Source organism: Aquarana catesbeiana, linkage group LG09 (genome assembly GCF_042186555.1).
Source record: "Aquarana catesbeiana isolate 2022-GZ linkage group LG09, ASM4218655v1, whole genome shotgun sequence".
Lineage (NCBI taxonomy): Eukaryota > Metazoa > Chordata > Amphibia > Anura > Ranidae > Aquarana > Aquarana catesbeiana.
In genome coordinates, this window is record NC_133332.1 from 143,107,964 (window position 1) to 143,178,255 (window position 70,292).

Below are 70,292 nucleotides of genomic sequence, written 5' to 3' on the forward strand. Positions count from 1 at the left end.
GAGTTAAAAACCAGAGGGAGAGTGAACAAGTCTTACTTGTTGTTTGCTGGGAAGCTTTTTGGGGCTTTTCCTTTTAGCTTTACAATCACCTTTTTTCTGTCACTTTTTAAATAGCTTTTTTTTTTTTTTCCTTCTTTGGTTCCTTCAGGCTAATAATTAGGGGGAGGGGGTAATTGCTAACAGGTGCCTGTAGTCTATATAACTGTGTGTAGGACTCATCCTGAGCCTGCTCATTGTGAAGCTGTAGGAACTTAAACCAAGTGGAACTTTTCTAAGTGGTGAGTTAAAAACCAGAGGGAGAGTGAACAAGTCTTACTTGTTGTTTGCTGGGAAGCTTTTTTGGGGCTTTTCCTTTTAGCTTTGCAATCACCTTTTTTCTGTCACTTTTTAAATAGCTTTTTTTTTTTTTTTTTTTTTTCTTCTTTGGTTCCTTCAGGCTATTAATTAGGGGGAGGGGGTAATTGCTAACAGGTGCCTGCAGTCTATATAACTGTGTGTAGGACTCATCCTGAGCCTGCTCATTGTAAAGCTGTAGGAACTTAAACCAAGTGGAACTTTTCTAAGTGGTGAGTTAAAAACCAGAGGGAGAGTGAACAAGTCTTACTTGTTGTTTGCTGGGAAGCTTTTTTGGGGCTTTTCCTTTTAGCTTTGCAATCACCTTTTTTCTGTCACTTTTTAAATAGCTTTTTTTTTTTTTTTTTCCTTCTTTGGTTCCTTCAGGCTATTAATTAGGGGGAGGGGGTAATTGCTAACAGGTGCCTGCAGTCTATATAACTGTGTGTAGGACTCATCCTGAGCCTGCTCATTGTGAAGCTGTAGGAACTTAAACCAAGTGGAACTTTTCTAAGTGGTGAGTTAAAAACCAGAGGGAGAGTGAACAAGTCTTACTTGTTGTTTGCTGGGAAGCTTTTTTGGGGCTTTTCCTTTTAGCTTTGCAATCACCTTTTTTCTGTCACTTTTTAAATAGCTTTTTTTTTTTTTTTCCTTCTTTGGTTCCTTCAGACTATTAATTAGGGGTGGGGGTAATTGCTAACAGGTGCCTGCAGTCTATATAACTGTGTGTAGGACTCATCCTGAGCCTGCTCATTGTGAAGCTGTAGGAACTTAAACCAAGTGGAACTTTTCTAAGTGGTAAGTTAAAAACCAGAGGGAGAGTGAACAAGTCTTACTTGTTTGCTGGGAAGCTTTTTTGGGGGCTTTTCCTTTTAGCTTTGCAATCACCTTTTTTCTGTCACTTTTTAAATTGCTTTTTTTTTTTTTTTCCTTCTTTGGTTCCTTCAGGCTATTAATTAGGGGGAGGGGGTAATTGCTAACAGGTGCCTGCAGTCTATATAACTGTGTGTAGGACTCATCCTGAGCCTGCTCATTGTGAAGCTGTAGGAACTTAAACCAAGTGGAACTTTTCTAAGTGGTGAGTTAAAAACCAGAGGGAGAGTGAACAAGTCTTACTTGTTGTTTGCTGGGAAGCTTTTTTGGGGCTTTTCCTTTTAGCTTTGCAATCACCTTTTTTCTGTCACTTTTTAAATAGCTTTTTTTTTTTTTCCTTCTTTGGTTCCTTCAGGCTATTAATTAGGGGGAGGGGGTAATTGCTAACAGGTGCCTGCAGTCTATATAACTGTGTGTAGGACTCATCCTGAGCCTGCTCATTGTGAAGCTGTAGGAACTTAAACCAAGTGGAACTTTTCTAAGTGGTAAGTTAAAAACCAGAGGGAGAGTGAACAAGTCTTACTTGTTGTTTGCTGGGAAGCTTTTTTGGGGCTTTTCCTTTTAGCTTTACAATCACCTTTTTTCTGTCACTTTTTAAATAGCTTTTTTTTTTTTTTTTTCCTTCTTTGGTTCCTTCAGGCTATTAATTAGGGGGAGGGGGTAATTGCTAACAGGTGCCTGCAGTCTATATAACTGTGTGTAGGACTCATCCTGAGCCTGCTCATTGTGAAGCTGTAGGAACTTAAACCAAGTGGAACTTTTCTAAGTGGTAAGTTAAAAACCAGAGGGAGAGTGAACAAGTCTTACTTGTTGTTTGCTGGGAAGCTTTTTTGGGGCTTTTCCTTTTAGCTTTGCAATCACCTTTTTTCTGTCACTTTTTAAATAGCTTTTTTTTTTTTTTTTTTTTCCTTCTTTGGTTCCTTCAGGCTATTAATTAGGGGGAGGGGGTAATTGCTAACAGGTGCCTGCAGTCTATATAACTGTGTGTAGGACTCATCCTGAGCCTGCTCATTGTGAAGCTGTAGGAACTTAAACCAAGTGGAACTTTTCTAAGTGGTAAGTTAAAAACCAGAGGGAGAGTGAACAAGTCTTACTTGTTGTTTGCTGGGAAGCTTTTTTGGGGCTTTTCCTTTTAGCTTTGCAATCACCTTTTTTCTGTCACTTTTTAAATAGCTTTTTTTTTTTTCCTTCTTTGGTTCCTTCAGGCTATTAATTAGGGGGAGGGGGTAATTGCTAACAGGTGCCTGCAGTCTATATAACTGTGTGTAGGACTCATCCTGAGCCTGCTCATTGTGAAGCTGTAGGAACTTAAACCAAGTGGAACTTTTCTAAGTGGTAAGTTAAAAACCAGAGGGAGAGTGAACAAGTCTTACTTGTTGTTTGCTGGGAAGCTTTTTTGGGGCTTTTCCTTTTAGCTTTGCAATCACCTTTTTTCTGTCACTTTTTAAATAGCTTTTTTTTTTTTTTTTTTTCCTTCTTTGGTTCCTTCAGGCTATTAATTAGGGGGAGGGGGTAATTGCTAACAGGTGCCTGCAGTCTATATAACTGTGTGTAGGAATCATCCTGAGCCTGCTCATTGTGAAGCTGTAGGAACTTAAACCAAGTGGAACTTTTCTAAGTGGTAAGTTAAAAACCAGAGGGAGAGTGAACAAGTCTTACTTGTTGTTTGCTGGGAAGCTTTTTTGGGGCTTTTCCTTTTAGCTTTGCAATCACCTTTTTTTCTGTCACTTTTTAAATAGCTTTTTTTTTTTCCTTCTTTGGTTCCTTCAGGCTATTAATTAGGGGGAGGGGGTAATTGCTAACAGGTGCCTGCAGTCTATATAACTGTGTGTAGGACTCATCCTGAGCCTGCTCATTGTGAAGCTGTAGGAACTTAAACCAAGTGGAACTTTTCTAAGTGGTGAGTTAAAAACCAGAGGGAGAGTGAACAAGTCTTACTTGTTGTTTGCTGGGAAGCTTTTTGGGGCTTTTCCTTTTAGCTTTACAATCACCTTTTTTCTGTCACTTTTTAAATAGCTTTTTTTTTTTTTTCCTTCTTTGGTTCCTTCAGGCTAATAATTAGGGGGAGGGGGTAATTGCTAACAGGTGCCTGTAGTCTATATAACTGTGTGTAGGACTCATCCTGAGCCTGCTCATTGTGAAGCTGTAGGAACTTAAACCAAGTGGAACTTTTCTAAGTGGTAAGTTAAAAACCAGAGGAAGAGTGAACAAGTCTTACTTGTTGTTTGCTGGGAAGCTTTTTTGGGGCTTTTCCTTTTAGCTTTGCAATCACCTTTTTTCTGTCACTTTTTAAATAGCTTTTTTTTTTTTTTTTCCTTCTTTGGTTCCTTCAGGCTATTAATTAGGGGGAGGGGGTAATTGCTAACAGGTGCCTGCAGTCTATATAACTGTGTGTAGGACTCATCCTGAGCCTGCTCATTGTGAAGCTGTAGGAACTTAAACCAAGTGGAACTTTTCTAAGTGGTGAGTTAAAAACCAGAGGGAGAGTGAACAAGTCTTACTTGTTGTTTGCTGGGAAGCTTTTTTGGGGCTTTTCCTTTTAGCTTTGCAATCACCTTTTTTCTGTCACTTTTTAAATAGCTTTTTTTTTTTTTTTCCTTCTTTGGTTCCTACAGGCTATTAATTAGGGGGAGGGGGTAATTGCTAACAGGTGCCTGCAGTCTATATAACTGTGTGTAGGACTCATCCTGAGCCTGCTCATTGTGAAGCTGTAGGAACTTAAACCAAGTGGAACTTTTCTAAGTGGTAAGTTAAAAACCAGAGGGAGAGTGAACAAGTCTTACTTGTTGTTTGCTGGGAAGCTTTTTTGGGGCTTTTCCTTTTAGCTTTGCAATCACCTTTTTTCTGTCACTTTTTAAATAACTTTTTTTTTTTTCCTTCTTTGGTTCCTTCAGGCTATTAATTAGGGGGAGGGGGTAATTGCTAACAGGTGCCTGCAGTCTATATAACTGTGTGTAGGACTCATCCTGAGCCTGCTCATTGTGAAGCTGTAGGAACTTAAACCAAGTGGAACTTTTCTAAGTGGTAAGTTAAAAACCAGAGGGAGAGTGAACAAGTCTTACTTGTTGTTTGCTGGGAAGCTTTTTTGGGGCTTTTCCTTTTAGCTTTACAATCACCTTTTTTCTGTCACTTTTTAAATAGCTTTTTTTTTTTTTTTTTCCTTCTTTGGTTCCTTCAGGCTATTAATTAGGGGGAGGGGGTAATTGCTAACAGGTGCCTGCAGTCTATATAACTGTGTGTAGGACTCATCCTGAGCCTGCTCATTGTGAAGCTGTAGGAACTTAAACCAAGTGGAACTTTTCTAAGTGGTAAGTTAAAAACCAGAGGGAGAGTGAACAAGTCTTACTTGTTGTTTGCTGGGAAGCTTTTTTGGGGCTTTTCCTTTTAGCTTTGCAATCACCTTTTTTCTGTCACTTTTTAAATAGCTTTTTTTTTTTTTTTTTTTTCCTTCTTTGGTTCCTTCAGGCTATTAATTAGGGGGAGGGGGTAATTGCTAACAGGTGCCTGCAGTCTATATAACTGTGTGTAGGACTCATCCTGAGCTTGCTCATTGTGAAGCTGTAGGAACTTAAACCAAGTGGAACTTTTCTAAGTGGTAAGTTAAAAAACAGAGGGAGAGTGAACAAGTCTTACTTGTTGTTTGCTGGGAAGCTTTTTTGGGGCTTTTCCTTTTAGCTTTGCAATCACCTTTTTTCTGTCACTTTTTAAATAGCTTTTTTTTTTTTCCTTCTTTGGTTCCTTCAGGCTATTAATTAGGGGGAGGGGGTAATTGCTAACAGGTGCCTGCAGTCTATATAACTGTGTGTAGGACTCATCCTGAGCCTGCTCATTGTGAAGCTGTAGGAACTTAAACCAAGTGGAACTTTTCTAAGTGGTAAGTTAAAAACCAGAGGGAGAGTGAACAAGTCTTACTTGTTGTTTGCTGGGAAGCTTTTTTGGGGCTTTTTCTTTTAGCTTTGCAATCACCTTTTTTCTGTCACTTTTTAAATAGCTTTTTTTTTTTTTTTTTTCCTTCTTTGGTTCCTTCAGGCTATTAATTAGGGGGAGGGGGTAATTGCTAACAGGTGCCTGCAGTCTATATAACTGTGTGTAGGACTCATCCTGAGCCTGCTCATTGTGAAGCTGTAGGAACTTAAACCAAGTGGAACTTTTCTAAGTGGTAAGTTAAAAACCAGAGGGAGAGTGAACAAGTCTTACTTGTTGTTTGCTGGGAAGCTTTTTTGGGGCTTTTTCTTTTAGCTTTGCAATCACCTTTTTTCTGTCACTTTTTAAATAGCTTTTTTTTTTTTTTTTTTCCTTCTTTGGTTCCTTCAGGCTATTAATTAGGGGGAGGGGGTAATTGCTAACAGGTGCCTGCAGTCTATATAACTGTGTGTAGGACTCATCCTGAGCCTGCTCATTGTGAAGCTGTAGGAACTTAAACCAAGTGGAACTTTTCTAAGTGGTGAGTTAAAAACCAGAGGGAGAGTGAACAAGTCTTACTTGTTGTTTGCTGGGAAGCTTTTTGGGGCTTTTCCTTTTAGCTTTACAATCACCTTTTTTCTGTCACTTTTTAAATAGCTTTTTTTTTTTTTTTTTCCTTCTTTGGTTCCTTCAGGCTAATAATTAGGGGGAGGGGGTAATTGCTAACAGGTGCCTGTAGTCTATATAACTGTGTGTAGGACTCATCCTGAGCCTGCTCATTGTGAAGCTGTAGGAACTTAAACCAAGTGGAACTTTTCTAAGTGGTGAGTTAAAAACCAGAGGAAGAGTGAACAAGTCTTACTTGTTGTTTGCTGGGAAGCTTTTTTGGGGCTTTTCCTTTTAGCTTTGCAATCACCTTTTTTCTGTCACTTTTTAAATAGCTTTTTTTTTTTTTTTTTTTTTTTCTTCTTTGGTTCCTTCAGGCTATTAATTAGGGGGAGGGGGTAATTGCTAACAGGTGCCTGCAGTCTATATAACTGTGTGTAGGACTCATCCTGAGCCTGCTCATTGTAAAGCTGTAGGAACTTAAACCAAGTGGAACTTTTCTAAGTGGTGAGTTAAAAACCAGAGGGAGAGTGAACAAGTCTTACTTGTTGTTTGCTGGGAAGCTTTTTTGGGGCTTTTCCTTTTAGCTTTGCAATCACCTTTTTTCTGTCACTTTTTAAATTGCTTTTTTTTTTTTTTTCCTTCTTTGGTTCCTTCAGGCTATTAATTAGGGGGAGGGGGTAATTGCTAACAGGTGCCTGCAGTCTATATAACTGTGTGTAGGACTCATCCTGAGCCTGCTCATTGTGAAGCTGTAGGAACTTAAACCAAGTGGAACTTTTCTAAGTGGTGAGTTAAAAACCAGAGGGAGAGTGAACAAGTCTTACTTGTTGTTTGCTGGGAAGCTTTTTTGGGGCTTTTCCTTTTAGCTTTGCAATCACCTTTTTTCTGTCACTTTTTAAATAGCTTTTTTTTTTTTTTTCCTTCTTTGGTTCCTTCAGACTATTAATTAGGGGTGGGGGTAATTGCTAACAGGTGCCTGCAGTCTATATAACTGTGTGTAGGACTCATCCTGAGCCTGCTCATTGTGAAGCTGTAGGAACTTAAACCAAGTGGAACTTTTCTAAGTGGTAAGTTAAAAACCAGAGGGAGAGTGAACAAGTCTTACTTGTTTGCTGGGAAGCTTTTTTGGGGGCTTTTCCTTTTAGCTTTGCAATCACCTTTTTTCTGTCACTTTTTAAATTGCTTTTTTTTTTTTTTCCTTCTTTGGTTCCTTCAGGCTATTAATTAGGGGGAGGGGGTAATTGCTAACAGGTGCCTGCAGTCTATATAACTGTGTGTAGGACTCATCCTGAGCCTGCTCATTGTGAAGCTGTAGGAACTTAAACCAAGTGGAACTTTTCTAAGTGGTGAGTTAAAAACCAGAGGGAGAGTGAACAAGTCTTACTTGTTGTTTGCTGGGAAGCTTTTTTGGGGCTTTTCCTTTTAGCTTTGCAATCACCTTTTTTCTGTCACTTTTTAAATAGCTTTTTTTTTTTTTCCTTCTTTGGTTCCTTCAGGCTATTAATTAGGGGGAGGGGGTAATTGCTAACAGGTGCCTGCAGTCTATATAACTGTGTGTAGGACTCATCCTGAGCCTGCTCATTGTGAAGCTGTAGGAACTTAAACCAAGTGGAACTTTTCTAAGTGGTAAGTTAAAAACCAGAGGGAGAGTGAACAAGTCTTACTTGTTGTTTGCTGGGAAGCTTTTTTGGGGCTTTTCCTTTTAGCTTTACAATCACCTTTTTTCTGTCACTTTTTAAATAGCTTTTTTTTTTTTTTTTTCCTTCTTTGGTTCCTTCAGGCTATTAATTAGGGGGAGGGGGTAATTGCTAACAGGTGCCTGCAGTCTATATAACTGTGTGTAGGACTCATCCTGAGCCTGCTCATTGTGAAGCTGTAGGAACTTAAACCAAGTGGAACTTTTCTAAGTGGTAAGTTAAAAACCAGAGGGAGAGTGAACAAGTCTTACTTGTTGTTTGCTGGGAAGCTTTTTTGGGGCTTTTCCTTTTAGCTTTGCAATCACCTTTTTTCTGTCACTTTTTAAATAGCTTTTTTTTTTTTTTTTTTTTTCCTTCTTTGGTTCCTTCAGGCTATTAATTAGGGGGAGGGGGTAATTGCTAACAGGTGCCTGCAGTCTATATAACTGTGTGTAGGACTCATCCTGAGCTTGCTCATTGTGAAGCTGTAGGAACTTAAACCAAGTGGAACTTTTCTAAGTGGTAAGTTAAAAAACAGAGGGAGAGTGAACAAGTCTTACTTGTTGTTTGCTGGGAAGCTTTTTTGGGGCTTTTCCTTTTAGCTTTGCAATCACCTTTTTTCTGTCACTTTTTAAATAGCTTTTTTTTTTTTTCCTTCTTTGGTTCCTTCAGGCTATTAATTAGGGGGAGGGGGTAATTGCTAACAGGTGCCTGCAGTCTATATAACTGTGTGTAGGACTCATCCTGAGCCTGCTCATTGTGAAGCTGTAGGAACTTAAACCAAGTGGAACTTTTCTAAGTGGTAAGTTAAAAACCAGAGGGAGAGTGAACAAGTCTTACTTGTTGTTTGCTGGGAAGCTTTTTTGGGGCTTTTTCTTTTAGCTTTGCAATCACCTTTTTTCTGTCACTTTTTAAATAGCTTTTTTTTTTTTTTTTTTCCTTCTTTGGTTCCTTCAGGCTATTAATTAGGGGGAGGGGGTAATTGCTAACAGGTGCCTGCAGTCTATATAACTGTGTGTAGGACTCATCCTGAGCCTGCTCATTGTGAAGCTGTAGGAACTTAAACCAAGTGGAACTTTTCTAAGTGGTAAGTTAAAAACCAGAGGGAGAGTGAACAAGTCTTACTTGTTGTTTGCTGGGAAGCTTTTTTGGGGCTTTTTCTTTTAGCTTTGCAATCACCTTTTTTCTGTCACTTTTTAAATAGCTTTTTTTTTTTTTTTTTTCCTTCTTTGGTTCCTTCAGGCTATTAATTAGGGGGAGGGGGTAATTGCTAACAGGTGCCTGCAGTCTATATAACTGTGTGTAGGACTCATCCTGAGCCTGCTCATTGTGAAGCTGTAGGAACTTAAACCAAGTGGAACTTTTCTAAGTGGTGAGTTAAAAACCAGAGGGAGAGTGAACAAGTCTTACTTGTTGTTTGCTGGGAAGCTTTTTGGGGCTTTTCCTTTTAGCTTTACAATCACCTTTTTTCTGTCACTTTTTAAATAGCTTTTTTTTTTTTTTTCCTTCTTTGGTTCCTTCAGGCTAATAATTAGGGGGAGGGGGTAATTGCTAACAGGTGCCTGTAGTCTATATAACTGTGTGTAGGACTCATCCTGAGCCTGCTCATTGTGAAGCTGTAGGAACTTAAACCAAGTGGAACTTTTCTAAGTGGTGAGTTAAAAACCAGAGGGAGAGTGAACAAGTCTTACTTGTTGTTTGCTGGGAAGCTTTTTTGGGGCTTTTCCTTTTAGCTTTGCAATCACCTTTTTTCTGTCACTTTTTAAATAGCTTTTTTTTTTTTTTTTTTTTTTTCTTCTTTGGTTCCTTCAGGCTATTAATTAGGGGGAGGGGGTAATTGCTAACAGGTGCCTGCAGTCTATATAACTGTGTGTAGGACTCATCCTGAGCCTGCTCATTGTAAAGCTGTAGGAACTTAAACCAAGTGGAACTTTTCTAAGTGGTGAGTTAAAAACCAGAGGGAGAGTGAACAAGTCTTACTTGTTGTTTGCTGGGAAGCTTTTTTGGGGCTTTTCCTTTTAGCTTTGCAATCACCTTTTTTCTGTCACTTTTTAAATAGCTTTTTTTTTTTTTTTTCCTTCTTTGGTTCCTTCAGGCTATTAATTAGGGGGAGGGGGTAATTGCTAACAGGTGCCTGCAGTCTATATAACTGTGTGTAGGACTCATCCTGAGCCTGCTCATTGTGAAGCTGTAGGAACTTAAACCAAGTGGAACTTTTCTAAGTGGTAAGTTAAAAACCAGAGGGAGAGTGAACAAGTCTTACTTGTTGTTTGCTGGGAAGCTTTTTTGGGGCTTTTCCTTTTAGCTTTGCAATCACCTTTTTTCTGTCACTTTTTAAATAGCTTTTTTTTTTTTTTTTTTTTCCTTCTTTGGTTCCTTCAGGCTATTAATTAGGGGGAGGGGGTAATTGCTAACAGGTGCCTGCAGTCTATATAACTGTGTGTAGGACTCATCCTGAGCTTGCTCATTGTGAAGCTGTAGGAACTTAAACCAAGTGGAACTTTTCTAAGTGGTAAGTTAAAAAACAGAGGGAGAGTGAACAAGTCTTACTTGTTGTTTGCTGGGAAGCTTTTTTGGGGCTTTTCCTTTTAGCTTTGCAATCACCTTTTTTCTGTCACTTTTTAAATAGCTTTTTTTTTTTTCCTTCTTTGGTTCCTTCAGGCTATTAATTAGGGGGAGGGGGTAATTGCTAACAGGTGCCTGCAGTCTATATAACTGTGTGTAGGACTCATCCTGAGCCTGCTCATTGTGAAGCTGTAGGAACTTAAACCAAGTGGAACTTTTCTAAGTGGTAAGTTAAAAACCAGAGGGAGAGTGAACAAGTCTTACTTGTTGTTTGCTGGGAAGCTTTTTTGGGGCTTTTTCTTTTAGCTTTGCAATCACCTTTTTTCTGTCACTTTTTAAATAGCTTTTTTTTTTTTTTTTTTCCTTCTTTGGTTCCTTCAGGCTATTAATTAGGGGGAGGGGGTAATTGCTAACAGGTGCCTGCAGTCTATATAACTGTGTGTAGGACTCATCCTGAGCCTGCTCATTGTGAAGCTGTAGGAACTTAAACCAAGTGGAACTTTTCTAAGTGGTAAGTTAAAAACCAGAGGGAGAGTGAACAAGTCTTACTTGTTGTTTGCTGGGAAGCTTTTTTGGGGCTTTTTCTTTTAGCTTTGCAATCACCTTTTTTCTGTCACTTTTTAAATAGCTTTTTTTTTTTTTTTTTTCCTTCTTTGGTTCCTTCAGGCTATTAATTAGGGGGAGGGGGTAATTGCTAACAGGTGCCTGCAGTCTATATAACTGTGTGTAGGACTCATCCTGAGCCTGCTCATTGTGAAGCTGTAGGAACTTAAACCAAGTGGAACTTTTCTAAGTGGTGAGTTAAAAACCAGAGGGAGAGTGAACAAGTCTTACTTGTTGTTTGCTGGGAAGCTTTTTGGGGCTTTTCCTTTTAGCTTTACAATCACCTTTTTTCTGTCACTTTTTAAATAGTTTTTTTTTTTTTTTTCCTTCTTTGGTTCCTTCAGGCTAATAATTAGGGGGAGGGGGTAATTGCTAACAGGTGCCTGTAGTCTATATAACTGTGTGTAGGACTCATCCTGAGCCTGCTCATTGTGAAGCTGTAGGAACTTAAACCAAGTGGAACTTTTCTAAGTGGTGAGTTAAAAACCAGAGGGAGAGTGAACAAGTCTTACTTGTTGTTTGCTGGGAAGCTTTTTTGGGGCTTTTCCTTTTAGCTTTGCAATCACCTTTTTTCTGTCACTTTTTAAATAGCTTTTTTTTTTTTTTTTTTTTTTCTTCTTTGGTTCCTTCAGGCTATTAATTAGGGGGAGGGGGTAATTGCTAACAGGTGCCTGCAGTCTATATAACTGTGTGTAGGACTCATCCTGAGCCTGCTCATTGTAAAGCTGTAGGAACTTAAACCAAGTGGAACTTTTCTAAGTGGTGAGTTAAAAACCAGAGGGAGAGTGAACAAGTCTTACTTGTTGTTTGCTGGGAAGCTTTTTTGGGGCTTTTCCTTTTAGCTTTGCAATCACCTTTTTTCTGTCACTTTTTAAATAGCTTTTTTTTTTTTTTTTCCTTCTTTGGTTCCTTCAGGCTATTAATTAGGGGGAGGGGGTAATTGCTAACAGGTGCCTGCAGTCTATATAACTGTGTGTAGGACTCATCCTGAGCCTGCTCATTGTGAAGCTGTAGGAACTTAAACCAAGTGGAACTTTTCTAAGTGGTGAGTTAAAAACCAGAGGGAGAGTGAACAAGTCTTACTTGTTGTTTGCTGGGAAGCTTTTTTGGGGCTTTTCCTTTTAGCTTTGCAATCACCTTTTTTCTGTCACTTTTTAAATAGCTTTTTTTTTTTTTCCTTCTTTGGTTCCTTCAGGCTATTAATTAGGGGGAGGGGGTAATTGCTAACAGGTGCCTGCAGTCTATATAACTGTGTGTAGGACTCATCCTGAGCCTGCTCATTGTGAAGCTGTAGGAACTTAAACCAAGTGGAACTTTTCTAAGTGGTAAGTTAAAAACCAGAGGGAGAGTGAACAAGTCTTACTTGTTGTTTGCTGGGAAGCTTTTTTGGGGCTTTTCCTTTTAGCTTTACAATCACCTTTTTTCTGTCACTTTTTAAATAGCTTTTTTTTTTTTTTTTTCCTTCTTTGGTTCCTTCAGGCTATTAATTAGGGGGAGGGGGTAATTGCTAACAGGTGCCTGCAGTCTATATAACTGTGTGTAGGACTCATCCTGAGCCTGCTCATTGTGAAGCTGTAGGAACTTAAACCAAGTGGAACTTTTCTAAGTGGTAAGTTAAAAACCAGAGGGAGAGTGAACAAGTCTTACTTGTTGTTTGCTGGGAAGCTTTTTTGGGGCTTTTCCTTTTAGCTTTGCAATCACCTTTTTTCTGTCACTTTTTAAATAGCTTTTTTTTTTTTTTTTTTTCCTTCTTTGGTTCCTTCAGGCTATTAATTAGGGGGAGGGGGTAATTGCTAACAGGTGCCTGCAGTCTATATAACTGTGTGTAGGACTCATCCTGAGCCTGCTCATTGTGAAGCTGTAGGAACTTAAACCAAGTGGAACTTTTCTAAGTGGTAAGTTAAAAACCAGAGGGAGAGTGAACAAGTCTTACTTGTTGTTTGCTGGGAAGCTTTTTTGGGGCTTTTCCTTTTAGCTTTGCAATCACCTTTTTTCTGTCACTTTTTAAATAGCTTTTTTTTTTTTTCCTTCTTTGGTTCCTTCAGGCTATTAATTAGGGGGAGGGGGTAATTGCTAACAGGTGCCTGCAGTCTATATAACTGTGTGTAGGACTCATCCTGAGCCTGCTCATTGTGAAGCTGTAGGAACTTAAACCAAGTGGAACTTTTCTAAGTGGTAAGTTAAAAACCAGAGGGAGAGTGAACAAGTCTTACTTGTTGTTTGCTGGGAAGCTTTTTTGGGGCTTTTCCTTTTAGCTTTGCAATCACCTTTTTTCTGTCACTTTTTAAATAGCTTTTTTTTTTTTTTTTTTTCCTTCTTTGGTTCCTTCAGGCTATTAATTAGGGGGAGGGGGTAATTGCTAACAGGTGCCTGCAGTCTATATAACTGTGTGTAGGAATCATCCTGAGCCTGCTCATTGTGAAGCTGTAGGAACTTAAACCAAGTGGAACTTTTCTAAGTGGTAAGTTAAAAACCAGAGGGAGAGTGAACAAGTCTTACTTGTTGTTTGCTGGGAAGCTTTTTTGGGGCTTTTCCTTTTAGCTTTGCAATCACCTTTTTTTCTGTCACTTTTTAAATAGCTTTTTTTTTTTTTTTTTTTTTTCCTTCTTTGGTTCCTTCAGGCTATTAATTAGGGGGAGGGGGTAATTGCTAACAGGTGCCTGCAGTCTATATAACTGTGTGTAGGACTCATCCTGAGCCTGCTCATTGTGAAGCTGTAGGAACTTAAACCAAGTGGAACTTTTCTAAGTGGTGAGTTAAAAACCAGAGGGAGAGTGAACAAGTCTTACTTGTTGTTTGCTGGGAAGCTTTTTGGGGCTTTTCCTTTTAGCTTTACAATCACCTTTTTTCTGTCACTTTTTAAATAGCTTTTTTTTTTTTTTTCCTTCTTTGGTTCCTTCAGGCTAATAATTAGGGGGAGGGGGTAATTGCTAACAGGTGCCTGTAGTCTATATAACTGTGTGTAGGACTCATCCTGAGCCTGCTCATTGTGAAGCTGTAGGAACTTAAACCAAGTGGAACTTTTCTAAGTGGTGAGTTAAAAACCAGAGGAAGAGTGAACAAGTCTTACTTGTTGTTTGCTGGGAAGCTTTTTTGGGGCTTTTCCTTTTAGCTTTGCAATCACCTTTTTTCTGTCACTTTTTAAATAGCTTTTTTTTTTTTTTTTTTTTTCTTCTTTGGTTCCTTCAGGCTATTAATTAGGGGGAGGGGGTAATTGCTAACAGGTGCCTGCAGTCTATATAACTGTGTGTAGGACTCATCCTGAGCCTGCTCATTGTAAAGCTGTAGGAACTTAAACCAAGTGGAACTTTTCTAAGTGGTGAGTTAAAAACCAGAGGGAGAGTGAACAAGTCTTACTTGTTGTTTGCTGGGAAGCTTTTTTGGGGCTTTTCCTTTTAGCTTTGCAATCACCTTTTTTCTGTCACTTTTTAAATAGCTTTTTTTTTTTTTTTCCTTCTTTGGTTCCTTCAGACTATTAATTAGGGGTGGGGGTAATTGCTAACAGGTGCCTGCAGTCTATATAACTGTGTGTAGGACTCATCCTGAGCCTGCTCATTGTGAAGCTGTAGGAACTTAAACCAAGTGGAACTTTTCTAAGTGGTAAGTTAAAAACCAGAGGGAGAGTGAACAAGTCTTACTTATTTGCTGGGAAGCTTTTTTTGGGGCTTTTCCTTTTAGCTTTGCAATCACCTTTTTTCTGTCACTTTTTAAATTGCTTTTTTTTTTTTTTTCCTTCTTTGGTTCCTTCAGGCTATTAATTAGGGGGAGGGGGTAATTGCTAACAGGTGCCTGCAGTCTATATAACTGTGTGTAGGACTCATCCTGAGCCTGCTCATTGTGAAGCTGTAGGAACTTAAACCAAGTGGAACTTTTCTAAGTGGTAAGTTAAAAACCAGAGGGAGAGTGAACAAGTCTTACTTGTTGTTTGCTGGGAAGCTTTTTTGGGGCTTTTCCTTTTAGCTTTACAATCACCTTTTTTCTGTCACTTTTTAAATAGCTTTTTTTTTTTTTTTTCCTTCTTTGGTTCCTTCAGGCTATTAATTAGGGGGAGGGGGTAATTGCTAACAGGTGCCTGCAGTCTATATAACTGTGTGTAGGACTCATCCTGAGCCTGCTCATTGTGAAGCTGTAGGAACTTAAACCAAGTGGAACTTTTCTAAGTGGTAAGTTAAAAACCAGAGGGAGAGTGAACAAGTCTTACTTGTTGTTTGCTGGGAAGCTTTTTTGGGGCTTTTCCTTTTAGCTTTGCAATCACCTTTTTTCTGTCACTTTTTAAATAGCTTTTTTTTTTTTTTTTTTTTCCTTCTTTGGTTCCTTCAGGCTATTAATTAGGGGGAGGGGGTAATTGCTAACAGGTGCCTGCAGTCTATATAACTGTGTGTAGGACTCATCCTGAGCCTGCTCATTGTGAAGCTGTAGGAACTTAAACCAAGTGGAACTTTTCTAAGTGGTAAGTTAAAAAACAGAGGGAGAGTGAACAAGTCTTACTTGTTGTTTGCTGGGAAGCTTTTTTGGGGCTTTTCCTTTTAGCTTTGCAATCACCTTTTTTCTGTCACTTTTTAAATAGCTTTTTTTTTTTTCCTTCTTTGGTTCCTTCAGGCTATTAATTAGGGGGAGGGGGTAATTGCTAACAGGTGCCTGCAGTCTATATAACTGTGTGTAGGACTCATCCTGAGCCTGCTCATTGTGAAGCTGTAGGAACTTAAACCAAGTGGAACTTTTCTAAGTGGTAAGTTAAAAACCAGAGGGAGAGTGAACAAGTCTTACTTGTTGTTTGCTGGGAAGCTTTTTTGGGGCTTTTTCTTTTAGCTTTGCAATCACCTTTTTTCTGTCACTTTTTAAATAGCTTTTTTTTTTTTTTTTCCTTCTTTGGTTCCTTCAGGCTATTAATTAGGGGGAGGGGGTAATTGCTAACAGGTGCCTGCAGTCTATATAACTGTGTGTAGGAATCATCCTGAGCCTGCTCATTGTGAAGCTGTAGGAACTTAAACCAAGTGGAACTTTTCTAAGTGGTAAGTTAAAAACCAGAGGGAGAGTGAACAAGTCTTACTTGTTGTTTGCTGGGAAGCTTTTTTGGGGCTTTTCCTTTTAGCTTTGCAATCACCTTTTTTTCTGTCACTTTTTAAATAGCTTTTTTTTTTTTTTTTTTTTTTTTCCTTCTTTGGTTCCTTCAGGCTATTAATTAGGGGGAGGGGGTAATTGCTAACAGGTGCCTGCAGTCTATATAACTGTGTGTAGGACTCATCCTGAGCCTGCTCATTGTGAAGCTGTAGGAACTTAAACCAAGTGGAACTTTTCTAAGTGGTAAGTTAAAAACCAGAGGGAGAGTGAACAAGTCTTACTTGTTGTTTGCTGGGAAGCTTTTTTGGGGCTTTTCCTTTTAGCTTTGCAATCACCTTTTTTCTGTCACTTTTTAAATAGCTTTTTTTTTTTTCCTTCTTTGGTTCCTTCAGGCTATTAATTAGGGGGAGGGGGTAATTGCTAACAGGTGCCTGCAGTCTATATAACTGTGTGTAGGACTCATCCTGAGCCTGCTCATTGTGAAGCTGTAGGAACTTAAACCAAGTGGAACTTTTCTAAGTGGTAAGTTAAAAACCAGAGGGAGAGTGAACAAGTCTTACTTGTTTGCTGGGAAGCTTTTTTGGGGCTTTTCCTTTTAGCTTTGCAATCACCTTTTTTCTGTCACTTTTTAAATAGCTTTTTTTTTTTCCTTCTTTGGTTCCTTCAGGCTATTAATTAGGGGGAGGGGGTAATTGCTAACAGGTGCCTGCAGACTATATAACTGTGTTTAGGACTCATCCTGAGCCTGCTCATTGTGAAGCTGTAGGAACTTAAACCAAGTGGAACTTTTCTAAGTGGTAAGTTAAAAACCAGAGGGAGAGTGAACAAGTCTTACTTGTTGTTTGCTGGGAAGCTTTTTTGGGGCTTTTCCTTTTAGCTTTGCAATCACCTTTTTTCTGTCACTTTTTAAATAGCTATTTTTTTTTTTCCTTCTTTGGTTCCTTCAGGCTATTAATTAGGGGGAGGGGGTAATTGCAAACAGGTGCCTGCAGTCTATATAACTGTGTGTAGGACTCATCCTGAGCCTGCTCATTGTGAAGCTGTAGGAACTTAAACCAAGTGGAACTTTTCTAAGTGGTAAGTTAAAAACCAGAGGGAGAGTGAACAAGCCATACTTGTTGTTTGCTGGGAAGCTTTTTTGGGGCTTTTCCTTTTAGCTTTGCAATCACCTTTTTTCTGTCACTTTTTAAATAGATTTTTTTTTTTTTTTTTTTCCTTCTTTGGTTCCTTCAGGCTATTAATTAGGGGGAGGGGGTAATTGCTAACAGGTGCCTGCAGTCTATATAACTGTGTGTAGGACTCATCCTGAGCCTGCTCATTGTGAAGCTGTAGGAACTTAAACCAAGTGGAACTTTTCTAAGTGGTGAGTTAAAAACCAGAGGGAGAGTGAACAAGTCTTACTTGTTGTTTGCTGGGAAGCTTTTTTGGGGCTTTTCCTTTTAGCTTTGCAATCACCTTTTTTCTGTCACTTTTTAAATAGCTTTTTTTTTTTTTCCTTCTTTGGTTCCTTCAGGCTATTAATTAGGGGGAGGGGGTAATTGCTAACAGGTGCCTGCAGTCTATATAACTGTGTGTAGGACTCATCCTGAGCCTGCTCATTGTGAAGCTGTTGGAACTTAAACCAAGTGGAACTTTTCTAAGTGGTGAGTTAAAAACCAGAGGGAGAGTGAACAAGTCTTACTTGTTTGCTGGGAAGCTTTTTGGGGCTTTTCCTTTTAGCTTTACAATCACCTTTTTCCTGTCACTTTTTAAATAGCTTTTTTTTTTTTTTCCTTCTTTGGTTCCTTCAGGCTAATAATTAGGGGGAGGGGGTAATTGCTAACAGGTGCCTGTAGTCTATATAACTGTGTGTAGGACTCATCCTGAGCCTGCTCATTGTGAAGCTGTAGGAACTTAAACCAAGTGGAACTTTTCTAAGTGGTGAGTTAAAAACCAGAGGGAGAGTGAACAAGTCTTACTTGTTGTTTGCTGGGAAGCTTTTTTGGGGCTTTTCCTTTTAGCTTTGCAATCACCTTTTTTCTGTCACTTTTTAAATAGCTTTTTTTTTTTTTTTTTTTTCTTCTTTGGTTCCTTCAGGCTATTAATTAGGGGGAGGGGGTAATTGCTAACAGGTGCCTGCAGTCTATATAACTGTGTGTAGGACTCATCCTGAGCCTGCTCATTGTGAAGCTGTAGGAACTTAAACCAAGTGGAACTTTTCTAAGTGGTGAGTTAAAAACCAGAGGGAGAGTGAACAAGTCTTACTTGTTGTTTGCTGGGAAGCTTTTTTGGGGCTTTTCCTTTTAGCTCTGCAATCACCTTTTTTCTGTCACTTTTTAAATAGCTTTTTTTTTTTTTTTTTTTCCTTCTTTGGTTCCTTCAGGCTATTAATTAGGGGGAGGGGGTAATTGCTAACAGGTGCCTGCAGTCTATATAACTGTGTGTAGGACTCATCCTGAGCCTGCTCATTGTGAAGCTGTAGGAACTTAAACCAAGTGGAACTTTTCTAAGTGGTAAGTTAAAAACCAGAGGGAGAGTGAACAAGTCTTACTTGTTGTTTGCTGGGAAGCTTTTTTGGGGCTTTTCCTTTTAGCTTTGCAATCACCTTTTTTCTGTCACTTTTTAAATAGCTTTTTTTTTTTTCCTTCTTTGGTTCCTTCAGGCTATTAATTAGGGGGAGGGGGTAATTGCTAACAGGTGCCTGCAGTCTATATAACTGTGTGTAGGACTCATCCTGAGCCTGCTCATTGTGAAGCTGTAGGAACTTAAACCAAGTGGAACTTTTCTAAGTGGTGAGTTAAAAACCAGAGGGAGAGTGAACAAGTCTTACTTGTTGTTTGCTGGGAAGCTTTTTGGGGCTTTTCCTTTTAGCTTTACAATCACCTTTTTTCTGTCACTTTTTAAATAGCTTTTTTTTTTTTTCCTTCTTTGGTTCCTTCAGGCTAATAATTAGGGGGAGGGGGTAATTGCTAACAGGTGCCTGTAGTCTATATAACTGTGTGTAGGACTCATCCTGAGCCTGCTCATTGTGAAGCTGTAGGAACTTAAACCAAGTGGAACTTTTCTAAGTGGTGAGTTAAAAACCAGAGGGAGAGTGAACAAGTCTTACTTGTTGTTTGCTGGGAAGCTTTTTTGGGGCTTTTCCTTTTAGCTTTGCAATCACCTTTTTTCTGTCACTTTTTAAATAGCGTTTTTTTTTTTTTTCTTCTTTGGTTCCTTCAGGCTATTAATTTGGGGGGAGGGGGTAATTGCTAACAGGTGCCTGCAGTCTATATAACTGTGTGTAGGACTCATCCTGAGCCTGCTCATTGTGAAGCTGTAGGAACTTAAACCAAGTGGAACTTTTCTAAGTGGTGAGTTAAAAACCAGAGGGAGAGTGAACAAGTCTTACTTGTTGTTTGCTGGGAAGCTTTTTTGGGGCTTTTCCTTTTAGCTTTGCAATCACCTTTTTTCTGTCACTTTTTAAATAGCTTCTTTTTTTTTTTTTTTCCTTCTTTGGTTCCTTCAGGCTATTAATTAGGGGGAGGGGGTAATTGCTAACAGGTGCCTGCAGTCTATATAACTGTGTGTAGGACTCATCCTGAGCCTGCTCATTGTGAAGCTGTAGGAACTTAAACCAAGTGGAACTTTTCTAAGTGGTGAGTTAAAAACCAGAGGGAGAGTGAACAAGTCTTACTTGTTGTTTGCTGGGAAGCTTTTTTGGGGCTTTTCCTTTTAGCTTTGCAATCACCTTTTTTCTGTCACTTTTTAAATAGCTTTTTTTTTTTTTTCCTTCTTTGGTTCCTTCAGGCTATTAATTAGGGGGAGGGGGTAATTGCTAACAGGTGCCTGCAGTCTATATAACTGTGTGTAGGACTCATCCTGAGCCTGCTCATTGTGAAGCTGTAGGAACTTAAACCAAGTGGAACTTTTCTAAGTGGTAAGTTAAAAACCAGAGGGAGAGTGAACAAGTCTTACTTGTTGTTTGCTGGGAAGCTTTTTTGGGGCTTTTCCTTTTAGCTTTGCAATCACCTTTTTTCTGTCACTTTTTAAATAGCTTTTTTTTTTTTTTTTTTTTCCTTCTTTGGTTCCTTCAGGCTATTAATTAGGGGGAAATTAGGGGGAGGGGGTAATTGCTAACAGGTGCCTGCAGTCTATATAACTGTGTGTAGGACTCATCCTGAGCCTGCTCATTGTGAAGCTGTAGGAACTTAAACCAAGTGGAACTTTTCTAAGTGGTAAGTTAAAAACCAGAGGGAGAGTGAACAAGTCTTACTTGTAGTTTGCTGGGAACCTTTTTTGGGGCTTTTCCTTTTAGCTTTGCAATCACCTTTTTTCTGTCACTTTTTAAATAGCTTTTTTTTTTTTCCTTCCTTGGTTCCTTCAGGCTATTAATTAGGGGGAGGGGGTAATTGCTAACAGGTGCCTGCAGTCTATATAACTGTGTGTAGGACTCATCCTGAGCCTGCTCATTGTGAAGCTGTAGGAACTTAAACCAAGTGGAACTTTTCTAAGTGGTGAGTTAAAAACCAGAGGGAGAGTGAAAAAGTCTTACTTGTTGTTTGCTGGGAAGCTTTTTTGGGGCTTTTCCTTTTAGCTTTGCAATCACCTTTTTTCTGTCACTTTTTAAATAGCTTTTTTTTTTTTCCTTCTTTGGTTCCTTCAGGCTATTAATTAGGGGGAGGGGGTAATTGCTAACAGGTGCCTGCAGTCTATATAACTGTGTGTAGGACTCATCCTGAGCCTGCTCATTGTGAAGCTGTAGGAACTTAAACCAAGTGGAACTTTTCTAAGTGGTGAGTTAAAAACCAGAGGGAGAGTGAAAAAGTCTTACTTGTTGTTTGCTGGGAAGCTTTTTGGGGCTTTTCCTTTTAGCTTTACAATCACCTTTTTTCTGTCACTTTTTAAATAGCTTTTTTTTTTTTTTCCTTCTTTGGTTCCTTCAGGCTAATAATTAGGGGGAGGGGGTAATTGCTAACAGGTGCCTGTAGTCTATATAACTGTGTGTAGGACTCATCCTGAGCCTGCTCATTGTGAAGCTGTAGGAACTTAAACCAAGTGGAACTTTTCTAAGTGGTGAGTTAAAAACCAGAGGGAGAGTGAACAAGTCTTACTTGTTGTTTGCTGGGAAGCTTTTTTGGGGCTTTTCCTTTTAGCTTTGCAATCACCTTTTTTCTGTCACTTTTTAAATAGCTTTTTTTTTTTTTTTTTTTTCTTCTTTGGTTCCTTTAGGCTATTAATTAGGGGGAGGGGGTAATTGATAACAGGTGCCTGCAGTCTATATAACTGTGTGTAGGACTCATCCTGAGCCTGCTCATTGTGAAGCTGTAGGAACTTAAACCAAGTGGAACTTTTCTAAGTGGTGAGTTAAAAACCAGAGGGAGAGTGAACAAGTCTTACTTGTTGTTTGCTGGGAAGCTTTTTTGGGGCTTTTCCTTTTAGCTTTGCAATCACCTTTTTTCTGTCACTTTTTAAATAGCTTTTTTTTTTTTTTTTTTCCTTCTTTGGTTCCTTCAGGCTATTAATTAGGGGGAGGGGGTAATTGCTAACAGGTGCCTGCAGTCTATATAACTGTGTGTAGGACTCATCCTGAGCCTGCTCATTGTGAAGCTGTAGGAACTTAAACCAAGTGGAACTTTTCTAAGTGGTGAGTTAAAAACCAGAGGGAGAGTGAACAAGTCTTACTTGTTGTTTGCTGGGAAGCTTTTTTGGGGCTTTTCCTTTTAGCTTTGCAATCACCTTTTTTCTGTCACTTTTTAAATAGCTTTTTTTTTTTTTTTTTTTTCCTTCTTTGGTTCCTTCAGGCTATTAATTAGGGGGAGGGGGTAATTGCTAACAGGTGCCTGCAGTCTATATAACTGTGTGTAGGACTCATCCTGAGCCTGCTCATTGTGAAGCTGTAGGAACTTAAACCAAGTGGAACTTTTCTAAGTGGTGAGTTAAAAACCAGAGGGAGAGTGAACAAGTCTTACTTGTTGTTTGCTGGGAAGCTTTTTGGGGCTTTTCCTTTTAGCTTTACAATCACCTTTTTTCTGTCACTTTTTAAATAGCTTTTTTTTTTTTTTTTCCTTCTTTGGTTCCTTCAGGCTAATAATTAGGGGGAGGGGGTAATTGCTAACAGGTGCCTGTAGTCTATATAACTGTGTGTAGGACTCATCCTGAGCCTGCTCATTGTGAAGCTGTAGGAACTTAAACCAAGTGGAACTTTTCTAAGTGGTGAGTTAAAAACCAGAGGGAGAGTGAAAAAGTCTTACTTGTTGTTTGCTGGGAAGCTTTTTTGGGACTTTTCCTTTTAGCTTTGCAATCACCTTTTTTCTGTCACTTTTTAAATAGCTTTTTTTTTTTCTTCTTTGGTTCCTTCAGGCTATTAATTAGGGGGAGGGGGTAATTGCTAACAGGTGCCTGCAGTCTATATAACTGTGTGTAGGACTCATCCTGAGCCTGCTCATTGTGAAGCTGTAGGAACTTAAACCAAGTGGAACTTTTCTAAGTGGTGAGTTAAAAACCAGAGGGAGAGTGAACAAGTCTTACTTGTTTGCTGGGAAGCTTTTTTGGGGCTTTTCCTTTTAGCTTTGCAATCACCTTTTTTCTGTCACTTTTTAAATAGCTTTTTTTTTTTTTTTTTTTTCCTTCTTTGGTTCCTTCAGGCTATTAATTAGGGGGAGGGGGTAATTGCTAACAGGTGCCTGCAGTCTATATAACTGTGTGTAGGACTCATCCTGAGCCTGCTCATTGTGAAGCTGTAGGAACTTAAACCAAGTGGAACTTTTCTAAGTGGTGAGTTAAAAACCAGAGGGAGAGTGAACAAGTCTTACTTGTTGTTTGCTGGGAAGCTTTTTGGGGCTTTTCCTTTTAGCTTTACAATCACCTTTTTTCTGTCACTTTTTAAATAGCTTTTTTTTTTTTTTTCCTTCTTTGGTTCCTTCAGGCTAATAATTAGGGGGAGGGGGTAATTGCTAACAGGTGCCTGTAGTCTATATAACTGTGTGTAGGACTCATCCTGAGCCTGCTCATTGTGAAGCTGTAGGAACTTAAACCAAGTGGAACTTTTCTAAGTGGTGAGTTAAAAACCAGAGGGAGAGTGAAAAAGTCTTACTTGTTGTTTGCTGGGAAGCTTTTTTGGGACTTTTCCTTTTAGCTTTGCAATCACCTTTTTTCTGTCACTTTTTAAATAGCTTTTTTTTTTCTTCTTTGGTTCCTTCAGGCTATTAATTAGGGGGAGGGGGTAATTGCTAACAGGTGCCTGCAGTCTATATAACTGTGTGTAGGACTCATCCTGAGCCTGCTCATTGTGAAGCTGTAGGAACTTAAACCAAGTGGAACTTTTCTAAGTGGTGAGTTAAAAACCAGAGGGAGAGTGAACAAGTCTTACTTGTTTGCTGGGAAGCTTTTTTGGGGCTTTTCCTTTTAGCTTTGCAATCACCTTTTTTCTGTCACTTTTTAAATAGCTTTTTTTTTTTTTTTCCTTCTTTGGTTCCTTCAGGCTATTAATTAGGGGGAGGGGGTAATTGCTAACAGGTGCCTGCAGTCTATATAACTGTGTGTATGACTCATCCTGAGCCTGCTCATTGTGAAGCTGTAGGAACTTAAACCAAGTGGAACTTTTCTAAGTGGTGAGTTAAAAACCAAAGGAAGAGTGAACAAGTCTTACTTGTTGTTTGCTGGGAAGCTTTTTTGGGGCTTTTCCTTTTAGCTTTGCAATCACCTTTTTTCTGTCACTTTTTAAATAGCTTTTTTTTTTTTCCTTCTTTGGTTCCTTCAGGCTATTAATTAGGGGGAGGGGGTAATTGCTAACAGGTGCCTGCAGTCTATATAACTGTGTGTAGGACTAATCCTGAGCCTGCTCATTGTGAAGCTGTAGGAACTTAAACCAAGTGGAACTTTTCTAAGTGGTAAGTTAAAAACCAGAGGCAGAGTGAACAAGTCTTACTTGTTGTTTGCTGGGAAGCTTTTTGGGGCTTTTCCTTTTAGCTTTACAATCACCTTTTTTCTGTCACTTTTTAAATAGCTTTTTTTTTTTTTCCTTCTTTGGTTCCTTCAGGCTAATACTTAGGGGGAGGGGGTAATTGCTAACAGGTGGCTGTAGTCTATATAACTGTGTGTAGGACTCATCCTGAGCCTGCTCATTGTGAAGCTGTAGGAACTTAAACCAAGTGGAACTTTTCTAAGTGGTGAGTTAAAAACCAGAGGGAGAGTGAACAAGTCTTACTTGTTGTTTGCTGGGAAGCTTTTTTGGGGCTTTTCCTTTTAGCTTTGCAATCACCTTTTTTCTGTCACTTTTTAAATAGCTTTTTTTTTTTTTTTTTTCTTCTTTGGTTCCTTCAGGCTATTAATTAGGGGGAGGGGGTAATTGCTAACAGGTGCCTGCAGTCTATATAACTGTGTGTAGGACTCATCCTGAGCCTGCTCATTGTGAAGCTGTAGGAACTTAAACCAAGTGGAACTTTTCTAAGTGGTGAGTTAAAAACCAGAGGGAGAGTGAACAAGTCTTACTTGTTTGCTGGGAAGCTTTTTTGGGGCTTTTCCTTTTAGCTTTGCAATCACCTTTTTTCTGTCACTTTTTAAATAGCTTTTTTTTTTTTCCTTCTTTGGTTCCTTCAGGCTATTAATTAGGGGGAGGGGGTAATTGCTAACAGGTGCCTGCAGTCTATATAACTGTGTGTAGGACTCATCCTGAGCCTGCTCATTGTGAAGCTGTAGGAACTTAAACCAAGTGGAACTTTTCTAAGTGGTAAGTTAAAAACCAGAGGGAGAGTGAACAAGTCATACTTGTTGTTTGCTGGGAAGCTTTTTTGGGGCTTTTCCTTTTAGCTTTGCAATCACCTTTTTTCTGTCACTTTTTAAATAGCTTTTTTTTTTTTTTTTTCCTTCTTTGGTTCCTTCAGGCTATTAATTAGGGGGAGGGGGTAATTGCTAACAGGTGCCTGCAGTCTATATAACTGTGTGTAGGACTCATCCTGAGCCTGCTCATTGTGAAGCTGTAGGAACTTAAACCAAGTGGAACTTTTCTAAGTGGTGAGTTAAAAACCAGAGGGAGAGTGAACAAGTCTTACTTGTTGTTTGCTGGGAAGCTTTTTTGGGGCTTTTCCTTTTAGCTTTGCAATCACCTTTTTTCTGTCACTTTTTAAATAGCTTCTTTTTTTTTTTTTTTTCCTTCTTTGGTTCCTTCAGGCTATTAATTAGGGGGAGGGGGTAATTGCTAACAGGTGGCTGCAGTCTATATAACTGTGTGTAGGACTCATCCTGAGCCTGCTCATTGTGAAGCTGTAGGAACTTAAACCAAGTGGAACTTTTCTAAGTGGTGAGTTAAAAACCAGAGGGAGAGTGAACAAGTCTTACTTGTTGTTTGCTGGGAAGCTTTTTGGGGCTTTTCCTTTTAGCTTTACAATCACCTTTTTTCTGTCACTTTTTAAATAGCTTTTTTTTTTTTTTTTCCTTCTTTGGTTCCTTCAGGCTAATAATTAGGGGGAGGGGGTAATTGCTAACAGGTGCCTGTAGTCTATATAACTGTGTGTAGGACTCATCCTGAGCCTGCTCATTGTGAAGCTGTAGGAACTTAAACCAAGTGGAACTTTTCTAAGTGGTGAGTTAAAAACCAGAGGGAGAGTGAAAAAGTCTTACTTGTTGTTTGCTGGGAAGCTTTTTTGGGACTTTTCCTTTTAGCTTTGCAATCACCTTTTTTCTGTCACTTTTTAAATAGCTTTTTTTTTTTCTTCTTTGGTTCCTTCAGGCTATTAATTAGGGGGAGGGGGTAATTGCTAACAGGTGCCTGCAGTCTATATAACTGTGTGTAGGACTCATCCTGAGCCTGCTCATTGTGAAGCTGTAGGAACTTAAACCAAGTGGAACTTTTCTAAGTGGTGAGTTAAAAACCAGAGGGAGAGTGAACAAGTCTTACTTGTTTGCTGGGAAGCTTTTTTGGGGCTTTTCCTTTTAGCTTTGCAATCACCTTTTTTCTGTCACTTTTTAAATAGCTTTTTTTTTTTTTTTTTTTCCTTCTTTGGTTCCTTCAGGCTATTAATTAGGGGGAGGGGGTAATTGCTAACAGGTGCCTGCAGTCTATATAACTGTGTGTAGGACTCATCCTGAGCCTGCTCATTGTGAAGCTGTAGGAACTTAAACCAAGTGGAACTTTTCTAAGTGGTGAGTTAAAAACCAGAGGGAGAGTGAACAAGTCTTACTTGTTGTTTGCTGGGAAGCTTTTTGGGGCTTTTCCTTTTAGCTTTACAATCACCTTTTTTCTGTCACTTTTTAAATAGCTTTTTTTTTTTTTTTTCCTTCTTTGGTTCCTTCAGGCTAATAATTAGGGGGAGGGGGTAATTGCTAACAGGTGCCTGTAGTCTATATAACTGTGTGTAGGACTCATCCTGAGCCTGCTCATTGTGAAGCTGTAGGAACTTAAACCAAGTGGAACTTTTCTAAGTGGTGAGTTAAAAACCAGAGGGAGAGTGAAAAAGTCTTACTTATTGTTTGCTGGGAAGCTTTTTTGGGACTTTTCCTTTTAGCTTTGCAATCACCTTTTTTCTGTCACTTTTTAAATAGCTTTTTTTTTTCTTCTTTGGTTCCTTCAGGCTATTAATTAGGGGGAGGGGGTAATTGCTAACAGGTGCCTGCAGTCTATATAACTGTGTGTAGGACTCATCCTGAGCCTGCTCATTGTGAAGCTGTAGGAACTTAAACCAAGTGGAACTTTTCTAAGTGGTGAGTTAAAAACCAGAGGGAGAGTGAACAAGTCTTACTTGTTTGCTGGGAAGCTTTTTTGGGGCTTTTCCTTTTAGCTTTGCAATCACCTTTTTTCTGTCACTTTTTAAATAGCTTTTTTTTTTTTTTCCTTCTTTGGTTCCTTCAGGCTATTAATTAGGGGGAGGGGGTAATTGCTAACAGGTGCCTGCAGTCTATATAACTGTGTGTAGGACTCATCCTGAGCCTGCTCATTGTGAAGCTGTAGGAACTTAAACCAAGTGGAACTTTTCTAAGTGGTGAGTTAAAAACCAAAGGAAGAGTGAACAAGTCTTACTTGTTGTTTGCTGGGAAGCTTTTTTGGGGCTTTTCCTTTTAGCTTTGCAATCACCTTTTTTCTGTCACTTTTTAAATAGCTTTTTTTTTTTTCCTTCTTTGGTTCCTTCAGGCTATTAATTAGGGGGAGGGGGTAATTGCTAACAGGTGCCTGCAGTCTATATAACTGTGTGTAGGACTAATCCTGAGCCTGCTCATTGTGAAGCTGTAGGAACTTAAACCAAGTGGAACTTTTCTAAGTGGTAAGTTAAAAACCAGAGGCAGAGTGAACAAGTCTTACTTGTTGTTTGCTGGGAAGCTTTTTGGGGCTTTTCCTTTTAGCTTTACAATCACCTTTTTTCTGTCACTTTTTAAATAGCTTTTTTTTTTTTTCCTTCTTTGGTTCCTTCAGGCTAATACTTAGGGGGAGGGGGTAATTGCTAACAGGTGGCTGTAGTCTATATAACTGTGTGTAGGACTCATCCTGAGCCTGCTCATTGTGAAGCTGTAGGAACTTAAACCAAGTGGAACTTTTCTAAGTGGTGAGTTAAAAACCAGAGGGAGAGTGAACAAGTCTTACTTGTTGTTTGCTGGGAAGCTTTTTTGGGGCTTTTTCTTTTAGCTTTGCAATCACCTTTTTTCTGTCACTTTTTAAATAGCTTTTTTTTTTTTTTTTTTTCTTCTTTGGTTCCTTCAGGCTATTAATTAGGGGGAGGGGGTAATTGCTAACAGGTGCCTGCAGTCTATATAACTGTGTGTAGGACTCATCCTGAGCCTGCTCATTGTGAAGCTGTAGGAACTTAAACCAAGTGGAACTTTTCTAAGTGGTGAGTTAAAAACCAGAGGGAGAGTGAACAAGTCTTACTTGTTTGCTGGGAAGCTTTTTTGGGGCTTTTCCTTTTAGCTTTGCAATCACCTTTTTTCTGTCACTTTTTAAATAGCTTTTTTTTTTTTTCCTTCTTTGGTTCCTTCAGGCTATTAATTAGGGGGAGGGGGTAATTGCTAACAGGTGCCTGCAGTCTATATAACTGTGTGTAGGACTCATCCTGAGCCTGCTCATTGTGAAGCTGTAGGAACTTAAACCAAGTGGAACTTTTCTAAGTGGTAAGTTAAAAACCAGAGGGAGAGTGAACAAGTCATACTTGTTGTTTGCTGGGAAGCTTTTTTGGGGCTTTTCCTTTTAGCTTTGCAATCACCTTTTTTCTGTCACTTTTTAAATAGCTTTTTTTTTTTTTTTTTTCCTTCTTTGGTTCCTTCAGGCTATTAATTAGGGGGAGGGGGTAATTGCTAACAGGTGCCTGCAGTCTATATAACTGTGTGTAGGACTCATCCTGAGCCTGCTCATTGTGAAGCTGTAGGAACTTAAACCAAGTGGAACTTTTCTAAGTGGTGAGTTAAAAACCAGAGGGAGAGTGAACAAGTCTTACTTGTTGTTTGCTGGGAAGCTTTTTTGGGGCTTTTCCTTTTAGCTTTGCAATCACCTTTTTTCTGTCACTTTTTAAATAGCTTTTTTTTTTTTTTTTTTTCCTTCTTTGGTTCCTTCAGGCTATTAATTAGGGGGAGGGGGTAATTGCTAACAGGTGCCTGCAGTCTATATAACTGTGTGTAGGACTCATCCTGAGCCTGCTCATTGTGAAGCTGTAGGAACTTAAACCAAGTGGAACTTTTCTAAGTGGTGAGTTAAAAACCAGAGGGAGAGTGAACAAGTCTTACTTGTTGTTTGCTGGGAAGCTTTTTGGGGCTTTTCCTTTTAGCTTTACAATCACCTTTTTTCTGTCACTTTTTAAATAGCTTTTTTTTTTTTTTTTCCTTCTTTGGTTCCTTCAGGCTAATAATTAGGGGGAGGGGGTAATTGCTAACAGGTGCCTGTAGTCTATATAACTGTGTGTAGGACTCATCCTGAGCCTGCTCATTGTGAAGCTGTAGGAACTTAAACCAAGTGGAACTTTTCTAAGTGGTGAGTTAAAAACCAGAGGGAGAGTGAAAAAGTCTTACTTGTTGTTTGCTGGGAAGCTTTTTTGGGGCTTTTCCTTTTAGCTTTGCAATCACCTTTTTTCTGTCACTTTTTAAATAGCTTTTTTTTTTTTCCTTCTTTGGTTCCTTCAGGCTATTAATTAGGGGGAGGGGGTAATTGCTAACAGGTGCCTGCAGTCTATATAACTGTGTGTAGGACTCATCCTGAGCCTGCTCATTGTGAAGCTGTAGGAACTTAAACCAAGTGGAACTTTTCTAAGTGGTGAGTTAAAAACCAAAGGAAGAGTGAACAAGTCTTACTTGTTGTTTGCTGGGAAGCTTTTTTGGGGCTTTTCCTTTTAGCTTTGCAATCACCTTTTTTCTGTCACTTTTTGAATAGCTTTTTTTTTTTTTTCCTTCTTTGGTTCCTTCAGGCTATTAATTAGGGGGAGGGGGTAATTGCTAACAGGTGCCTGCAGTCTATATAACTGTGTGTAGGACTCATCCTGAGCCTGCTCATTGTGAAGCTGTAGGAACTTAAACCAAGTGGAACTTTTCTAAGTGGTAAGTTAAAAACCAGAAGGAGAGTGAACAAGTCTTACTTGTTGTTTGCTGGGAAGCTTTTTTGGGGCTTTTCCTTTTAGCTTTGCAATCACCTTTTTTCTGTCACTTTTTAAATAGCTTTTTTTTTTTTCCTTCTTTGGTTCCTTCAGGCTATTAATTAGGGGGAGGGGGTAATTGCTAACAGGTGCCTGCAGTCTATATAACTGTGTGTAGGACTAATCCTGAGCCTGCTCATTGTGAAGCTGTAGGAACTTAAACCAAGTGGAACTTTTCTAAGTGGTAAGTTAAAAACCAGAGGCAGAGTGAACAAGTCTTACTTGTTGTTTGCTGGGAAGCTTTTTGGGGCTTTTCCTTTTAGCTTTACAATCACCTTTTTTCTGTCACTTTTTAAATAGCTTTTTTTTTTTTTTCCTTCTTTGGTTCCTTCAGGCTAATACTTAGGGGGAGGGGGTAATTGCTAACAGGTGCCTGTAGTCTATATAACTGTGTGTAGGACTCATCCTGAGCCTGCTCATTGTGAAGCTGTAGGAACTTAAACCAAGTGGAACTTTTCTAAGTGGTGAGTTAAAAACCAGAGGGAGAGTGAACAAGTCTTACTTGTTGTTTGCTGGGAAGCTTTTTTGGGGCTTTTCCTTTTAGCTTTGCAATCACCTTTTTTCTGTCACTTTTTAAATAGCTTTTTTTTTTTTTTTTTTTCTTCTTTGGTTCCTTCAGGCTATTAATTAGGGGGAGGGGGTAATTGCTAACAGGTGCCTGCAGTCTGTATAACTGTGTGTAGGACTCATCCTGAGCCTGCTCATTGTGAAGCTGTAGGAAATTAAACCAAGTGGAACTTTTCTAAGTGGTGAGTTAAAAACCAGAGGGAGAGTGAACAAGTCTTACTTGTTTGCTGGGAAGCTTTTTTGGGGCTTTTCCTTTTAGCTTTGCAATCACCTTTTTTCTGTCACTTTTTAAATAGCTTTTTTTTTTTTCCTTCTTTGGTTCCTTCAGGCTATTAATTAGGGGGAGGGGGTAATTGCTAACAGGTGCCTGCAGTCTATATAACTGTGTGTAGGACTCATCCTGAGCCTGCTCATTGTGAAGCTGTAGGAACTTAAACCAAGTGGAACTTTTCTAAGTGGTAAGTTAAAAACCAGAGGGAGAGTGAACAAGTCATACTTGTTGTTTGCTGGGAAGCTTTTTTGGGGCTTTTCCTTTTAGCTTTGCAATCACCTTTTTTCTGTCACTTTTTAAATAGCTTTTTTTTTTTTTTTTTTCCTTCTTTGGTTCCTTCAGGCTATTAATTAGGGGGAGGGGGTAATTGCTAACAGGTGCCTGCAGTCTATATAACTGTGTGTAGGACTCATCCTGAGCCTGCTCATTGTGAAGCTGTAGGAACTTAAACCAAGTGGAACTTTTCTAAGTGGTGAGTTAAAAACCAGAGGGAGAGTGAACAAGTCTTACTTGTTGTTTGCTGGGAAGCTTTTTTGGGGCTTTTCCTTTTAGCTTTGCAATCACCTTTTTTCTGTCACTTTTTAAATAGCTTTTTTTTTTTTTCCTACTTTGGTTCCTTCAGGCTATTAATTAGGGGGAGGGGGTAATTGCTAACAGGTGCCTGCAGTCTATATAACTGTGTGTAGGACTCATCCTGAGCCTGCTCATTGTGAAGCTGTAGGAACTTAAACCAAGTGGAACTTTTCTAAGTGGTGAGTTAAAAACCAGAGGGAGAGTGAACAAGTCTTACTTGTTGTTTGCTGGGAAGCTTTTTGGGGCTTTTCCTTTTAGCTTTACAATCACCTTTTTTCTGTCACTTTTTAAATAGCTTTTTTTTTTTTTTTTCCTTCTTTGGTTCCTTCAGGCTAATAATTAGGGGGAGGGGGTAATTGCTAACAGGTGCCTGTAGTCTATATAACTGTGTGTAGGACTCATCCTGAGCCTGCTCATTGTGAAGCTGTAGGAACTTAAACCAAGTGGAACTTTTCTAAGTGGTGAGTTAAAAACCAGAGGGAGAGTGAAAAAGTCTTACTTGTTGTTTGCTGGGAAGCTTTTTTGGGACTTTTCCTTTTAGCTTTGCAATCACCTTTTTTCTGTCACTTTTTAAATAGCTTTTTTTTTTCTTATTTGGTTCCTTCAGGCTATTAATTAGGGGGAGGGGGTAATTGCTAACAGGTGCCTGCAGTCTATATAACTGTGTGTAGGACTCATCCTGAGCCTGCTCATTGTGAAGCTGTAGGAACTTAAACCAAGTGGAACTTTTCTAAGTGGTGAGTTAAAAACCAGAGGGAGAGTGAACAAGTCTTACTTGTTTGCTGGGAAGCTTTTTTGGGGCTTTTCCTTTTAGCTTTGCAATCACCTTTTTTCTGTCACTTTTTAAATAGCTTTTTTTTTTTTTTTTCCTTCTTTGGTTCCTTCAGGCTATTAATTAGGGGGAGGGGGTAATTGCTAACAGGTGCCTGCAGTCTATATAACTGTGTGTAGGACTCATCCTGAGCCTGCTCATTGTGAAGCTGTAGGAACTTAAACCAAGTGGAACTTTTCTAAGTGGTGAGTTAAAAACCAAAGGAAGAGTGAACAAGTCTTACTTGTTGTTTGCTGGGAAGCTTTTTTGGGGCTTTTCCTTTTAGCTTTGCAATCACCTTTTTTCTGTCACTTTTTAAATAGCTTTTTTTTTTTTTCCTTCTTTGGTTCCTTCAGGCTATTAATTAGGGGGAGGGGGTAATTGCTAACAGGTGCCTGCAGTCTATATAACTGTGTGTAGGACTCATCCTGAGCCTGCTCATTGTGAAGCTGTAGGAACTTAAACCAAGTGGAACTTTTCTAAGTGGTAAGTTAAAAACCAGAAGGAGAGTGAACAAGTCTTACTTGTTGTTTGCTGGGAAGCTTTTTTGGGGCTTTTCCTTTTAGCTTTGCAATCACCTTTTTTCTGTCACTTTTTAAATAGCTTTTTTTTTTTTCCTTCTTTGGTTCCTTCAGGCTATTAATTAGGGGGAGGGGGTAATTGCTAACAGGTGCCTGCAGTCTATATAACTGTGTGTAGGACTAATCCTGAGCCTGCTCATTGTGAAGCTGTAGGAACTTAAACCAAGTGGAACTTTTCTAAGTGGTAAGTTAAAAACCAGAGGCAGAGTGAACAAGTCTTACTTGTTGTTTGCTGGGAAGCTTTTTGGGGCTTTTCCTTTTAGCTTTACAATCACCTTTTTTCTGTCACTTTTTAAATAGCTTTTTTTTTTTTTTCCTTCTTTGGTTCCTTCAGGCTAATAATTAGGGGGAGGGGGTAATTGCTAACAGGTGCCTGTAGTCTATATAACTGTGTGTAGGACTCATCCTGAGCCTGCTCATTGTGAAGCTGTAGGAACTTAAACCAAGTGGAACTTTTCTAAGTGGTGAGTTAAAAACCAGAGGGAGAGTGAAAAAGTCTTACTTGTTGTTTGCTGGGAAGCTTTTTTGGGACTTTTCCTTTTAGCTTTGCAATCACCTTTTTTCTGTCACTTTTTAAATAGCTTTTTTTTTTTCTTCTTTGGTTCCTTCAGGCTATTAATTAGGGGGAGGGGGTAATTGCTAACAGGTGCCTGCAGTCTATATAACTGTGTGTAGGACTCATCCTGAGCCTGCTCATTGTGAAGCTGTAGGAACTTAAACCAAGTGGAACTTTTCTAAGTGGTGAGTTAAAAACCAGAGGGAGAGTGAACAAGTCTTACTTGTTTGCTGGGAAGCTTTTTTGGGGCTTTTCCTTTTAGCTTTGCAATCACCTTTTTTCTGTCACTTTTTAAATAGCTTTTTTTTTTTTTTTTCCTTCTTTGGTTCCTTCAGGCTATTAATTAGGGGGAGGGGGTAATTGCTAACAGGTGCCTGCAGTCTATATAACTGTGTGTAGGACTCATCCTGAGCCTGCTCATTGTGAAGCTGTAGGAACTTAAACCAAGTGGAACTTTTCTAAGTGGTGAGTTAAAAACCAAAGGAAGAGTGAACAAGTCTTACTTGTTGTTTGCTGGGAAGCTTTTTTGGGGCTTTTCCTTTTAGCTTTGCAATCACCTTTTTTCTGTCACTTTTTAAATAGCTTTTTTTTTTTTTCCTTCTTTGGTTCCTTCAGGCTATTAATTAGGGGGAGGGGGTAATTGCTAACAGGTGCCTGCAGTCTATATAACTGTGTGTAGGACTCATCCTGAGCCTGCTCATTGTGAAGCTGTAGGAACTTAAACCAAGTGGAACTTTTCTAAGTGGTAAGTTAAAAACCAGAAGGAGAGTGAACAAGTCTTACTTGTTGTTTGCTGGGAAGCTTTTTTGGGGCTTTTCCTTTTAGCTTTGCAATCACCTTTTTTCTGTCACTTTTTAAATAGCTTTTTTTTTTTTCCTTCTTTGGTTCCTTCAGGCTATTAATTAGGGGGAGGGGGTAATTGCTAACAGGTGCCTGCAGTCTATATAACTGTGTGTAGGACTAATCCTGAGCCTGCTCATTGTGAAGCTGTAGGAACTTAAACCAAGTGGAACTTTTCTAAGTGGTAAGTTAAAAACCAGAGGCAGAGTGAACAAGTCTTACTTGTTGTTTGCTGGGAAGCTTTTTGGGGCTTTTCCTTTTAGCTTTACAATCACCTTTTTTCTGTCACTTTTTAAATAGCTTTTTTTTTTTTTTCCTTCTTTGGTTCCTTCAGGCTAATACTTAGGGGGAGGGGGTAATTGCTAACAGGTGCCTGTAGTCTATATAACTGTGTGTAGGACTCATCCTGAGCCTGCTCATTGTGAAGCTGTAGGAACTTAAACCAAGTGGAACTTTTCTAAGTGGTGGGTTAAAAACCAGAGGGAGAGTGAACAAGTCTTACTTGTTGTTTGCTGGGAAGCTTTTTTGGGGCTTTTCCTTTTAGCTTTGCAATCACCTTTTTTCTGTCACTTTTTAAATAGCTTTTTTTTTTTTTCCTTCTTTGGTTCCTTCAGGCTATTAATTAGGGGGAGGGGGTAATTGCTAACAGGTGCCTGCAGTCTATATAACTGTGTGTAGGACTCATCCTGAGCCTGCTCATTGTGAAGCTGTAGGAACTTAAACCAAGTGGAACTTTTCTAAGTGGTAAGTTAAAAACCAGAAGGAGAGTGAACAAGTCTTACTTGTTGTTTGCTGGGAAGCTTTTTTGGGGCTTTTCCTTTTAGCTTTGCAATCACCTTTTTTCTGTCACTTTTTAAATAGCTTTTTTTTTTTTCCTTCTTTGGTTCCTTCAGGCTATTAATTAGGGGGAGGGGGTAATTGCTAACAGGTGCCTGCAGTCTATATAACTGTGTGTAGGACTAATCCTGAGCCTGCTCATTGTGAAGCTGTAGGAACTTAAACCAAGTGGAACTTTTCTAAGTGGTAAGTTAAAAACCAGAGGCAGAGTGAACAAGTCTTACTTGTTGTTTGCTGGGAAGCTTTTTGGGGCTTTTCCTTTTAGCTTTACAATCACCTTTTTTCTGTCACTTTTTAAATAGCTTTTTTTTTTTTTTCCTTCTTTGGTTCCTTCAGGCTAATACTTAGGGGGAGGGGGTAATTGCTAACAGGTGCCTGTAGTCTATATAACTGTGTGTAGGACTCATCCTGAGCCTGCTCATTGTGAAGCTGTAGGAACTTAAACCAAGTGGAACTTTTCTAAGTGGTGAGTTAAAAACCAGAGGGAGAGTGAACAAGTCTTACTTGTTGTTTGCTGGGAAGCTTTTTTGGGGCTTTTCCTTTTAGCTTTGCAATCACCTTTTTTCTGTCACTTTTTAAATAGCTTTTTTTTTTTTTTTTTTTCTTCTTTGGTTCCTTCAGGCTATTAATTAGGGGGAGGGGGTAATTGCTAACAGGTGCCTGCAGTCTGTATAACTGTGTGTAGGACTCATCCTGAGCCTGCTCATTGTGAAGCTGTAGGAAATTAAACCAAGTGGAACTTTTCTAAGTGGTGAGTTAAAAACCAGAGGGAGAGTGAACAAGTCTTACTTGTTTGCTGGGAAGCTTTTTTGGGGCTTTTCCTTTTAGCTTTGCAATCACCTTTTTTCTGTCACTTTTTAAATAGCTTTTTTTTTTTTCCTTCTTTGGTTCCTTCAGGCTATTAATTAGGGGGAGGGGGTAATTGCTAACAGGTGCCTGCAGTCTATATAACTGTGTGTAGGACTCATCCTGAGCCTGCTCATTGTGAAGCTGTAGGAACTTAAACCAAGTGGAACTTTTCTAAGTGGTAAGTTAAAAACCAGAGGGAGAGTGAACAAGTCATACTTGTTGTTTGCTGGGAAGCTTTTTTGGGGCTTTTCCTTTTAGCTTTGCAATCACCTTTTTTCTGTCACTTTTTAAATAGCTTTTTTTTTTTTTTTTTTCCTTCTTTGGTTCCTTCAGGCTATTAATTAGGGGGAGGGGGTAATTGCTAACAGGTGCCTGCAGTCTATATAACTGTGTGTAGGACTCATCCTGAGCCTGCTCATTGTGAAGCTGTAGGAACTTAAACCAAGTGGAACTTTTCTAAGTGGTGAGTTAAAAACCAGAGGGAGAGTGAACAAGTCTTACTTGTTGTTTGCTGGGAAGCTTTTTTGGGGCTTTTCCTTTTAGCTTTGCAATCACCTTTTTTCTGTCACTTTTTAAATAGCTTTTTTTTTTTTTCCTACTTTGGTTCCTTCAGGCTATTAATTAGGGGGAGGGGGTAATTGCTAACAGGTGCCTGCAGTCTATATAACTGTGTGTAGGACTCATCCTGAGCCTGCTCATTGTGAAGCTGTAGGAACTTAAACCAAGTGGAACTTTTCTAAGTGGTGAGTTAAAAACCAGAGGGAGAGTGAACAAGTCTTACTTGTTGTTTGCTGGGAAGCTTTTTGGGGCTTTTCCTTTTAGCTTTACAATCACCTTTTTTCTGTCACTTTTTAAATAGCTTTTTTTTTTTTTTTTCCTTCTTTGGTTCCTTCAGGCTAATAATTAGGGGGAGGGGGTAATTGCTAACAGGTGCCTGTAGTCTATATAACTGTGTGTAGGACTCATCCTGAGCCTGCTCATTGTGAAGCTGTAGGAACTTAAACCAAGTGGAACTTTTCTAAGTGGTGAGTTAAAAACCAGAGGGAGAGTGAAAAAGTCTTACTTGTTGTTTGCTGGGAAGCTTTTTTGGGACTTTTCCTTTTAGCTTTGCAATCACCTTTTTTCTGTCACTTTTTAAATAGCTTTTTTTTTTCTTATTTGGTTCCTTCAGGCTATTAATTAGGGGGAGGGGGTAATTGCTAACAGGTGCCTGCAGTCTATATAACTGTGTGTAGGACTCATCCTGAGCCTGCTCATTGTGAAGCTGTAGGAACTTAAACCAAGTGGAACTTTTCTAAGTGGTGAGTTAAAAACCAGAGGGAGAGTGAACAAGTCTTACTTGTTTGCTGGGAAGCTTTTTTGGGGCTTTTCCTTTTAGCTTTGCAATCACCTTTTTTCTGTCACTTTTTAAATAGCTTTTTTTTTTTTTTTTCCTTCTTTGGTTCCTTCAGGCTATTAATTAGGGGGAGGGGGTAATTGCTAACAGGTGCCTGCAGTCTATATAACTGTGTGTAGGACTCATCCTGAGCCTGCTCATTGTGAAGCTGTAGGAACTTAAACCAAGTGGAACTTTTCTAAGTGGTGAGTTAAAAACCAAAGGAAGAGTGAACAAGTCTTACTTGTTGTTTGCTGGGAAGCTTTTTTGGGGCTTTTCCTTTTAGCTTTGCAATCACCTTTTTTCTGTCACTTTTTAAATAGCTTTTTTTTTTTTTCCTTCTTTGGTTCCTTCAGGCTATTAATTAGGGGGAGGGGGTAATTGCTAACAGGTGCCTGCAGTCTATATAACTGTGTGTAGGACTCATCCTGAGCCTGCTCATTGTGAAGCTGTAGGAACTTAAACCAAGTGGAACTTTTCTAAGTGGTAAGTTAAAAACCAGAAGGAGAGTGAACAAGTCTTACTTGTTGTTTGCTGGGAAGCTTTTTTGGGGCTTTTCCTTTTAGCTTTGCAATCACCTTTTTTCTGTCACTTTTTAAATAGCTTTTTTTTTTTTCCTTCTTTGGTTCCTTCAGGCTATTAATTAGGGGGAGGGGGTAATTGCTAACAGGTGCCTGCAGTCTATATAACTGTGTGTAGGACTAATCCTGAGCCTGCTCATTGTGAAGCTGTAGGAACTTAAACCAAGTGGAACTTTTCTAAGTGGTAAGTTAAAAACCAGAGGCAGAGTGAACAAGTCTTACTTGTTGTTTGCTGGGAAGCTTTTTGGGGCTTTTCCTTTTAGCTTTACAATCACCTTTTTTCTGTCACTTTTTAAATAGCTTTTTTTTTTTTTTCCTTCTTTGGTTCCTTCAGGCTAATAATTAGGGGGAGGGGGTAATTGCTAACAGGTGCCTGTAGTCTATATAACTGTGTGTAGGACTCATCCTGAGCCTGCTCATTGTGAAGCTGTAGGAACTTAAACCAAGTGGAACTTTTCTAAGTGGTGAGTTAAAAACCAGAGGGAGAGTGAAAAAGTCTTACTTGTTGTTTGCTGGGAAGCTTTTTTGGGACTTTTCCTTTTAGCTTTGCAATCACCTTTTTTCTGTCACTTTTTAAATAGCTTTTTTTTTTTCTTCTTTGGTTCCTTCAGGCTATTAATTAGGGGGAGGGGGTAATTGCTAACAGGTGCCTGCAGTCTATATAACTGTGTGTAGGACTCATCCTGAGCCTGCTCATTGTGAAGCTGTAGGAACTTAAACCAAGTGGAACTTTTCTAAGTGGTGAGTTAAAAACCAGAGGGAGAGTGAACAAGTCTTACTTGTTTGCTGGGAAGCTTTTTTGGGGCTTTTCCTTTTAGCTTTGCAATCACCTTTTTTCTGTCACTTTTTAAATAGCTTTTTTTTTTTTTTTTCCTTCTTTGGTTCCTTCAGGCTATTAATTAGGGGGAGGGGGTAATTGCTAACAGGTGCCTGCAGTCTATATAACTGTGTGTAGGACTCATCCTGAGCCTGCTCATTGTGAAGCTGTAGGAACTTAAACCAAGTGGAACTTTTCTAAGTGGTGAGTTAAAAACCAAAGGAAGAGTGAACAAGTCTTACTTGTTGTTTGCTGGGAAGCTTTTTTGGGGCTTTTCCTTTTAGCTTTGCAATCACCTTTTTTCTGTCACTTTTTAAATAGCTTTTTTTTTTTTTCCTTCTTTGGTTCCTTCAGGCTATTAATTAGGGGGAGGGGGTAATTGCTAACAGGTGCCTGCAGTCTATATAACTGTGTGTAGGACTCATCCTGAGCCTGCTCATTGTGAAGCTGTAGGAACTTAAACCAAGTGGAACTTTTCTAAGTGGTAAGTTAAAAACCAGAAGGAGAGTGAACAAGTCTTACTTGTTGTTTGCTGGGAAGCTTTTTTGGGGCTTTTCCTTTTAGCTTTGCAATCACCTTTTTTCTGTCACTTTTTAAATAGCTTTTTTTTTTTTCCTTCTTTGGTTCCTTCAGGCTATTAATTAGGGGGAGGGGGTAATTGCTAACAGGTGCCTGCAGTCTATATAACTGTGTGTAGGACTAATCCTGAGCCTGCTCATTGTGAAGCTGTAGGAACTTAAACCAAGTGGAACTTTTCTAAGTGGTAAGTTAAAAACCAGAGGCAGAGTGAACAAGTCTTACTTGTTGTTTGCTGGGAAGCTTTTTGGGGCTTTTCCTTTTAGCTTTACAATCACCTTTTTTCTGTCACTTTTTAAATAGCTTTTTTTTTTTTTTCCTTCTTTGGTTCCTTCAGGCTAATACTTAGGGGGAGGGGGTAATTGCTAACAGGTGCCTGTAGTCTATATAACTGTGTGTAGGACTCATCCTGAGCCTGCTCATTGTGAAGCTGTAGGAACTTAAACCAAGTGGAACTTTTCTAAGTGGTGGGTTAAAAACCAGAGGGAGAGTGAACAAGTCTTACTTGTTGTTTGCTGGGAAGCTTTTTTGGGGCTTTTCCTTTTAGCTTTGCAATCACCTTTTTTCTGTCACTTTTTAAATAGCTTTTTTTTTTTTTTTTTTTCTTCTTTGGTTCCTTCAGGCTATTAATTAGGGGGAGGGGGTAATTGCTAACAGGTGCCTGCAGTCTATATAACTGTGTGTAGGACTCATCCTGAGCCTGCTCATTGTGAAGCTGTAGGAACTTAAACCAAGTGGAACTTTTCTAAGTGGTGAGTTAAAAACCAGAGGGAGAGTGAACAAGTCTTACTTGTTTGCTGGGAAGCTTTTTTGGGGCTTTTCCTTTTAGCTTTGCAATCACCTTTTTTCTGTCACTTTTTAAATAGCTTTTTTTTTTTTTCCTTCTTTGGTTCCTTCAGGCTATTAATTAGGGGGAGGGGGTAATTGCTAACAGGTGCCTGCAGTCTATATAACTGTGTGTAGGACTCATCCTGAGCCTGCTCATTGTGAAGCTGTAGGAACTTAAACCAAGTGGAACTTTTCTAAGTGGTAAGTTAAAAACCAGAGGGAGAGTGAACAAGTCATACTTGTTGTTTGCTGGAAAGCTTTTTTGGGGCTTTTCCTTTTAGCTTTGCAATCACCTTTTTTCTGTCACTTTTTAAATAGCTTTTTTTTTTTTTTTCTTTGGTTCCTTCAGGCTATTAATTAGGGGGAGGGGGTAATTGCTAACAGGTGCCTGCAGTCTATATAACTGTGTGTAGGACTCATCCTGAGCCTGCTCATTGTGAAGCTGTAGGAACTTAAACCAAGTGGAACTTTTCTAAGTGGTGAGTTAAAAACCAGAGGGAGAGTGAACAAGTCTTACTTGTTGTTTGCTGGGAAGCTTTTTGGGGCTTTTCCTTTTAGCTTTACAATCACCTTTTTTCTGTCACTTTTTAAATAGCTTTTTTTTTTTTTTCCTTCTTTGGTTCCTTCAGGCTAATAATTAGGGGGAGGGGGTAATTGCTAACAGGTGCCTGTAGTCTATATAACTGTGTGTAGGACTCATCCTGAGCCTGCTCATTGTGAAGCTGTAGGAACTTAAACCAAGTGGAACTTTTCTAAGTGGTGAGTTAAAAACCAGAGGGAGAGTGAAAAAGTCTTACTTGTTTGCTGGGAAGCTTTTTTGGGGCTTTTCCTTTTAGCTTTGCAATCACCTTTTTTCTGTCACTTTTTAAATAGCTTTTTTTTTTTTTTTTTTCTTCTTTGGTTCCTTCAGGCTATTAATTAGGGGGAGGGGGTAATTGCTAACAGGTGCCTGCAGTCTATATAACTGTGTGTAGGACTCATCCTGAGCCTGCTCATTGTGAAGCTGTAGGAACTTAAACCAAGTGGAACTTTTCTAAGTGGTGAGTTAAAAACCAGAGGGAGAGTGAACAAGTCTTACTTGTTGTTTGCTGGGAAGCTTTTTTGGGGCTTTTCCTTTTAGCTTTGCAATCACCTTTTTTCTGTCACTTTTTAAATAGCTTTTTTTTTTTTCTTTTTTCCTTCTTTGGTTCCTTCAGGCTATTAATTAGGGGGAGGGGGTAATTGCTAACAGGTGCCTGCAGTCTATATAACTGTGTGTAGGACTCATCCTGAGCCTGCTCATTGTGAAGCTGTAGGAACTTAAACCAAGTGGAACTTTTCTAAGTGGTGAGTTAAAAACCAGAGGGAGAGTGAACAAGTCTTACTTGTTGTTTGCTGGGAAGCTTTTTTGGGGCTTTTCCTTTTAGCTTTGCAATCACCTTTTTTCTGTCACTTTTTAAATAGCTTTTTTTTTTTTTTTTTTTCCTTCTTTGGTTCCTTCAGGCTATTAATTAGGGGGAGGGGGTAATTGCTAACAGGTGCCTGCAGTCTATATAACTGTGTGTAGGACTCATCCTGAGCCTGCTCATTGTGAAGCTGTAGGAACTTAAACCAAGTGGAACTTTTCTAAGTGGAGAGTTAAAAACCAGAGGGAGAGTGAACAAGTCTTACTTGTTGTTTGCTGGGAAGCTTTTTGGGGCTTTTCCTTTTAGCTTTACAATCACCTTTTTTCTGTCACTTTTTAAATAGCTTTTTTTTTTTTTTCCTTCTTTGGTTCCTTCAGGCTAATAATTAGGGGGAGGGGGTAATTGCTAACAGGTGCCTGTAGTCTATATAACTGTGTGTAGGACTCATCCTGAGCCTGCTCATTGTGAAGCTGTAGGAACTTAAACCAAGTGGAACTTTTCTAAGTGGTGAGTTAAAAACCAGAGGGAGAGTGAAAAAGTCTTACTTGTTGTTTGCTGGGAAGCTTTTTTGGGACTTTTCCTTTTAGCTTTGCAATCACCTTTTTTCTGTCACTTTTTAAATAGCTTTTTTTTTTTCTTCTTTGGTTCCTTCAGGCTATTAATTAGGGGGAGGGGGTAATTGCTAACAGGTGCCTGCAGTCTATATAACTGTGTGTAGGACTCATCCTGAGCCTGCTCATTGTGAAGCTGTAGGAACTTAAACCAAGTGGAACTTTTCTAAGTGGTGAGTTAAAAACCAGAGGGAGAGTGAACAAGTCTTACTTGTTTGCTGGGAAGCTTTTTTGGGGCTTTTCCTTTTAGCTTTGCAATCACCTTTTTTCTGTCACTTTTTAAATAGCTTTTTTTTTTTTTTTTCCTTCTTTGGTTCCTTCAGGCTATTAATTAGGGGGAGGGGGTAATTGCTAACAGGTGCCTGCAGTCTATATAACTGTGTGTAGGACTCATCCTGAGCCTGCTCATTGTGAAGCTGTAGGAACTTAAACCAAGTGGAACTTTTCTAAGTGGTGAGTTAAAAACCAAAGGAAGAGTGAACAACTCTTACTTGTTGTTTGCTGGGAAGCTTTTTTGGGGCTTTTCCTTTTAGCTTTGCAATCACCTTTTTTCTGTCACTTTTTAAATAGCTTTTTTTTTTTTTCCTTCTTTGGTTCCTTCAGGCTATTAATTAGGGGGAGGGGGTAATTGCTAACAGGTGCCTGCAGTCTATATAACTGTGTGTAGGACTCATCCTGAGCCTGCTCATTGTGAAGCTGTAGGAACTTAAACCAAGTGGAACTTTTCTAAGTGGTAAGTTAAAAACCAGAAGGAGAGTGAACAAGTCTTACTTGTTGTTTGCTGGGAAGCTTTTTTGGGGCTTTTCCTTTTAGCTTTGCAATCACCTTTTTTCTGTCACTTTTTAAATAGCTTTTTTTTTTTTCCTTCTTTGGTTCCTTCAGGCTATTAATTAGGGGGAGGGGGTAATTGCTAACAGGTGCCTGCAGTCTATATAACTGTGTGTAGGACTCATCCTGAGCCTGCTCATTGTGAAGCTGTAGGAACTTAAACCAAGTGGAACTTTTCTAAGTGGTAAGTTAAAAACCAGAGGGAGAGTGAACAAGTCATACTTGTTGTTTGCTGGAAAGCTTTTTTGGGGCTTTTCCTTTTAGCTTTGCAATCACCTTTTTTCTGTCACTTTTTAAATAGCTTTTTTTTTTTTTTTCTTTGGTTCCTTCAGGCTATTAATTAGGGGGAGGGGGTAATTGCTAACAGGTGCCTGCAGTCTATATAACTGTGTGTAGGACTCATCCTGAGCCTGCTCATTGTGAAGCTGTAGGAACTTAAACCAAGTGGAACTTTTCTAAGTGGTGAGTTAAAAACCAGAGGGAGAGTGAACAAGTCTTACTTGTTGTTTGCTGGGAAGCTTTTTGGGGCTTTTCCTTTTAGCTTTACAATCACCTTTTTTCTGTCACTTTTTAAATAGCTTTTTTTTTTTTTTCCTTCTTTGGTTCCTTCAGGCTAATAATTAGGGGGAGGGGGTAATTGCTAACAGGTGCCTGTAGTCTATATAACTGTGTGTAGGACTCATCCTGAGCCTGCTCATTGTGAAGCTGTAGGAACTTAAACCAAGTGGAACTTTTCTAAGTGGTGAGTTAAAAACCAGAGGGAGAGTGAACAAGTCTTACTTGTTGTTTGCTGGGAAGCTTTTTTGGGGCTTTTCCTTTTAGCTTTGCAATCACCTTTTTTCTGTCACTTTTTAAATAGCTTTTTTTTTTTTCTTTTTTCCTTCTTTGGTTCCTTCAGGCTATTAATTAGGGGGAGGGGGTAATTGCTAACAGGTGCCTGCAGTCTATATAACTGTGTGTAGGACTCATCCTGAGCCTGCTCATTGTGAAGCTGTAGGAACTTAAACCAAGTGGAACTTTTCTAAGTGGTGAGTTAAAAACCAGAGGGAGAGTGAACAAGTCTTACTTGTTGTTTGCTGGGAAGCTTTTTTGGGGCTTTTCCTTTTAGCTTTGCAATCACCTTTTTTCTGTCACTTTTTAAATAGCTTTTTTTTTTTTTTTTTTTCCTTCTTTGGTTCCTTCAGGCTATTAATTAGGGGGAGGGGGTAATTGCTAACAGGTGCCTGCAGTCTATATAACTGTGTGTAGGACTCATCCTGAGCCTGCTCATTGTGAAGCTGTAGGAACTTAAACCAAGTGGAACTTTTCTAAGTGGTGAGTTAAAAACCAGAGGGAGAGTGAACAAGTCTTACTTGTTGTTTGCTGGGAAGCTTTTTGGGGCTTTTCCTTTTAGCTTTACAATCACCTTTTTTCTGTCACTTTTTAAATAGCTTTTTTTTTTTTTTCCTTCTTTGGTTCCTTCAGGCTAATAATTAGGGGGAGGGGGTAATTGCTAACAGGTGCCTGTAGTCTATATAACTGTGTGTAGGACTCATCCTGAGCCTGCTCATTGTGAAGCTGTAGGAACTTAAACCAAGTGGAACTTTTCTAAGTGGTGAGTTAAAAACCAGAGGGAGAGTGAAAAAGTCTTACTTGTTGTTTGCTGGGAAGCTTTTTTGGGACTTTTCCTTTTAGCTTTGCAATCACCTTTTTTCTGTCACTTTTTAAATAGCTTTTTTTTTTTCTTCTTTGGTTCCTTCAGGCTATTAATTAGGGGGAGGGGGTAATTGCTAACAGGTGCCTGCAGTCTATATAACTGTGTGTAGGACTCATCCTGAGCCTGCTCATTGTGAAGCTGTAGGAACTTAAACCAAGTGGAACTTTTCTAAGTGGTGAGTTAAAAACCAGAGGGAGAGTGAACAAGTCTTACTTGTTTGCTGGGAAGCTTTTTTGGGGCTTTTCCTTTTAGCTTTGCAATCACCTTTTTTCTGTCACTTTTTAAATAGCTTTTTTTTTTTTTTCCTTCTTTGGTTCCTTCAGGCTATTAATTAGGGGGAGGGGGTAATTGCTAACAGGTGCCTGCAGTCTATATAACTGTGTGTAGGACTCATCCTGAGCCTGCTCATTGTGAAGCTGTAGGAACTTAAACCAAGTGGAACTTTTCTAAGTGGTGAGTTAAAAACCAAAGGAAGAGTGAACAACTCTTACTTGTTGTTTGCTGGGAAGCTTTTTTGGGGCTTTTCCTTTTAGCTTTGCAATCACCTTTTTTCTGTCACTTTTTAAATAGCTTTTTTTTTTTTTCCTTCTTTGGTTCCTTCAGGCTATTAATTAGGGGGAGGGGGTAATTGCTAACAGGTGCCTGCAGTCTATATAACTGTGTGTAGGACTCATCCTGAGCCTGCTCATTGTGAAGCTGTAGGAACTTAAACCAAGTGGAACTTTTCTAAGTGGTAAGTTAAAAACCAGAAGGAGAGTGAACAAGTCTTACTTGTTGTTTGCTGGGAAGCTTTTTTGGGGCTTTTCCTTTTAGCTTTGCAATCACCTTTTTTCTGTCACTTTTTAAATAGCTTTTTTTTTTTTCCTTCTTTGGTTCCTTCAGGCTATTAATTAGGGGGAGGGGGTAATTGCTAACAGGTGCCTGCAGTCTATATAACTGTGTGTAGGACTAATCCTGAGCCTGCTCATTGTGAAGCTGTAGGAACTTAAACCAAGTGGAACTTTTCTAAGTGGTAAGTTAAAAACCAGAGGCAGAGTGAACAAGTCTTACTTGTTGTTTGCTGGGAAGCTTTTTGGGGCTTTTCCTTTTAGCTTTACAATCACCTTTTTTCTGTCACTTTTTAAATAGCTTTTTTTTTTTTTTCCTTCTTTGGTTCCTTCAGGCTAATACTTAGGGGGAGGGGGTAATTGCTAACAGGTGCCTGTAGTCTATATAACTGTGTGTAGGACTCATCCTGAGCCTGCTCATTGTGAAGCTGTAGGAACTTAAACCAAGTGGAACTTTTCTAAGTGGTGGGTTAAAAACCAGAGGGAGAGTGAACAAGTCTTACTTGTTGTTTGCTGGGAAGCTTTTTTGGGGCTTTTCCTTTTAGCTTTGCAATCACCTTTTTTCTGTCACTTTTTAAATAGCTTTTTTTTTTTTTTTTTTTCTTCTTTGGTTCCTTCAGGCTATTAATTAGGGGGAGGGGGTAATTGCTAACAGGTGCCTGCAGTCTATATAACTGTGTGTAGGACTCATCCTGAGCCTGCTCATTGTGAAGCTGTAGGAACTTAAACCAAGTGGAACTTTTCTAAGTGGTGAGTTAAAAACCAGAGGGAGAGTGAACAAGTCTTACTTGTTTGCTGGGAAGCTTTTTTGGGGCTTTTCCTTTTAGCTTTGCAATCACCTTTTTTCTGTCACTTTTTAAATAGCTTTTTTTTTTTTTCCTTCTTTGGTTCCTTCAGGCTATTAATTAGGGGGAGGGGGTAATTGCTAACAGGTGCCTGCAGTCTATATAACTGTGTGTAGGACTCATCCTGAGCCTGCTCATTGTGAAGCTGTAGGAACTTAAACCAAGTGGAACTTTTCTAAGTGGTAAGTTAAAAACCAGAGGGAGAGTGAACAAGTCATACTTGTTGTTTGCTGGAAAGCTTTTTTGGGGCTTTTCCTTTTAGCTTTGCAATCACCTTTTTTCTGTCACTTTTTAAATAGCTTTTTTTTTTTTTTTCTTTGGTTCCTTCAGGCTATTAATTAGGGGGAGGGGGTAATTGCTAACAGGTGCCTGCAGTCTATATAACTGTGTGTAGGACTCATCCTGAGCCTGCTCATTGTGAAGCTGTAGGAACTTAAACCAAGTGGAACTTTTCTAAGTGGTGAGTTAAAAACCAGAGGGAGAGTGAACAAGTCTTACTTGTTGTTTGCTGGGAAGCTTTTTGGGGCTTTTCCTTTTAGCTTTACAATCACCTTTTTTCTGTCACTTTTTAAATAGCTTTTTTTTTTTTCCTTCTTTGGTTCCTTCAGGCTAATAATTAGGGGGAGGGGGTAATTGCTAACAGGTGCCTGTAGTCTATATAACTGTGTGTAGGACTCATCCTGAGCCTGCTCATTGTGAAGCTGTAGGAACTTAAACCAAGTGGAACTTTTCTAAGTGGTGAGTTAAAAACCAGAGGGAGAGTGAAAAAGTCTTACTTGTTTGCTGGGAAGCTTTTTTGGGGCTTTTCCTTTTAGCTTTGCAATCACCTTTTTTCTGTCACTTTTTAAATAGCTTTTTTTTTTTTTTTTTTCTTCTTTGGTTCCTTCAGGCTATTAATTAGGGGGAGGGGGTAATTGCTAACAGGTGCCTGCAGTCTATATAACTGTGTGTAGGACTCATCCTGAGCCTGCTCATTGTGAAGCTGTAGGAACTTAAACCAAGTGGAACTTTTCTAAGTGGTGAGTTAAAAACCAGAGGGAGAGTGAACAAGTCTTACTTGTTGTTTGCTGGGAAGCTTTTTTGGGGCTTTTCCTTTTAGCTTTGCAATCACCTTTTTTCTGTCACTTTTTAAATAGCTTTTTTTTTTTTTTTTTTCCTTCTTTGGTTCCTTCAGGCTATTAATTAGGGGGAGGGGGTAATTGCTAACAGGTGCCTGCAGTCTATATAACTGTGTGTAGGACTCATCCTGAGCCTGCTCATTGTGAAGCTGTAGGAACTTAAACCAAGTGGAACTTTTCTAAGTGGTGAGTTAAAAACCAGAGGGAGAGTGAACAAGTCTTACTTGTTGTTTGCTGGGAAGCTTTTTGGGGCTTTTCCTTTTAGCTTTACAATCACCTTTTTTCTGTCACTTTTTAAATAGCTTTTTTTTTTTTTTCCTTCTTTGGTTCCTTCAGGCTAATAATTAGGGGGAGGGGGTAATTGCTAACAGGTGCCTGTAGTCTATATAACTGTGTGTAGGACTCATCCTGAGCCTGCTCATTGTGAAGCTGTAGGAACTTAAACCAAGTGGAACTTTTCTAAGTGGTGAGTTAAAAACCAGAGGGAGATTGAAAAAGTCTTACTTGTTGTTTGCTGGGAAGCTTTTTTGGGGCTTTTCCTTTTAGCTTTGCAATCACCTTTTTTCTGTCACTTTTTAAATAGCTTTTTTTTTTTCTTCTTTGGTTCCTTCAGGCTATTAATTAGGGGGAGGGGGTAATTGCTAACAGGTGCCTGCAGTCTATATAACTGTGTGTAGGACTCATCCTGAGCCTGCTCATTGTGAAGCTGTAGGAACTTAAACCAAGTGGAACTTTTCTAAGTGGTGAGTTAAAAACCAGAGGGAGAGTGAACAAGTCTTACTTGTTGTTTGCTGGGAAGCTTTTTTGGGGCTTTTCCTTTTAGCTTTGCAATCACCTTTTTTCTGTCACTTTTTAAATAGCTTTTTTTTTTTTTTTCCTTCTTTGGTTCCTTCAGGCTATTAATTAGGGGGAGGGGGTAATTGCTAACAGGTGCCTGCAGTCTATATAACTGTGTGTAGGACTCATCCTGAGCCTGCTCATTGTGAAGCTGTAGGAACTTAAACCAAGTGGAACTTTTCTAAGTGGTAAGTTAAAAACCAGAAGGAGAGTGAACAAGTCTTACTTGTTGTTTGCTGGGAAGCTTTTTGGGGCTTTTCCTTTTAGCTTTACAATCACCTTTTTTCTGTCACTTTTTAAATAGCTCTTTTTTTTTTCCTTCTTTGGTTCCTTCAGGCTAATAATTAGGGGGAGGGGGTAATTGCTAACAGGTGCCTGTAGTCTATATAACTGTGTGTAGGACTCATCCTGAGCCTGCTCATTGTGAAGCTGTAGGAACTTAAACCAAGTGGAACTTTTCTAAGTGGTGAGTTAAAAACCACAGGGAGAGTGAACAAGTCTTACTTGTTGTTTGCTGGGAAGCTTTTTTGGGGCTTTTCCTTTTAGCTTTGCAATCACCTTTTTTCTGTCACTTTTTAAATAGCTTTTTTTTTTTTTCTTCTTTGGTTCCTTCAGGCTATTAATTAGGGGGAGTGGGTAATTGCTAACAGGTGCCTGCAGTCTATATAACTGTGTGTAGGACTCATCCTGAGCCTGCTCATTGTGAAGCTGTAGGAACTTAAACCAAGTGGAACTTTTCTAAGTGGTGAGTTAAAAACCAGAGGGAGAGTGAACAAGTCTTACTTGTTGTTTGCTGGGAAGCTTTTTTGGGGCTTTTCCTTTTAGCTTTGCAATCACCTTTTTTCTGTCACTTTTTAAATAGCTTTTTTTTTCCTTCTTTGGTTCCTTCAGGCTATTAATTAGGGGGAGGGGGTAATTGCTAACAGGTGCCTGCAGTCTATATAACTGTGTGTAGGACTCATCCTGAGCCTGCTCATTGTGAAGCTGTAGGAACTTAAACCAAGTGGAACTTTTCTAAGTGGTAAGTTAAAAACCAGAGGGAGAGTGAACAAGTCTTACTTGTTGTTTGCTGGGAAGCTTTTTTTTTTTTTTCTTTTTAGCTTTGCAATCACCTTTTTTCTGTCACTTTTTAAATAACTTTTTTTTTTTTTTTTTTTCCCTTCTTTGGTTCCTTCAGGCTATTAATTAGGGGGAGGGGGTAATTGCTAACAGGTGCCTGCAGTCTATATAACTGTGTGTAGGACTCATCCTGAGCCTGCTCATTGTGAAGCTGTAGGAACTTAAACCAAGTGGAACTTTTCTAAGTGGTAAGTTAAAAACCAGAGGGAGAGTGAACAAGTCTTACTTGTTGTTTGCTGGGAAGCTTTTTTGGGGCTTTTCCTTTTAGCTTTGCAATCACCTTTTTTCTGTCACTTTTTAAATAGCTTTTTTTTTTTTTTTTTCCTTCTTTGGTTCCTTCAGGCTATTAATTAGGGGGAGGGGGTAATTGCTAACAGGTGCCTGCAGTCTATATAACTGTGTGTAACACTCATCCTGAGCCTGCTCATTGTGAAGCTGTAGGAACTTAAACCAAGTGGAACTTTTTTAAGTGGTAAGTTAAAAACCAGAGGGAGAGTGAACAAGTCTTACTTGTTGTTTGCTGGGAAGCTTTTTTGGGACTTTTCCTTTTAGCTTTGCAATCACCTTTTTTCTGTCACTTTTTAAATAGCTTTTTTTTTTTCTTCTTTGGTTCCTTCAGGCTATTAATTAGGGGGAGGGGGTAATTGCTAACAGGTGCCTGCAGTCTATATAACTGTGTGTAGGACTCATCCTGAGCCTGCTCATTGTGAAGCTGTAGGAACTTAAACCAAGTGGAACTTTTCTAAGTGGTGAGTTAAAAACCAGAGGGAGAGTGAACAAGTCTTACTTGTTTGCTGGGAAGCTTTTTTGGGGCTTTTCCTTTTAGCTTTGCAATCACCTTTTTTCTGTCACTTTTTAAATAGCTTTTTTTTTTTTTTTTCCTTCTTTGGTTCCTTCAGGCTATTAATTAGGGGGAGGGGGTAATTGCTAACAGGTGCCTGCAGTCTATATAACTGTGTGTAGGACTCATCCTGAGCCTGCTCATTGTGAAGCTGTAGGAACTTAAACCAAGTGGAACTTTTCTAAGTGGTGAGTTAAAAACCAAAGGAAGAGTGAACAACTCTTACTTGTTGTTTGCTGGGAAGCTTTTTTGGGGCTTTTCCTTTTAGCTTTGCAATCACCTTTTTTCTGTCACTTTTTAAATAGCTTTTTTTTTTTTTCCTTCTTTGGTTCCTTCAGGCTATTAATTAGGGGGAGGGGGTAATTGCTAACAGGTGCCTGCAGTCTATATAACTGTGTGTAGGACTCATCCTGAGCCTGCTCATTGTGAAGCTGTAGGAACTTAAACCAAGTGGAACTTTTCTAAGTGGTAAGTTAAAAACCAGAAGGAGAGTGAACAAGTCTTACTTGTTGTTTGCTGGGAAGCTTTTTTGGGGCTTTTCCTTTTAGCTTTGCAATCACCTTTTTTCTGTCACTTTTTAAATAGCTTTTTTTTTTTTTTTTTTTTCTTCTTTGGTTCCTTCAGGCTATTAATTAGGGGGAGGGGGTAATTGCTAACAGGTGCCTGCAGTCTATATAACTGTGTGTAGGACTCATCCTGAGCCTGCTCATTGTGAAGCTGTAGGAACTTAAACCAAGTGGAACTTTTCTAAGTGGTGAGTTAAAAACCAGAGGGAGAGTGAACAAGTCTTACTTGTTTGCTGGGAAGCTTTTTTGGGGCTTTTCCTTTTAGCTTTGCAATCACCTTTTTTCTGTCACTTTTTAAATAGCTTTTTTTTTTCCTTCTTTGGTTCCTTCAGGCTATTAATTAGGGGGAGGGGGTAATTGCTAACAGGTGCCTGCAGTCTATATAACTGTGTGTAGGACTCATCCTGAGCCTGCTCATTGTGAAGCTGTAGGAACTTAAACCAAAGTTAAAAACCAGAGGGAGAGTGAACAAGTCTTACTTGTTGTTTGCTGGGAAGCTTTTTTTTTTTTCCTTTTAGCTTTGCAATCACCTTTTTTCTGTCACTTTTTAAATAGCTTTTTTTTTTTTTTTTTCCTTCTTTGGTTCCTTGAGGCTATTAATTAGGGGGAGGGGGTAATTGCTAACAGGTGCCTGCAGTCTATATAACTGTGTGTAAGACTCATCCTGAGCCTGCTCATTGTGAAGCTGTAGGAACTTAAACCAAGTGGAACTTTTCTAAGTGGTAAGTTAAAAACCAGAGGGAGAGTGAACAAGTCTTACTTGTTGTTTGCTGGGAAGTTTTTTTGGGGCTTTTCCTTTTAGCTTTGCAATCACCTTTTTTCTGTCACTTTTTAAATAGCTTTTTTTTTTTTTTCCTTCTTTGGTTCCTTCAGGCTATTAATTAGGGGGAGGGGGTAATTGCTAACAGGTGCCTGCAGTCTATATAACTGTGTGTAGGACTCATCCTGAGCCTGCTCATTGTGAAGCTGTAGGAACTTAAACCAAGTGGAACTTTTCTAAGTGGTGAGTTAAAAACCAGAGGGAGAGTGAACAAGTCTTACTTGTTGTTTGCTGGGAAGCTTTTTTGGGGCTTTTCCTTTTAGCTTTGCAATCACCTTTTTTCTGTCACTTTTTAAATAGCTTTTTTTTTTTTTCCTTCTTTGGTTCCTTCAGGCTATTAATTAGGGGGAGGGGGTAATTGCTAACTGATGCCTGCAGTCTATATAACTGTGTGTAGGACTCATCCTGAGCCTGCTCATTGTGAAGCTGTAGGAACTTAAACCAAGTGGAACTTTTCTAAGTGGTAAGTTAAAAACCAGAGGGAGAGTGAACAAGTCTTACTTGTTGTTTGCTGGGAAGCTTTTTTGGGGCTTTTCCTTTTAGCTTTGCAATCACCTTTTTTCTGTCACTTTTTAAATAGCTTTTTTTTTTTTTTTTTCCTTCTTTGGTTCCTTCAGGCTATTAATTAGGGGGAGGGGGTAATTGCTAACAGGTGCCTGCAGTCTATATAACTGTGTGTAGGACTCATCCTGAGCCTGCTCATTGTGAAGCTGTAGGAACTTAAACCAAGTGGAACTTTTCTAAGTGGTAAGTTAAAAACCAGAGGGAGAGTGAACAAGTCTTACTTGTTGTTTGCTGGGAAGCTTTTTTGGGGCTTTTCCTTTTAGCTTTGCAATCACCTTTTTTCTGTCACTTTTTAAATAGCTTTTTTTTTTTTTCCTTCTTTGGTTCCTTCAGGCTATTAATTAGGGGGAGGGGGTAATTGCTAACAGGTGCCTGCAGTCTATATAACTGTGTGTAGGACTCATCCTGAGCCTGCTCATTGTGAAGCTGTAGGAACTTAAACCAAGTGGAACTTTTCTAAGTGGTAAGTTAAAAACCAGAGGGAGAGTGAACAAGTCTTACTTGTTGTTTGCTGGGAAGCTTTTTTGGGGCTTTTCCTTTTAGCTTTGCAATCACCTTTTTTCTGTCACTTTTTAAATAGCTTTTTTTTTTTTTTTTTTTCCTTCTTTGGTTCCTTCAGGCTATTAATTAGGGGGAGGGGGTAATTGCTAACAGGTGCCTGCAGTCTATATAACTGTGTGTAGGACTCATCCTGAGCCTGCTCATTGTGAAGCTGTAGGAACTTAAACCAAGTGGAACTTTTCTAAGTGGTAAGTTAAAAACCAGAGGGAGAGTGAACAAGTCTTACTTGTTGTTTGCTGGGAAGCTTTTTTGGGGCTTTTCCTTTTAGCTTTGCAATCACCTTTTTTCTGTCACTTTTTAAATAGCTTTTTTTTTTTTTTTTTTTTCTTCTTTGGTTCCTTCAGGCTAATAATTAGGGGGAGGGGGTAATTGCTAACAGGTGCCTGCAGTCTATATAACTGTGTGTAGGACTCATCCTGAGCCTGCTCATTGTGAAGCTGTAGGAACTTAAACCAAGTGGAACTTTTCTAAGTGGTGAGTTAAAAACCAGAGGGAGAGTGAACAAGTCTTACTTGTTTGCTGGGAAGCTTTTTTGGGGCTTTTCCTTTTAGCTTTGCAATCACCTTTTTTCTGTCACTTTTTAAATAGCTTTTTTTTTTCCTTCTTTGGTTCCTTCAGGCTATTAATTAGGGGGAGGGGGTAATTGCTAACAGGTGCCTGCAGTCTATATAACTGTGTGTAGGACTCATCCTGAGCCTGCTCATTGTGAAGCTGTAGGAACTTAAACCAAAGTTAAAAACCAGAGGGAGAGTGAACAAGTCTTACTTGTTGTTTGCTGGGAAGCTTTTTTTTTTTTCCTTTTAGCTTTGCAATCACCTTTTTTCTGTCACTTTTTAAATAGCTTTTTTTTTTTTTTTTCCTTCTTTGGTTCCTTCAGGCTATTAATTAGGGGGAGGGGGTAATTGCTAACAGGTGCCTGCAGTCTATATAACTGTGTGTAAGACTCATCCTGAGCCTGCTCATTGTGAAGCTGTAGGAACTTAAACCAAGTGGAACTTTTCTAAGTGGTAAGTTAAAAACCAGAGGGAGAGTGAACAAGTCTTACTTGTTGTTTGCTGGGAAGTTTTTTTGGGGCTTTTCCTTTTAGCTTTGCAATCACCTTTTTTCTGTCACTTTTTAAATAGCTTTTTTTTTTTTTTCCTTCTTTGGTTCCTTCAGGCTATTAATTAGGGGGAGGGGGTAATTGCTAACAGGTGCCTGCAGTCTATATAACTGTGTGTAGGACTCATCCTGAGCCTGCTCATTGTGAAGCTGTAGGAACTTAAACCAAGTGGAACTTTTCTAAGTGGTGAGTTAAAAACCAGAGGGAGAGTGAACAAGTCTTACTTGTTGTTTGCTGGGAAGCTTTTTTGGGGCTTTTCCTTTTAGCTTTGCAATCACCTTTTTTCTGTCACTTTTTAAATAGCTTTTTTTTTTTTTTTTTTTCCTTCTTTGGTTCCTTCAGGCTATTAATTAGGGGGAGGGGGTAATTGCTAACAGGTGCCTGCAGTCTATATAACTGTGTGTAGGACTCATCCTGAGCCTGCTCATTGTGAAGCTGTAGGAACTTAAACCAAGTGGAACTTTTCTAAGTGGTAAGTTAAAAACCAGAGGGAGAGTGAACAAGTCTTACTTGTTGTTTGCTGGGAAGCTTTTTTGGGGCTTTTCCTTTTAGCTTTGCAATCACCTTTTTTCTGTCACTTTTTAAATAGCTTTTTTTTTTTTTCCTTCTTTGGTTCCTTCAGGCTATTAATTAGGGGGAGGGGGTAATTGCTAACTGATGCCTGCAGTCTATATAACTGTGTGTAGGACTCATCCTGAGCCTGCTCATTGTGAAGCTGTAGGAACTTAAACCAAGTGGAACTTTTCTAAGTGGTAAGTTAAAAACCAGAGGGAGAGTGAACAAGTCTTACTTGTTGTTTGCTGGGAAGCTTTTTTGGGGCTTTTCCTTTTAGCTTTGCAATCACCTTTTTTCTGTCACTTTTTAAATAGCTTTTTTTTTTTTTTTTTTTCCTTCTTTGGTTCCTTCAGGCTATTAATTAGGGGGAGGGGGTAATTGCTAACAGGTGCCTGCAGTCTATATAACTGTGTGTAGGACTCATCCTGAGCCTGCTCATTGTGAAGCTGTAGGAACTTAAACCAAGTGGAACTTTTCTAAGTGGTAAGTTAAAAACCAGAGGGAGAGTGAACAAGTCTTACTTGTTGTTTGCTGGGAAGCTTTTTTGGGGCTTTTCCTTTTAGCTTTGCAATCACCTTTTTTCTGTCACTTTTTAAATAGCTTTTTTTTTTTTTCCTTCTTTGGTTCCTTCAGGCTATTAATTAGGGGGAGGGGGTAATTGCTAACAGGTGCCTGCAGTCTATATAACTGTGTGTAGGACTCATCCTGAGCCTGCTCATTGTGAAGCTGTAGGAACTTAAACCAAGTGGAACTTTTCTAAGTGGTAAGTTAAAAACCAGAGGGAGAGTGAACAAGTCTTACTTGTTGTTTGCTGGGAAGCTTTTTTGGGGCTTTTCCTTTTAGCTTTGCAATCACCTTTTTTCTGTCACTTTTTAAATAGCTTTTTTTTTTTCCTTCTTTGGTTCCTTCAGGCTATTAATTAGGGGGAGGGGGTAATTGCTAACAGGTGCCTGCAGTCTATATAACTGTGTGTAGGACTCATCCTGAGCCTGCTCATTGTGAAGCTGTAGGAACTTAAACCAAGTGGAACTTTTCTAAGTGGTAAGTTAAAAACCAGAGGGAGAGTGAACAAGTCTTACTTGTTGTTTGCTGGGAAGCTTTTTTTGGGGCTTTTCCTTTTAGCTTTGCAATCACCTTTTTTCTGTCACTTTTTAAATAGCTTTTTTTTTTTTTTTTTTTCCTTCTTTGGTTCCTTCAGGCTATTAATTAGGGGGAGGGGGTAATTGCTAACAGGTGCCCGCAGTCTATATAACTGTGTGTAGGACTCATCCTGAGCCTGCTCATTGTGAAGCTGTAGGAACTTAAACCAAGTGGAACTTTTCTAAGTGGTGAGTTAAAAACCAGAGTTTAAAACAGGAGATTATAACAGGGGTCATAGTACCTGTGTAGTGTGAGTATCTGAGTGTTGTCTGAGTAGTGCGTGTGGATCGTTAGTACTTGTGTATTGCGTACTGTATACTTGAGTATTGCGAGTGCACGTAGGACTGCGACTGTTCTGCGAGTGCAGGTAAGTCTGTGAGTACCTGTGTATTGTCTTGTTGTGTACCTGTGTATTGTCTTGAGTATTAGTGCCAGGAAGCTAGCTGTTAGGTAATTTGGACAGGGTAAAATCCCCAATCCTCACTAAATTTAATAGGTACGATGCCCGGCGGGTGTGGAGAGGCGACTCTTTGTACATCTTGCCGCATGTATTCGTTCCTTGATCATCCGATCGAGGGCGAATACTGCTGTGCAAAATGTAAGCACATTGTTTCCCTGGAAGCCCAGGTTCTGAATCTGGGGAAGCAACTGTCAGCACTGAGAAGTCCCTCCATACTAAAGGTGAGCCAGGAACGTACATGGCAGGTGCCGGCAGGGGCCAGCACAGAGGCGGGTGGAGACAAAGAGGTGCAGGCACTAGCAAAGAGTAGATGGGTGACAGTCAGGAGGGGTAGAGGGGGAAGTGCTAGGGAGGCCGATCCAGGACTGGAGCATCCCAATAAGTACGTTACTTTGAGTGACATTGGTGAAACCAGTCAGGGACCAGCACTGCTGGAGCTGAGGGACTCTCCTAGCTGCCGGGGGAAGAACTCCTCCAGTGAGAGTGGGGGGGCAGCAAAGGGAAAGGAAAGACAGATTCTGGTGGTAGGGGACTCAATTCTTAGAAGGACAGAGAGGGCAATCTGTAACCAAGGCCTGAAGCGCCGAACAGTATGTTGTCTACCGGTTGCTCGGGTTCGGCACATCACAGACCTTGTGGACAGATTACTGGGAGGGGCTGGGGAAGACCCGGCTGTCATGGTGCACGTTGGCACCAATGGCAAAGTCAGAGGCAGATGGAGTGTCCTAAAGAACGATTTTAGGGACTTAGGAGCTAAATTGAGGAAAAGGACCTCCAAGGTAGTATTCTCAGGAATATTACCGGTACATCGAGCCACACCAGAAAGGAAGAGGGAGATTAGGGAAGTAAACAAGTGGCTGAAGAGCTGGTGTAGTAAGGAGGGGTTTGGGTTCCTGGAGGACTGGGACGACTTCTCAGTCGGTAACCGGTACTATAGAAGGGACGGACTGCACTTAAATGAGGAGGGTGCAGATCTGCTGGGAATGAAGATGGCCAAAAAGTTAGAGGGGTTTTTAAACTAGGCGATGGGGGGGAGGGTCCAGAGGCAGAGATAGCCAGCGCGGAAGATATCCCAGAGGGTAGTATTGGGGGCATTAGTGGCAGGTTAGCCAAAGCACAAAAACACAAGGTGAGTATAGTAGCAAGTCCTAGTTGCAATCTCGAAACACCCAATACGAGGACAATATGCGACCGGTCTAAACTATGTGGCATGTTCACCAATGCCAGGAGCATGGCAGACAAGATGGGTGAACTAGAGATACTGTTGTACGAGGAGGATTTGGATTTTGTGGGAATTTCAGAGACCTGGTTCAACAGCTCTCATGATTGGCTGGCAAACATTCAAGGGTATACCCTTTACCGCAAGGATAGGGAGGGTAAAAAAGGGGGAGGGGTATGCCTATATATCAAGAATAATGTACAAGTGAATGTGAGAGATGACATCACTAAGGGAGCTAGGGAGGAGGTGGAATCCTTATGGGTAGAGCTCCAAAGGGATGAAGCTAAGGGGAAAATAATACTGGGAGTATGCTATAGGCCCCCTAACCTGAGGGAGGAGGGGGAGACGGATTTCCTATCACAAATTGGATTAGCAGCAAGGATGGGAAGTGTTATCATAATGGTGGATTTTAATTATCCAGACATAGACTGGGTGGAGGGAACCGCGCATTCATTTAAGGCTCGCCAATTCCTTAATGTCTTGCAGGACAATTTTATGGGTCAGATGGTAGACGCACCAACTAGAAATAAATCATTACTGGATCTACTGATTACCAACAATACAGACCTGATCACGGATGTGGAAATACGGGGCAATTTAGGTAACAGCGATCACAGGTCAATTAGTTTCAGTATAAATCACACAAATAGGAAACATAAAGGGAATACAAAGACACTGAATTTCAAAAGAGCCTACTTCCCTAAACTACAAACCTTGCTAAAAGGCATAAACTGGGATAAAATATTAGGAACAAAGAATACGGAGGAGAGATGGGTTTGCTTTAAGAGCATATTAAATAAGGGCATTAGCCAATGTATCCCATTGGGTAATAAATTTAAAAGAGCGAACAAAAGTCCTGGATGGCTTAACTCCAATGTAAAAATGCATATAAAAGCAAAGCAGAAGGCCTTCAAAAAATACAAGGTTGAGGGATCATCCTCAGCATTCAGACTTTATAAAGAATGCAACAGGAAATGTAAGGGTGCAATTAGGACGGCTAAGATAGAACATGAAAGACACATAGCGGAGGAGAGCAAAAAAAATCCCAAGAAATTCTTTAAGTATGTAAACAGTAAAAAAGGGAGGACAGACCATATTGGCCCCATAAAGAATGAGGAAGGACATCTGGTTACAAAGGATGGGGAGATGGCAAAGGTATTGAATTTATTCTTCTCCTCAGTCTTCACGAGTGAATCAGGGGGCTTCAGTAACCAAAACTGCAGTGTTTATCCTCATGACACAACACAGGAAGCACCTCCATGGTTAACAGAGGACGGAATTAAAATTAGACTTTATTAACTTAACATTAATAAATCACCGGGACCAGATGGCTTGCATCCAAGGGTACTTAAGGAACTCAGTCAAGTGATTGCCAGACCATTGTTCCTAATTTTTACAGATAGTCTACTGACTGGAATGGTACCAGCTGATTGGAGAAAAGCCAATGTAGCACCAATATTTAAAAAAGGCCCAAAATACATCCCTGGGAATTACAGACCAGTTAGCCTAACATCAATAGTATGTAAACTCTTGGAGGGGATGATAAGGTACTATATACAAGATTTTAGTAATAAGAATGGTATCATTAGCAGTAATCAGCATGGATTCATGAAGAATCGTTCTTGCCAAACCAATCTATTAACCTTCTATGAGGAGGTGAGTTGCCATCTAGATAAAGGAAGGCCCGTAGACGTGGTGTATCTGGATTTTGCAAAAGCATTTGACACAGTTCCCCATAAACGTTTACTGTACAAGATAAGGTCCATTGGCATGGACCATAGGGTGAGTATATGGATTGAAAACTGGCTACAAGGGCGAGTTCAGAGGGTGGTGATAAATGGGGAGTACTCGGAATGGTCAGGGGTGGGTAGTGGGGTTCCCCAGGGTTCTGTGCTGGGACCAATCCTATTTAATTTGTTCATAAACGATCTAGAGGATGAGATAAACAGTTCAATCTCTGTATTTGCAGACGATACTAAGCAACCTTGCAAAAAGACCTGAACAAATTAATGGGGTGGGCGACTACATGGCAAATGAGGTTCAATGTAGAAAAATGTAAAATAATGCATTTGGGTGGCAAAAATATGAATGCAATCTATACACTGGGGGGAGAACCTCTGGGGGAATCTAGGATGGAAAAGGACCTGGGGGTCCTAGTAGATGATCGGCTCAGCAATGGCATGCAATGCCAAGCTGCTGCTAACAAAGCAAACAGAATATTGGCATGCATTAAAAGGGGGATCAATTTCAGAGATAAAACGATAATTCTCCCGCTCTACAAGACTCTGGTCCGACCGCACCTAGAGTATGCGGTCCAGTTCTGGGCACCAGTCCTCAGGAAGGATGTACTGGAAATGGAGCGAGTACAAAGAAGGGCAACAAAGCTAATAAAGGGTCTGGAGGATCTTAGTTATGAGGAAAGGTTGCAAGCACTGAACTTATTCTCTCTGGAGAAGAGACGCTTGAGAGGGGATATGATTTCAATTTACAAATACCGGACTGGTGACCCCACAATAGGGTTAAAACTTTTTCGCAGAAGAGAGTTTAACAAGACTCGTGGCCACTCATTAAAATTAGAAGAAAAGAGGTTTAACCTTAAACTACGTAGAGGTTTCTTTACTGTAAGAGCGGCAAGGATGTGGAATTCCCTTCCACAGGCGGTGGTCTCAGCGGGGAGCATTGATAGCTTCAAGAAACTATTAGATAAGCACCTGAATGACCGCAGCATACAGGGATATACAATGTAATACTGACACATAATCACACACATAGGTTGGACTTGATGGACTTGTGTCTTTTTTCAACCTCACCTACTATGTAACTATGTAACTATGTCCCCTGGGACAGGACCCAGGTCCCCAAATGCTTTTTATGATAATAACTTGCATATAAGCCTTTAAAATGAGCACTTTTGATTTTTCATGTTCGTGTCCCATAGACTTTAACGATGTTCGTGTGTTCTTCCGAATTTTTTGCCTGTTCGATTTCTTCTGGTGCAAACCGAACCGGGGGGGTGTTCGGCTTATCCCTATTCAGGTATTTCTGTCTTTTATTCTAGGCATTTAACAACACTTATTTGTTTTTTGGCTTTCCACCTGAACCTCCAGATCAGCCTCTCTGAACCTTTTTACTCTTGAGGAACCCTTGAAGTCATTCAGAGGTCTCGGGGAACCCCTGTTAAAATGAGTATATTTACAGATTACAGCATATTAGTAATGTATGTGACTGAATTTAAACCCCTAGGATAAGTGGAATAAATAGTGGTGCTTCAAAAAAGGTTAATAAATAATGCTGATAAACCAAATACTAAGGTGAACCTAAATACACAGTGAGAAAAATATATATGTGAGCACTTCACAATATTCACCTATTGAATATCAATCAGAGTGTGAATACAGTCTGACAAATCAATAATAAAAAAAATGTGAGCAAACACATCATATCACATAATAAACAAAACAGCACACCCTGTGACAGATGTGAAATAATGGATATAAAGTGTTGACATAAAGTTCATAAATTGTAAATAATCTGATGAATGGTGAAAATAAAAATCTCTCCGTTGTTCTTTGTGATCATCCACCACACCTCAGTGCTTGTGATTCCACTCCCACTCAAACATTTGAGAGTGACCATGAATTAAGAAGGATCCAAATGCAAGTTCTTTGATTGTAAAAAAAGCTAATTTGACCTCCATTATTGCAGTGAGGTCCATCTAAAAAGGTGAAAAGACACCCATAAGGTGCTGGGCACATCGGTGTGTTTTTTATGGTGAGGAATATGAATGTTTTTTCTTTGGAGCACAACAAGATTGGCAATACTATTGAGAATCTCTCAGGAAGATTTGATGGTGTATGGGACTGAATGTTTTTGTCAGTGGCAGCTGGAGCTCAAAATTTTTTGGGGGGCGCAAACAAACTGAAAAATTCTGAAAAAAAAAAAACCATCAATTGCAGCCTCACTGTACCATCAATCGCAGCCACTGTGCCATCAAACGTAGCCACTGTGCCGATCAATTGCCACCACTGTACCATCAAACGCAGCCACTGTGCCCATCAATTGCCGCTACTGTGCCCATCAAACGCAGCCACTGTGCCCCATCAAATACAGCTACTGTGCCCATCTCATGCAGCCACTGTGCCCATCTTATGCAGCCACTGTGCCCCATCATATGCAGCCACTGTACCCATCAAATGCAGCCTCACTGTGCCCCATCAAATGCAGCCTCACTGTGCCCCATCAAATGCAGCCTCACTGTGCCCCATCAAATGCAGCCACACTGTGCCCCATCAAATGCAGCCACACTGTGCCTCATAAAATGCAGCCACTGTTCCATATCAAATGCTGCCAGTGTTCCCCCTGCCGCTGTCTGTTAGGGATGAGCTTCGAGTTTGAGTCAAACTCATGTTCGATTCGAACATCGGCTGTTCACCAGTTCGCCAAACAGCGAACAATCTGGGGTGTTCTCGGCAAATTCGAATGCCGCTGAACACCCTTTAAAAGTCTATGGGAGAAATCAAAAGTGCTAATTTTAAAGGCTTATATGCATGGTATTGTCATAAAAAGTGTTTGGGGACCTGGGTCCTGTCCTAGGGGACATGGATCAATGCAAAAAAAAGTTTTTTTTAAAAACCGTTTTTTCGGGAGCAGTGATTTTAATAATGCTTAAAGTGAAACAATAAAAGTGTAATATCCCTTTAAATTTCATACCTGGGGGGTGTCTATAGTATGCCTGTAAAGGGGCGCATGTTTCCCATGTTTAGAACAGTCTGACAGCAAAATGACATTTCAAAGGAAAAAAAGTCATTTAAAACTACTCGCGGCTATTAATGAATTGCCGGTCCGACAATACACATAAAAGTTCATTGATAAAAACAGCATGGGAATTCCCCACAGGGGAACCCCGAACCCTTCAGGTCTGGTATGGATATTAAGGGGAACCCCGACCAAAATAAAAAAAATGGCATGGGGTCCCCCTCAAAATCTATACCAGACCCTTCAGGTCTGGTATGGATTTTAAGGGGAACCCCACGCCAAAATTTAAAAAAAAACAGCGTGGGGTCCCCCCAAAAATCCATACCAGACCCTTATCCAAGCACACAACCTGGCAGGCCGCAGGAAAAGAGGGGGGACTAGAGAGCACCCCCCCTCCTGAACTTTACCAGGCCACATGCCCTCAACATTGGGAGGGTGCTTTGGGGTAGCCCCCCAAAACACCTTGTCCCCATGTTGATGAGGACAAGGGCCTCATCCCCTCAACCCTGGCCGGTGGTTGTGGGGGTCTGCGCGAGGGGGGCTCATCAGAATCTGGAAGCGTGAGGGGGAATATGGAGTTTTACAAACAACATATACAGGAACCAGAACATGAATCAAACTGTTGCATATAGAGGCATACCATAAAACTCATAGCTGTGGAACATATTTAGGACTGAAATTTGGGCCCATGGCCCTCCTAATTAGGCCAGAGGAGATCTTTTACAGGTTACTTTGTGAGACTCGGTGTCTCGCCTTATCCTCACGCACCCCTAACGGGAACTAACTGTGCGTGGGTGAGGCTTGTAGTTTCTTTGACTCAAGTCTAGACCATGCCGGTCTCTTGGTTATGTTCCTCTTAGTATTAGTTCCTGATGTCACTATGGATAATCGATGTGACGTTTTTGAGAAAGTTCTGTTTATGGAGACATCTTATGAGTATGGGAGTGTGGGGAATGGCGGAAAGAAGGTGTTAGGAAAAAAAGGGGTGGGGGTAATCCAGGGCGGGTATAAGGTTTGTTTATGAGATAATCTATACTGCCCCCCAGGCCAAGCTATGGGGAGATCGACATAATGGTATTATATTCTGTCGTTGCTTTAAAGTGGAGCCAGCATGCCCATGTTTTATGAAATTTATTCGGGGTGTCTCGTGCTCGATGGATTAAATCTTCCATCTCGGCTATTTTCCCTACTCTACGGAGCCATTCAGATGTACTGGGGGGAGAGACAGAGCGCCAGTAAGTGGGAATACAAAGTTTTGCCGCATTGATGAGGTGCAGGGTAAGGGATTTTTTATAGGCTGATTGTGGTATTGACGTATGGTGTAGGAGATTTTGGGCTGGCGTGAAATATGGGGTATATGTGGTGATCTGTGATGTGAGACGGTGAACTTCGTTCCAGTCGGGTTGGATTAGGGGACATTCCCAACAGATGTGGATTAAAGAGCCGTGAGCCGTGTTGCATCTCCAACAAAGTGAAGAGACACTGGGGTGGAATTTGTGAATTCTATCTGTGGTTCTATACCACCTGGAGTATATTTTATACCCGTTTTCTTGTGCGGAGACATTTAGGGAACCTTTATGAATGTGGGTGTATATGTTTTGCCAGTCCTCTTGCGTAAGGTCTGTGGAGAGGTCTCTCTCCCATTTTTGGCATGTCACATCGTCAGTGGTAGGTGTCTCGGGAAACATTAAAGATTATATAGTTGAGATTACGTGTTTCTGAGGGTCGTGTCTGTTGCAAAGGGCTTCAAACGGAGTATGGTCTCTAAACCATTGAGATTGTGGATTCGAGTGTTGTAAAAAATGACGAATTTGAAGATACTTAAAGAAAGGGATGTCCGTGTCTGGGAGCCGGGCTGAGATGTTGAGGAAGGAAACCAATTTTCCGTTATCGAAGAAGGATTCTGCTCTAACAGAACTTGAGGTATATCCGTCATGGTCAGCAAGGAGCGGAATACCCGGGGAAAATCCGGGTTTTGATTGAGCGGGGTCATTGGACCAGGAGAGGAGGCAATGTTCAGTTTTTTACAGACTGTATGAAAAACCTTTATCGTGGGGCCTGTCAAAGGGTGTGATCTAATTTCCTGCAGAGCGTTGTGAGGGTTTATCCAGGGCAGGTGATGAACAGGTAGGGAGGAGAACGCCTCCTCAAGGTCTATCCATGCTTTAGTTTTGGAATGTAAGTGCCAGTCTACGATCCTAGCTAGGTGGCATGACCAATAATATTTTTGTACATCAGGGAGGCCAATGCCTCCTTTTAACTTTGGGGTCACTAATTTCCCCCATCTTACCCGTGCTTGATTGGCAGCCCAGATAAAGTTTAGACATAGTCTTTTATAGGTAGAAAAGAATGCTGGTGGCAGTTTAATCGGGATTGTTTGTAGTAAATAAAGAATTCTGGGGAGGATGTTAATTTCTCTCCCAAACCATGAGAAGGTACCTCTGTTCCAGTCCTGGAAGTCTTTCTGTAATGTTTTTAGAATGGGGGCAAAGTTTTTAGAATAGAGGTCACTTAGTTTAGATGGTAGCTGAATCCCTAGGTAAGTTATGGCGTTTGCGTCCCAACCAAAGGGGAAATTGGTCTTGCATAAGGTCACTGTGGATTCTGGTAGGGATACATTAAGGGCCTTGGATTTGGTGAAGTTTATTTGAAGATTGGATAATTCTTTGAAGAGGATGAAGTCTTTTAGTAGGTTGGAAAGTGTGATAATGGGGTCCGTGAGAAATAGTAGGACATCATCGGCGTACGCTGCAATTTTGTATTGTTTATTGGCTATGTCTACTCCTTTGATGTCTTGGTTGGACCTAATCTTACGGAGTATGGGTTCCATCGAGAGTATAAATATAAGGGGGATAGTGGGCATCCCTGTCTAGTTCCATTCGTCACAGAGAAAGCGTCCGACAGGTGGCCGTTAACCCTGATTTTTGCAGTTGGGGACGAATATAGGGCTAGAATATATTGAAGCATGTGTTCCTTAAATCCTATTTTACATAGTGCTTCCGTCATGTAGTCCCAGGCCACTCTGTCGAATGCCTTCTCTGCGTCGAGGGAAAGAAAAAAACCTGGAGTGTTGGAAGACGATTGCCAATGATGGATTTTGATGGCCTTTAGGGTATTGTCCCTGGCCTCTCGGCCTGGGATGAATCCCACTTGGTCCAAAGAAATTAAAGAGGGGAGTAGAGGAAGTATGCGATTTGCTAATCTTTTAGCGTAGATTTTTACGTCTACATTTATAAGTGAAATAGGTCTGTAGTTGGAGACTATGCTGGCGTCTTTGCCCGGTTTCAGTATTACCACGATGTGGGCTTCGAGGAGGTCACTACATTTGTCAGGTTAGTTATAAAGTGAATTGAAAGTTTTTAGGAACTGTGGTATGAGAGTTTCCATAAAGGTTTTGTAGTAACTGACAGATAATCCGTCTGGGCCGGGGCTTTTGCCCAGTTTCATTTGTTTAAGGGCTTCAACGGTTTCTTCCTTTGTGAGGGGTTTGTCTAAGTCATTGGCTTCGTCGGCGGTGATGGGACGTGGGCTAAATTGCGTCAGAAAGTCGTCTAATAGCTTTTTCCGGTCACTGTTCGGGTCGATCCGCTGTGGGGTATGTAGATTGTATAGGCTGGAGTAGAATTGTTTAAACTGTTTAGCTATACCATTTGAGGACTCTATTTTGTGCCCCTGGGGGTCTGAGATATAATGTATGATTGAATTTGCTTTTTTGGTATGGAGTGCCCTAGCGAGCATTTTACCAGATTTGTTCCCAAATTCGTAAAAAATTCTTTGCGACAGGGCAAATTTGCATCTGGTTGATTTCCCAATTTCCTCCAGGAGATCCTCTCTGGCTTTCAATAACTCTTGGAGGGTTTGTTCTGTTAACGATTGCTTGTGCTTCCTTTCCAGAGAGTGAACTCTGTTCGATAAATGGGATATAAGTGCTTGTCTGGCTTTGCATTGCTGTGCGGCTATTGAAATTAATTCCCCTCTGATGATGCATTTATGAGCCAACCAGAGGGTCAATGGCGAGGTATCAGAGGATGCATTTTCTCTGAAATAATGCGATAAGCAATCATTAAATCTCTTCGAGTGTTCAGGATTTGTGAGGAGAGAGTTGTCTAATCACCAGGTCGTATGTCTCGTGGAGGATGCCGGGAATGTAATGGTGACAGAGACTGGGTGATGGTCTGAAAGGACCATTGGGTCTATTGTAGCAGTCAAGAGTGAGTCTAAGTCAGGTTGAGATAAAAAAAAGTAGTCTATCCTTGTATATTTGTGGTGAGGGCGAGAATAAAATGTGTAGTCTTTGGTATTTGGGTGTAGTGTACGCCATGTGTCATGTAAGGCCAGGCTGGTCAATTGTGTTTTGATTGCACGGAGAGCACGATAGGTGGTAGAGGAGGCACCTGACAATGCCTCAAGAGAGGGGTTGAGGGCTAAGTTGAAGTCGCCCCCGATGACCAGCAGACCCTTGGAGAATATGGTGAGGTTTTGGAGAGTGTCTCGAAAAAAGGGGACTTGCTGTTTGTTGGGGGCGTATAGGTTGGCCAATGTAACAGGTTTGTCGTGCAATTTGCCCTTTAGGAAAATGTAGCGTGCGTTGGTGTCAATCAATGTGTCATGAATCTGTATGGGGCAGTTTTTGGAGATTAGGATGGAGACCCCCTTAGATTTAGAGTCTTTATTGGTGGCATGGTATACCGTGGGGTAATATGAGTTGGAAAGTTTGGGAATACTGTCTGATCTGAAATGGGTTTCCTGGAGAAAGATCACATCCGCCTTGGCTTTCCGTAGTAGTAGGAGCAGTTGTGATCTTTTCTCGGGGGTGTTGAGTCCCCTTATGTTTAAGGAGTAAAGCTTGACCTGGGGGGAGGGGGTACTTTTCGTGGGAGGAGGCATGATGGGGGTCTGACTTTTGCATCCCGCGTTCGGCGGTACTGTGGAAGCAGTGTGAAATAGTTAAGGGGGAGGGGGGTAGGTGTGGGAGGGGGTGTAGGGTAGGAGAACGTTGGCGGGTAGTGTACCTGGGACGTAAACCAATTAGATTAGGGGACTGGCCCTTCACCTGTAGATGTAGGTTTGGTTGGGTACAGAGTGAGGATAGAGAGAACCTATCAAAGACAGGCAAACCCGGATCCAAACTGCTGTGTGGGGGTTGGAAAAGACCACACGAAGAAGGGGTGAATGAACGTTGGGATAATCCATTACCCTCATTGCCAAAGATAGGCAAGTGTATGTGTGTGGGAAGCCTTGGTAGTATGTAGTTTAGGTCCGACCATGGGTATGGTGTATATGTGGAGATGAGTCTTAAGTGGTTGATCTGATATATTATTGTGATCAAGTAGTAGGTAAGGAGCTAACATAGGGGCAAAATATTGCTGCCTAGGTATGTGTAAATGGGACTGAGTGGTCCATGGAGTCCAGGCTGAATGGGGTGCATACATTTTTTGTCTCTCTAGAACTAATAATATAACTGGTAGCAGCTAGTAAAACAGGAAAACAAACAACAAATATAACTCTGTAATCAACTAGCAGTATACTCCTGCGTGCTATGGATGCAACCAAGATGTAAGATTACCGGGGGAGCTTTAATTTTTGTCCCTTAAGTGATGACATGCAGGAACCTCGTGGTTAAGCATACCGTCCCCTGATGGACCAGACAGTGGGGTATTTTGAATGGGGTGTGGTGAATCCAGTATGCCTGGTTACTGCATAGCCGGGAGTCTTATTCGTCCACAGGAGGATCATAATATGGTCATCACCTTCATGGACGGGATGATTACCATAACCTAGGTAGTAAGGGGATCAATCCCGTTCAAGCATTAGGTTGTGTGTGGAATTTGGAAAATGTAGTCATTGTTATGAGTCAATCCGAGCTACCCCTACCGTCCTCGTCTGCCCCGCGTGATTAAAGTATTTGTAGGGTGGGAGGGACGCCAAGTGGGCTTTGTATAGTTTAAGAGGAACCGACTGTAGCGAGGCGGTCCAGAGCCAAAGGGGTCTCCTAAACGGAGAGAGATGGAGGAAGCAGGTTATTGGGGTGACTGGTAGCAGGGGGGCTCAGATTAACCTGCATTTGCAAACCTTGCCCATTTATGTTGGACACAAAGTAAGTATATCTTTAGATTTCCTGCACTAGGATGTTTCAATTCACCACATTCCATAGTAGGAATACCAATATGAAACCAACAATTTAAGTCACTTAGATTTGCATGGGCAGGAGAGAAAAGAAATAAGAATAATACAATGATGAACCTGTGTCATACCTAAGTAAGTAGCATTAATAGGACTATTAAGTCATCCCGTTAGCAGAGTTAATTGACAGTAATACGAGAGCTCTATTGCCTCTATTAGATGGTAGGGGGTGAGCAGAGTCTCTCATATGATGGGATACCTTGACGCGTGAGGGTGCGTTTCTTACCCATCCTGTGGAAACGACTCTTCTCAAAGGTCCCGGTTGTAGAAGAGAGGCGCTGTCCAACTTGAAAAAAAAATGAGTTCAAACATTACCTGTAAAAAATAGAGATTTTTTTTTCTAAAGAAACTTGTTGTACCAAGAAAAGAAGAGGGATTCAAGCAAACAAGAGAACTGTGCTGTGGATCTGACGGTTTTCCTGTTTTAACTCGATGGGGGATGATCTCGGTTCGATCCAAAATCCTGCCTGGCCCTTCGAGGGCACGGAGAGTCGGATGGGCTGTTGCTGTTGTGAGGACCTCTGGTGGATGCATGTGACCTGGTGCCTGATGTAGATCTGCGTCTGCGGTATCTGACGTTCTGCGCATCCACGGGTTCTTCATGGCGTTGATCTCTCTTGGATGTAGGATGGCGGAATTCGGCGTACCAGTCCGGAACTTCCACCATTGGAATGCCCATGATGTCACAGAAGGAAGGCAATTCTTCGGGTACTCTTAGCAGGGCTGTGCGGCCTTGACATGTAGCAGAGAGACCAAAGGGGAATTTCCATCTGCATGGTATGTTTTTGGCGCGAAGAGTGTCCAGAAGTGGTCTCAGGTCTCTTCTGTTCTGCAGGGTAATGCCGGACAGATCTTGATAGATATGAATCTCTGACCCTCCATGTGTGAGGTAAATCCTGTTTCTCGCTTTGCGGAGTATATCTTCTTTCAGTTTGTAGTCAACTAGGCAACACACAACATCTCTGCGGGGGTAATTTTCTCTGCCTTTTGGTCTGAGGGCACGGTGAATGCACTCTAGCTCTATGTTTGCATGTGCAGGTCTGTCTTGTTAAACATAGCTGTAATAGTGGTAGGAAGCTGTATCCACTGTTTTAGGCAGTCCCCTGACATGCAAGTTATGTCTTCTGCCCCTATTATCCAGATCTTCCACGAGTCTTTGGAGATCTCTTAGCTGTAGTGTGTGGGCATCTACCCTGTGGGTCGTTCTGCGGAGGATCGTGTGGTGTTGGACTGTGATGTGCTCCACTTCCTGTACCCTGTCAGCAATGGAGCGGATGTCAATGCGCAGGTCCGCAATGGCCACTGACGGGGTATCCTTAATATCCGCTGCCACTGCTCTGAGGTCTAGGAGGCTCGGGTGAAGCTGTGCTAATGCCGTATGAGCGCCTGTGTCTGAGGGGGAGAGATTGTGTGCAGCTCCAGGCAGTAGCGGTGTTGAGGACTGTGAGGGAGTCTGACGAGATGTCGCCATGTTGGATCACTGGGAGTGGAATAGCTCGGGGATAATCTGGTGTGTACAGCTCTGCTGTCTCCTCGGTGAGCGGGAACGGGAGGCCGAGGAGGTCCGTGAGGTAATTCCCATTGTGGTGTGGCCGGCAGTGTGAGGAGAGGCTTTCCTGCAGCGGAGGGGCTGAGAGGTAACGGGAGCTAGTCGTCTATGCGTCCATCTTCCTGTGAGGTCAGGCCACGCCCCCCGACAATTCCTTTATTTAAATGCTTCTTTTTTCTTCTATCTTCTTTCTTCTATCTCCTATCTTCCTTCGGTTTCTTCCTCCATCTTCTTCTTCTTCTGGTTCTTCTGGTTGTTCTGGTTCTTCCTCCGGTGTTCTCATCTGGCATCTTCCTCCGCGGCGTTGGCGTCTTCTTCCCTTCCTCTCCTCGGGCCGCTCCGCATCCATGATGAAGGGAGGATCCCACTGTGTGACGCTTCTCTCTTCATCTTTTTCTCTTCATCTTCTTCTCTTCACCTTCTTTTCTTCGTCTTCTTGTCTTCCTCTTCTTTTCAGGCCGCTCCGCATCCATGATGGCATGGAGGGAGGCTCCCACTGTGTGATGCTTCTCCTCTTCTGACGGTTCTTAAATAACGGGGGGCGGAGTCACCCAGTGACCCCACCCCCTCTGACGCACGGGGACTTGACGGGACTTTCCTGTGGCATTCCCTGTGATGTCAGAAGGGGGCGGGGTTACATAACGTACGCAGCGGGAGCCTCCCCCATGCCATCATGGATGCAGAGTGGACCGAGGAGAAGAAGGGAAGAAGACGCTGACGCCGCGGAGGAAGATGCCGGACGAGAACACCGGAGGAAGAACCAGAAGAACCAGAAGAAGAAGAAGATGGAGGAAGAAAGCGAAGGAAGATAGAAGATAGAAGAAAGAAGAAAGACGAAAGAAGAAAGAAGAAGCATTTAAATAAAGGGATTGTCAAAAACTGTCTCTTGTCATTTTTAACATTTTTGACAGTTATTTAGTGAAATGGTAGCCATTTCACACAGGGGGGAGGATAGCTCCTCAATGTCTTCTCCCGTCCTCTGTTCCCATCCTCTGCTATGATTGAACATCTGATAGGCATCCAATCACAGCGCCTGTCATTTCAGACAATCAGGTGACGGGTAACAGATCCGTGCACCTGATTGGCGAAGAGGCTGTTTAGTGTTAGAAAAGTGAATGAATATTTGCTTTCCTGACACAGGTGAGTGACCTGTGAGTGTCCAGCATGGCGCTTACAGGTCACCTTTTTTGACGCCTATTAGAGCCTAATCAGGTGCTTAAAAAACCCCTACTGCTGTAATTCAGGCGCCCGGCTCCTAAAAAGGGGCCGGGCGCCTGAATAGGGGGTGGCAGCGGCAGCCATAGATAGATTCATGCAATGCATGAATCTATTTATTGATGCTAGAGGGGTGGCTGGAGAGAGGGGGCGGCGCCTGTGCTCCCTTATGGACGCACCACCACTGTTTGTTTTTTTTCCGACACGTTTAAAGATTGAGTCATTGTAGGTAGAGCATCACCTGCA